Consider the following 72,089-nt stretch of genomic DNA (forward strand, 5'->3'; position numbering starts at 1 on the left):
AGGCACTATCAAGATGATTTGGTTCCCTTTACATAGTCAGCCCTTACCTGGCAGGTGTGGGTGAAGCCAGGGAAGGGGCAGGCATGGGCCATGCCTAAACTGAACCCCAGTTCTGGGAAGTATTTCCCTCTCCAGCAGCCCCACATCCTCCCTGATCTTATTTTGTAATATATATTCACCAACTAATCCATCCAATAGTGGGACCCACCTGCAGACATTTCAAACATGCAACTTTTACATGAAAGAAAAATTTCATTGCTTTTAATTGCCTCATCCAAGATCCCAGGTCTTTGGTGTTCACTTGTGTAAGCACTAGCCACATTTGGCTGTTAAATTTCAATTAATTAATTTTTTTTTTCTTTCAGAGAAGAAGCTGTAAATGTTTTGTAGCTGCCAGCAACTGTTTCCTGTGGAAACCTGGGGTGCCGGCTTGCACAGATCCTGTTGTTTGGGGCTGCATAGCTCCCTTGCTTTGTGTTATTGGGGACTTCCTCTTTGTGCCCTGCATGCACCCCTCTCCAGTTTGGGGCTCTCTAGGTGCAGTGGCCATGATCTCCCCTTGGGGGTCCCTGTGCCCCCAGGTCCTGGGGACTCCGTGATAGGGAATGCTGTTATATCTTTCAAATTTTTGCAGTTTCTCTCCGTCTTATTTTAGGAGTCATTTGTATGCAGGCCCATGAGCCCCTTATAGATAAATTTTCATTTTTTAGGATGTTGTGCTTTCATTTATACATTTGTTGAAAATTTGTGAAATTCATTCTACTTTTTTTGAGAAAGTATAAGAACTGCCCTTTCAAAATAAATAGGAGACACAAGCACAACAGATGATAAGTAAGTTTACTAGGCCTGATACGGAGACATCCATGCTAAGTCCATATCAGAAACCAAAGCCTAATTAAGTTCCTATCTCTTGTAAAGGGTCCTTCTCCCTGAACCTGAAATTGGGGAGCAACCAATCATAACTCACCAGCTCCCTTTTTTGTTCTGTAGCCTAGTTCCTCTAAGTCAAGGCTAAGCTAAGTAAGGCACTCTGTAAGACTGTATTTTCTTTTTTAAAAAAAGATTTATTTATTTATTTCTCTCCCTTCCCCCCCCCACCGCAGTTGTCTGTTCTCTGTGTCTATTTGCTGCATCTTTGTCCACTTCTGTCATTGTCAGTGGCAAGGGAATCTGTGTTTATTTTTGTTGCATCATCTTGTGTTAGTTCTCCATGTGTGTGGCACCATTCCTGGGCAGGCTGCACTTTCTTTCATGCTGGGTGGCTCTCCTCATGGGGTGCACTCCTTGCACGTGGGGCTCCCCTATACGGGGAACACTCCTGTGTGGCATGGCACTCCTTGCGTGGATAAGCACTGTGCATGAGCCAGCTCCACATGGGTCAAGGAGGCCTGGGGTTTGAACCATGGACCTCCCATGTGGTAGACAGATGCCCTAACCACTGGGCCAAGTCTACTTCCTGACTCTATTTTCTTTAAGACTACCTTGTTCTACCTATATGAGCCTTGCTCTTGGGTTGAATGCTGCCTAATTCATGAATCACTTAATAAAGGTGTGAAATCCAAAATGTTAATTACCTGGGTATTTTTTTGCACAGGTTCAGTGATGAGAACAGAATCTGAATGCCACTATGAAGGGCTCTGGAGATAAGACAGAAGAAGGTTCCTGCTGAAACCTTTCAGCATGCTCTCCTCTCCACCATCTATAAGGTTCATGAGTGAGTCCCTCTTGGATCTGAGCTCCACTTATTTCTGTCTGTGCTCTCCAGTCTCACTAGCTTTCAGTCCAAAGGTCAGTGGGTCAATCTTTTTAATGAGAAAATTCAAGTTTTGATCCTGAGTCTCTAGCCTTCTGGTTCAGTCCACAGTTTCATGTTTGCTATGGCTAGTTTCTTTGACCTGTGCACAAGTTAAGAAGCAAAATGATAAAGATGGATCCTCATTCTCTTAAAATGTTAATTCTCTATCCTATGGCACACTGGCATATTATACATATTCAAATATTATGGAGTTGGAAGCTGTACATATTGAACAAATTGGCAATATCTAACAAAGACAACCTAGAATTTTAATGTTAATTATGAGAAACATTCCAAGTAGACAAAATTACTCATCTCAGAGATGTGCTCCCAAATGTGATATCCCAGCCAGTCAAATGAGATGCCTATTTCAACTGATGCTCAGAGTATGTTAGCAATATTTTTAAAGTTTCATTAAATGATTCTTTGAAAAAGGCAAGTGAGAAATTAAAAGCTCATGAGATGTCTATGTTTTCTGTATTTCTGTTTTTTATGTTTGATTAGTAGTTTAAATTGAAAGTATAAACTCTGTGTGTCTGTATGTTTGATGCATGATATTTTCCTACATCTGAATATTATTTCCAAATTAACTTATGAAACTCCTGCAAAGAGCTCTATTCAAATTGACTTATAGATAAGTAAGCATTTACATATAAATTAACACTCCTAATGTTACAGGGAGCCCCATGCACAAGAGTGTACCCCCTAAGGAGAGCCACCCAGTGCAAAAGAAAGTGCAGTCTGCCCAGGAATGGCACCACACAAATGGAGAGCTGACACAGCAAGATGACTCAACAGAGAGACACAGATTCCCGGTGCCGCTGATAAGGATAGAAGCAGTCACAGAAGAACACACAGCGAATGGACACAGAGAGCAGACAACGGGGAAGGAGGGGAGAGAAATAAATAAATCTTAAAAAAAATAAGTACATTATAAGCATATAATTTCATTCTACATGGGTGTGTTCTTCCCAACTCCATGTAATTACTGATCAAATAAACTAGACCTATATCTATTAGAGCTTTTGTGATTTTATTAATATTTTTATTTTTTGTCTTTATTTTTTTAATATTACATTAAACAAAATGAGGTCCCCATATTCCCCCCATCCCCCTCATCCCACTCCTCCCCCCATAACAACAATCTCCTCCATCATCATGAGACATTCATTGCATTTGTCAAATACATCTCTGAGCACTGCTGCACCTCATGGTCAATGGTCCACATTAGAGCCCACACTCTCCTACAGTCCACCCAGTGGGCCATGGGAGGACATACAATGTCCAGTAACTGTCCCTGCAGCACCACCCAGGACAACTCCAAGTCCCAAAAGCACCCCTACATCTCATCTCTTCCTCCCACTCCCTACTCCAAGCAGCCACCATGGCCACTTTCTCCACACCAATGCCACATTTTCTTCAATTACTAATCACAATAGTTCATGAACAGAATATCAGTAAATCCACTCTAATCCATACTCTATTCCTCCATCCTGTGGACCTTGGAATGGTTGTGTCCACTCCACATCTATATCAAGAGGAGGCTTAGATTCCACATGGGTGGTTGACCTTCTTCACCTCCATGATTATATTGAAAGAAAAATTATGTTTTCAAGATTGTTACCTTGAAGAGAGTTTCCAAGATCTTTTTGATCATTTAAATACATTTGCAAGATATGTTTTGTTAAAGGAAAATAAAGTTTTGTCTTAAATTTTAAAGTAAAATAAACTGGTTGTTGTAGAAAGAAATGGGAATATGTAGGACAATCATGAGTTGATACAGAAAGTTGAAGGTTTGCAGAAAATGGATTTTATTTGTCATGGCACAGGGTGGCTAAGATTTGATAGGTTTATAAGATTTTTAAGAGTTTTCCCATCAGATAATATCTTCATACAGTGCTTCATACAAAATCACTTCATACCGTGGTTTTCTCTCTGTTCAGTTAAAGTTTTCTTGTATTATCTGTCTGTTCTTAATAAGAAGTTATAAAAGGTTTTCCTTAACTGAGTGTCTTGTTTAGAAGGCAAAGTTTCTGTATCACCTCTGCTGTATATTTACCTTATCATCCTCTCTTGTTGTAGAGAATAAACCTCACTTTTGAAATAATTATGTTTATTTTACAATCATGCTACCTCCTATCTTTAGTTTTACAACTTTTTATTTTGTTTTTTAAGTTTTTATTGAAGATTATCATTCATATGTGAATATCCATAAATAATAAGTGTATAGTATAAGTTGTGAACTTACAAAACAAACATGAATATCATCATACAGGGCTCCTATATATTACCCCAACAGCAGTACCTTGCATTGTTATGAAACAATTGTTACAAACCATGAAAAAGCATTGTAAAAATATTACTACTAAATATAGCCAATATCTTACATTTGGTGTATTTTTCCCCCAACTCACCCAGTTAATGACACCCTGAATTAGTATTATGTACTTATTATAGTTCATGAGAGAACATTTTCATATTCTGTTAGCCACAGTCCATCTTCTAGCACAGGATTCACTGTGTTATACAGTCTCCTGTTTTGTACAATCCACTAAAAGTGTATACTCAGTGGCTCTCACGTCCATTGCAAAATTGTGCTATCATCACCTCAGTCAATTTTAGAACATTTTCACTACTCAAGAAGGAAAAATCCCATATCCCCTTATACCCCTTATTATTGTCCCTTAGAATTGATATAATATCTTTGCCATTGCTGCAAATATTACAATATTATTGTTAACTCTACTCTGTTATATGCAGATGGTCTCTTCTTGCACATGGCACTTTTTATAATACTTTTTGCACAGGGAGCCCATTTGCCATCTTTGGCAGCCCTAGGTGGGCTGCTCTTGTGGTTACTGGCAACCTACCCTTAGTTCCTGAAAATAAGCATAGCTCAAACAAAAGGACAGGTGAAATTTTCCATGTGTAATCAATCATCCAGGGGGCACTCCATCCTTGTAGCAGTTCCCCCTCTGTTTATATCCTCTCCTTACTGTTGAGGAGGTTTAGCTTCTGGAGCTGCTTCCTGCTGACTGTGGATGTTGTGACAGGTTCCAGTGGAGGAGCAGAATCTTGCCCTAGCTATGTTAAGGTATACTTGACTGTCAGCATACTGACAACAGAATCGTTCATAGCTCTGGGCTATGATCATTTGCAGTTTAATAGCTTCTAAACTTTTACTCATGAAGTACACCAAGTAGTTAAGAAGGCAGGGACCACATTTTAAGAGCATGATACCAATTATTAGGGGACTTATTATGGGTAAGAACCATGATAATTTAGGCATAGAGTTTTTGATGGATTCTCATATCAATTATGCAGGAGGATTGGTAATGTTATGAAGCTAAATGGCTTGGGTGTTTAGCCCTAGCTGCACTGATGTATTTACCCATGTGCAGCAGGAGATATTGGCTACTGCACATACCCCTCTTTGTTCTGCCAGAAGATGATCTAAGGCCATCTCATTATGCATGACATTTGCTGTGTCTATAGAAACTCGAATTGTTTTGAGAATTGAATCAGTGATATTGACACATTCTTCTACTGTGGCTGTTAGGTTGCCTCATGATGGGCAAACCTTCCATAGGGAGTTGATAGTCTTATGGTTAACCCTAGCCCAGCTACTTCATATCTAGGGCATGTTTATTTCTGGTATGGCTAGTGGGCTGGTAAATAGAGATACCATGACTCAGATATCCTATAGTATATTGGCTCCTTATCCAAACATTGTTTACACATTCAGACTTGGGGATCAAGCAGTCCTCCTTCTAAGCCTTCAAAAGGCAGTTGAAAATGTATCTTTTTGGTGTACACAGGGCTTTCTAATTGGTTCTTTATAAAATTTGGATTTTTTTTAAAGACTCTGCCGCTGCCTATTGTTTTAATTAGGTCACAGCAGACATTAGATAGGGGACCCAGTTTGTAAGGTAACATGATTCACAAGGCAAGTAGGAGCAAGAATTTTTCTAAGCAGCCCACATCCTTGAGTTTTTATATTTTAGCTCCCACCTTGGATTTAAATAAGTATAGGATAGGTAAATAAAGGCTCCAACTTTTTTGTTCTCCTTTTAGATATTGGCTGTAGCAGTTTGATATTACTGATGAATTTCAATTCTAGGCATATCAGATGATACATAGGTTTACTTAATTAAGGAATTACAGAAACCTCTTGTGCCAGTAGGGCATTGAGTCCCCACCCACCAAAGAATGATATTTAATCAATTACCTAACTTCATATCCTGAGGAAAGAGAAAACTAAACCTAACATTAGTAGGAGGAAGGAAATAATAAAGATCAGAAAGGAGACAAGGGAGATAAAGCACAGAAAAACAACTGAGAGGATCAATGAAACCAAAATTTGGTTCCTTAAAAAGATTAATAAAACTGACAAACTTTTATCCAGACAAACAAAGAGAAATGAGAGAAGATGCAAATAACTATTTAAGGAATGAAAGTGGGAACATTAACACTCATTTGGAAGAAATTAAAAGGGTTATAAGAGAATACTATGAACATTCATATGTCAATAAACTAGATAATCGAGAAGACATGAACAAATTCCTAAAACATAAAAATAACCTGCTCTGACTCAAGAAGATATAAAAGATCTTAACAGACCTATAAAAGCAAAGAGATTGAATAATAATCAAAAATTTCTCATCAAGGAAAGATCAAAGTCCAGAAGGCTTCAGGGAGAAGTGTACCAAACATTCAAACAAGAATTAACACCAATTCTTCCCAAACTCTACCAAAAAACTAAAGTGGTAGGAATTCTTCCTAACTCATTATTCCATAAGGCTACTATTGTTCTGATACCCAAACCAGATAGACACATCAAAAGAAAACAAAGAACCACTTCCATATGAATACAGAAGCAAAAATGCCCAACAAAACACTGGCAAATCAAATCAAACTACATATATTATAAGGATTATACTCCATGACCAAAGGTGACTTATCCCCAGAATGCAGTGGTGGGCCAACCTAAGAAAATCACTCACTGTAGTAACACACATTAAAAACAATGGAGGGAACAATCTATGATCACTTCAATAGCACTGAGAAGCCTTCTGATGAAATCTACCATGATTTCATAATAAAATTGCTCAGAAAAATAGGAATGAAAGGTAACAACCACAACAAGTAAATACAAAAAACTCACAGCTAACATCAAAGTCAATGTGAGAAACAATGAAAGCCTGCAATGAAAGAATGAAACCTGAGGTCAGGAACAAGACAAGGATGCCCACTGTTACCACTTCTATTCAAAATTAAAATGGAAGTTCTAGCCAGGGTTATTAGGCAAAAAAAGAGAAAGGCATTTAAATCAGAAATCAAAAACTACCACTATTCACAGATGGTATGATCGTTCATATTGAAAATCCCAAAAAATCCTCAAGAAATCTACTAGAGGAAATAAATTCAGAAAAGTTGCAGGGTATAAGATAAACACTAAAAAAAAATCAGTTTTGTTTTTCCATACCAGGAAAAAACACTGTGATATGGGCATTAAACATCAATTGCAGTTGCTGCAACACCTACTCTGCAGTTCATTGGCGTCACCCAGGATAGCTAACAAGGAGGTGGGGAAGGACAACCACCATACCAAGGAACCGAGAGAGTCTACAACTGCAAGCAAGAGAGTCCCATCCATCAGCCATAAGGGATTGAAGCCTCCTCTCAATTAGAAGTGGAGTAGGTATCCCCATTCCAGAATCGTCAGGATTGGGGAATAAAATATGGATGAGAGTGGACTTACTAATATTCTACTATGAACTTACTGGTATTCCAGCAATGGAAGAAAGTATATCATTGATGTGGAGACAGTGGCTGCTGGAGGTGCTGAAGGCACAGAAAGGGAAAAAGAGGTGTAATATGGGGGCATTTTTGAAACATGGAATTGTCTTCACTGACACTGCAAAAACAGATACAGGCCATTATATATCCTAAAGAATTGAGTGAGAGTGAGTAGGAAGAATGTAAACTATAATCCATGCTTCGTGGCAATGATCCAAATGTGTTCATCAATTGCAATGAATGTACCACATTAATGAAAGAAGTTGTTAATGTGGGGAAGGGTGGGAGGTGTGTGGAATGGGGCATTTGGGAATCCCTTATAGTTTTTGTGTAATATTTTCTGTAACCTAAGTACATTTAAAAAAATTAAAAAAATCTTTAAAACATTCCATTCACTATAGCCTCTAAAAGAATAAAATTCCTGATAATGAATTTAAATAAAGAGATGAATGACCTATACACTGAAATCTGCAAAGCACTTAATTAAATTATGACCTAATTAATTTTAATTAATTAAAGATGATCTAAATAAATGGTGAGACATTGTGTCCTTGTTTCAGATTTAATATTGTTACAATATCAGTAGTATCTGAAGTGATCTGCAGATTAAATGCAATACCCAAAATGGGGAGAAGGCAATACATTAACATGCTGAGTTTGACTTTGAGACTGGCCACATTTGAGCAACACAGAGGCTCTCAGGAGGTAATTCTTAGGCACACTGCAGCTCTAGGCCTTGTTCTTATCTCAGGTGCACAGGCTCACAAGCATAATCATTAGTATCAAGGGCTCATTGTTGGGTCTTCCTTCTTTTTTGGTCTTTGCTATTGCACTTGGGGGATTGTTGCTGTTCCTTTAGGGACTGTGATAGAGCTCCCCTGGCTAGGAACTCAGCACTCCCTCAGTTGTTTTTAATTGTAACAACTATGAAAATATCCAAACATCTTTATGTACCCTGGATATATGGATATATGCCCTGTAGAACTCCCTGCCAACCATGTGTCCCCTGTCAATAACATCCCACACCAGCGTTCCTCCTCTGACATTATTGAACCTCTCTGTGATCCAAAACTTCTTCAAAAATGAAGCCCTATATTGCCAGGTTCCATTAGTAGTAAAATGAAATATAGTGATGAGTTTAAAGGTTAGATATAGAATACATATTAATTTAGAAAAATTAAGGTAAAAATAAATTGGGGTACCAAAAAATTTAAAAATGCAAAAGCATTATTTTTGATGTTTTGCCTTCCCTCACTGCAATAAGTGTTGCCTTGTATGCAAACTGGCAAGGCAACTTCTTCCACCAAGTGATTACTACCAAATACCAGCTGATGATGTAACTAGAAAATGACCTTGAATAAAAGGGTCAACTCGGACCAGCAGAATATCTGTCTACATATAATACCAGGAGTTAAAAATGCTTTTTGACCTTGAATAAAAGGAGGAAAGGAAAGGACAAATGAGTTTATGTGGCTATGAGTCTCCAAAAAGAGCCGGGAGGTCATCAGAGTGGTCGCCCTTACGCACACCTCAGCAGAGTCCCAGAGACAGATAAAGAAGATACAACCCCAGGTACTGGTTCTTCTGAGGGCTACAGGGACCAACAGTTTCTGTGGTCATGGCAGATGGAGTTCAGTGCCATGTCAGTTGGCCCTACTTTGGAGTTTGTGTTTCTGTGTGATAGAGCTGGACTCAGATCTGATTTTGTCCACAAGCCTCCCCTGTTACTTTTACTGGATCTATAGTTGGTGCTTGGGTTTAGTGTATACCCAGGGGACCTGAATCTGTGGACTGACCATGTGATAGCCAGGCCCTGAGCCTCAACAGGCTTGCAACTCCTACACTCTGGTTTATTGGACTTACACCACTCTGCTAAATGGAGATGAAGAAGGTGAACCACCACAGCAGGGAGCCAAGAGTGCAGACAACTGAAAGCAGGAGAATTGCATCCAGCATCCATGTGGAATCTAAGCCCTTTCTTGATATAGATGTGGAGTGGACACAACCATTCCAAGGTCCACAGGATGGAGGAATAGAGTATGGATTAGAGTGGACTTACTGATGTTCTATTCGTGAACGATTGTGATTAGTAACTGAAGAAAATGTGGCATTGGTGTGGAGAAAGTGGTCATGGTGGCTGCTGGGGGCAAGGAGTGGGAGGGAGAGATGTGATGTGGGGGCATTTTCAGGGGTTGGAGTTGTCCTGGGTGGTGCTGCAGGGACAATTACCAGTCATTGTATGTCCTCTCATGGCCCACTGGGTGGACTGTGGGAGAGTGTAGGCTATGGTGTGGGCCATTGACCATGAGGTGCAGTGGTGCTCAGAGATGTATTCACCAAGTGCAATAAATGTCTCATGATGATGGAGGAGGTTGTTATGGGGGGGAAAGTGGGGTGAGGGAGATGGGGGTTTATAGGGACCTTGTATTTTTTTAAGGTAACATTAAAAAATTTTAAAAAGACCAAAAAAATGAAAAAAATAATAAATGCAATACCTACCAAAATCTCTGCAACCTTTTTTTAGGAATGGAAAAAGGTGATCCTCAAATTCATATGGAATAGCAAGGCACCAACTAGCCAAAACAATCTTTCAGAAGTCTCTAACTATATAATAAGCACACACAACCAAGATATCATCCCAAATTATACAACATAACATAAAAAGAGCTGGAAAAAGCTCATCTATTCTCCAGGGGGAAAATCAGCCAATACAGTCCCAAATGAACCAGAGAAGGAATTATGCGTCAAAGCAGTCTCTGCTCAATAAGAAAGGTAAATACTCTTGGAATGAAAGAAAAGATAGTTCTCAACAAAGAAACATAAACAACAACAAAAATGTAAAAGGAAACTTTAGACCTATATATAAAATATCCAAAATTCAAGGACAACTAACAAGATGTGGCAAAGTAAGGAGCTCCTAGAGTCAGCTCCTGCTACAGGGCAGTTTGTAATCACATGGTGCTATCTAAAGCACCTGTTTGGGTGCTTCAGGAAGCCAGAAAAGTTTCATGCAACATCCTTGAAAGAACAGAAGGAAGGAGACTGCCCATCTGCAGAGAAGATTCAGAAGTAGAGCACCCCATGCCCTGGAAGCTGGTGCCCATCATCCAATGGAGGCACAAGCCACCTCGGGAACTATTCTGCAGCTGGAATAGGAAGCTCCATTTCCCAAAAATGGGGAAAGAAAAGGTAGTTGGGCACCAACTGCAGCTACTGATGAGTAAATTGAGAGGGCTACAGTATATAATCCTAAGAACAGCTGAAGTTTGAACCTGAACAAGTCAGAAAGAGGCTGGGAGTTGCCATCTTAACTCCATGCTGGGCACAAGGGGAAGCAGGACAGAATAAAAATCCCAGTGCTGGTAGGGACCAGCACCTTTCCATCCAGATCAGATTGCAACTCTAGCATAGGACCCAGCCTCACCTCCAGTAGGGAGGAATATGGGAGACCTGCATTAGCCTCTTTGGGAAATTACCAGCCAAGTTGAGTTGCCAGTGAATATCCTACTATAGCAGCACAAGCTGCCCCAAGAGCTATCCTCTGGCTAGAAATGGAAGCTCCTTTTTCCCAAAAACAGGGGAGGAAGAGAGTTGGCCACTGATTTCAGCTACTGATTAGTAAATTCAGTTTGCTTGAGTCTAACCCTAAGAACAGCTAAAGGATGAACCTGTCCAAGTCAAAAAGAGGCTGATGGCCACCATTTTAACTCCACCCCCAGCAGAAGGGGAAGCCAGGTTGACCGAAAATCATGGTGAACATAGGGACCTGTTTCTTTCACCCAGATCAGCCTGCAGTCCTATCCTAGGCTTCAGCCCCACCTCTGGCAGGGGGGAAACTAGTGGACCCTGTACCAGCCTATCCAGGTAACTGCAGGAACCTTTAGCTGACATGGACTGAATAACTGGAAGTCTACCAGGACAACTGTGGTCATCTTGGACCTGCAATACATAGATTGCTGCCCATGCCTGCAGTTCTGTCCCTGCCCCAGGCAGGGGTGAAAGGGGCATGAAGCTTCATCAGTTTCACTGGGCAGCCACAGTCACAGCCTGCATAACTTGAATTATTCCACACAGCTGTGATTCTGTCCCTAGCCCTGGCAAAGGAGAAAGTTGAGAGAAGATTCATAGGTCACTGGGTAATGAGGGCAGCTTAAGCCTCCACAGCTTAGAGCACCAACTACATCCTTGGCTCCTACTGCACAACCAGCAAAGGAGAAAGGGCAGAAAGCCATAAACTAAAGAGGAAAATCTACACCCAGAATAAATACTCTACTACACCAGATGCCAATACAACAAAAAATTATAATCCACACCAAGGAACAGGAAGATATGGCCCAGTTAAAGGAACAAGATAATGTTCCAAGTAACAGAAAGGATTTGAGACAACTAATCATAGAAGTTCAAACAAATCTCCTTAATAAATTCAATGAGATGGCTAAAGAGATTAAGGATATTAAGAAGACACTGGAGGAGCACAAAGAACTTGAAATCATACATAGCAAATTAGCAGATCTCAGAATGAAAGGTGCAATAAATGAAATTTAAAAACATTGAAATCATATAAAGCAGATTTAAGGAGGCAGCAAAAAGGATTGGTAAGCTGAAAGAAATGGCCTCTGAAAGTGAACATACAAAAGAACAAATGAGGAATGGAAAAAATTGAACAAGGAAACAGGGAAATAAATGACAGCAAAAGATGTACAAACATACATGTCATGGGTGACCCAGAGAAGAAGAAAAGGGAAAAGGGGCAGAAGGAATATTTGAAGAAACAATGGTAGAAAATTTCCCAACCCTATTGAAGGGCATAGATATCCATATCCAAGAAGCACAATGTACTCCCATCCAAAAAAAATCTGAATCAACCAACTCTGAGACACATACTAACCAGAATATCTGATGCCAAAGACAAAGAGAATTCTGAGACCAACAAGAGAAAAGCAAAGCATGACATAAGGGATACCCAATAAGATTAAGTGCTGATTTCTCTTCAGAAACCAGGGAGGCAATAAAACAGTGGCCTGGTATATTTAAGATATTAAATATAGAAGTAAAACTTCCAGCCAAGGATCTTATATCCAGCAAGACTGTCTTTCAAAACTGAGGGTGAGATTAGAATATTCACAGATAAACAGAAACTGAGAGAATTTCTAACCAAGAGGCAAGATTTTCAAAACATACTAAAGGTTATGCTAGACCCTGACAAGAAAAGACAGGACAGAGAGGCCTGGAAGAGAGTCTAGAAATGAAGATTATATCAATAAAATTAAAAGAGGAAAAAAAAGGTGAAAATAAAATACAGCAGATAAAACTCAAAAAGTCAAGAAAAAACTTAACCAATGATGTAAGGCACTTGTATTCATAAAACTGCAACTCAATGTTAAAAAAAAAAAAATCAAAAAAGTTCTAAATAACTGGAAGAATATTCCATGCTCATTAATTGGAAGACTAAATATCAGTAAGATGTCAATTCTACTCAAATTGATATACAGATTCAATGCAAGCCTGATGAAAATTCTACCAGAATTTTTTTTAATTGAAAACACAATTATCAAACTTATTTGGAAGGGTAAGGGATCCTGAATAGCCAGGAACATCTTAAAAAGGAAAAGTGAAATCTCAACTCCAGACTTTAAATCATATTTCCTAGATATAGTGGTTTAAAAAAAGCATGGTACTGCCATAAAGACAGACACATAGACCAATGGAATCAATTTGATGGTTCAGAAACAGACCCTCACGTGTATGGTCAAGCCATTTTTTACTAGCCTGTCAATCCCACACAGCTCAGGCAGAATATTCCATTCAACAAATGGTGCTGAAAGAACTTGATATCCATAGCCAAAAGAAGGAAAGAGGACCCCTATCTCACACCTTATCCAAAAATTAACTCAAAATGGACCAAAAACCTAAAAATAAAAGCAAGAACCATAAAACTTCTAGAAAAAATGGTAGGAAAGTATCTTCAAGATGTGGTGGTACATGGTAGATTCTTAAAGGAGATAAGAGGAGGACTGAGATGGACTACTGATGGTTAATGTACATAAGTTTTAATTAGCTTTGCTGTGAAAGTGTGGAAATGTATAGAGCGGATGGTAACACATACTGAGTAAAAGCTAGTTTATAAATGGGGATGTGGCTGAAAATGGTAATCTAGATATGAAATGCCAATTGACAGAATGCTAAAGAATAATCTAGGAACCCTGAATAGCACAGCAAACCAAGAAGTAGATGAGAATTGTGTTTGATGGTACAAATGCAAGAGTGTCCTTTGTTAGCTAAAGCAAATGTACATCACTACTGTAAGGTGGTGGGAATGTGGAGAAGTATGGGAAAAATACAAGTGGAGTGACCTATGGACTCTGATTAGCAGTAATAATATAATATTGTTGCATCTATGCCAAAGATGTACTGTGTTGATAACGGGGCAGTATGGAAAATGTATGCCAAATGTACACTATGGTCATGGTAACAATCAGATGATATTATCTTATCTGTAACAAATGTTCAGATAGAGGGGTGTTGTTTGGGGATTCTGTACATGTGCATGATTGTTTTATAAGTTTACAACTTCTGCCATAAAAATATAGTTAAAAATTAATAATAGGGTAAGTTGGGGGGAAAATACACCAAATGTAAGATAAGAACAACAAGATTTTGACAAAAATCTTTCATAATTTGTAAGAAACATCTCATGAAAATGCAAGGTGTTGGTGGAGGGTTGATGTATGGGACCCCTGAATGATGTTACACATGTTTGCTTTCTAACTTCACAATTTTTACCATACTTATTATTTATGAAAGATCATATATAAATGATATAAAGATAATAATAGGGTGGGTTGGGGGAAAATACTTTGGTTAGTAGTAATATTGTGACAATGCTCTTTAATCATTAGGTTAAAATGTTTAACAATTCAAGGTATTGGTGATAGGGTGAGGTATGAGAGTCCTGTATCATGTTATATATATATTTGTTTTGTAAATTCACAACTATTATTATACACTTAATGTTTATGTATGCTTATGTATGAGTGGTATACTCTAATAAATTTTTAAAAAATGTTTTAAAAAGCATGGGACCCACTGAGTCCATCACTCTCCTTTCTGGGGAACAGGATTGGAAGGAGACTATCTGGGGAGTCAGGCAAACTAAAATTAGATTCAATTATAAAACAAAGTTGAAAAATTAGGTATTTTTTTTATCACCAATTTACAGATGAGGAATAGGTACAAAGATCTCAAAGTACTTTTCCTGAAGTTACCCACCAAGTACATGTCAGGATCTAAGTACAGGGAAGTCTGACTTAAGGTAAACCACTGTGGAAATGACTTCACAAGAGTCACAATTCCATCCAAGTTGGGCCTCCCTCAAAGCCCATGGTGAGCCTCAACTACATTCAAGGGCTGCAAATATGATGGTCTGAAACCACCTACCCAACAAGGAGGGTCATCATAGAGATGGTGGAAAGAGCCACCATCTCCACCCTTTACACTTTATTAAATAAAGTGAGTGCATGGTGACTGTTTAGGACTGTTTAGGTGATCCAGTGAGCAAGAGATAAAGAATCAGCAAATACAACTTGAAGAAGAGGGGTCAATGGTAGGATAACAGAGCAGGTAAGAAAGATGCTGTGAGTGGATTAAGTTCAACCTGCTGCCCACATAGGATGTCCCAGGTTTGGTTCCTGGTGCCTCCTAAAAACAAACAAGCAAACAAATGAATAAACCAACTCAAGGGAGCCTATGTGGGCTCAGTGGTTCAGTGCCAGCTTCCCACATACAAGGTCCCAGGTTCAGGTTCAATGCCCAGTCCTGGTACCTAAAAAAAAAAATAAAAAAAAAAAGGTTACCTAAGTCAGAGAAGACAAGACTGGAGATGGGGATCAAAGGAGGAGGAGGAAGCAGGCAAATGGTGAGGGGCTATTTCCACATGAAGGATATAGCCAGTGACAAGTGGAGAAGGAAGAAAGAGCTTGATCACTCAATTACCTCCAAGGGAGTTGGGCATGACAAAAAAAAAACATTAAAAATGTGCAAAGTATTTAAATAGACATTTCTACAAAGAAGATACACAAATGGTAAATAAGCATATGAAAAGATGCTCAAGTCTATTAGCCTTTAGGGAAAGGCACATCAAAGCATGATGAGCTATCCTTCACACCCACTCAAAAGGCTATTATTTTTTAAATTGGAAAACAGCAAGTGCTGGTAAGGATGCATATAAATAGGAAACCTCATACACTGTTTGTTAAGAATATAAAATAATGTATTGGCTGTGGAAAACAGCTTGGCAGTAACTCAAAAAGTTAAACTAAAATTACCAGATGACCTGGCAATCCCATTTCTGCATATATATCCAAAAGAATTGAAAGCAAGGATTCAGACAGGTATTTGTATGTCAATGTTCAGAGCACACAATAAAGAAAGGATAGAAGCCAAATAACTACCAGCAAATGAATGGATAAACAAAATGTGGTGAATACATACAATGGAATATTATTCAGCTTTAAGAAAGAATGAAGTCCTGATGCATTCGTCAACATGGATGAACCATCAGGACATTACATTCAGTAAAATAAGTCAGACACAAAAAGACAAATATTGTATGATCTCACTGATATGAACTAAGGATAAGAAGCAAACTCACAGATTTAGAATCTAGAATATAAGTTACCAAGGGATACAATGGGTTAGAGAATGGAAAACTGATACTTAAATTGTGCAGAATCTCTATTTAGGTTGATTATAAATGTTTGGGAATGGATAGTGGTGATGGTAGGACCTTACTTTGAATTATATGTTCGTGAATATGGTTGAGAGAATTTGTTTAAGGTCATGTACATTACTAGAAGGAAAGCTAAAAGCCTAAAGATGGGATTGTTTAACTAAGTGAATCTGCTATGGATGATGGACTGAGGTTAACAAATATAAGATTGCTCTTTCATGAATTATAACAAATGGATGACACTATTACACATTGTTAATAATAGGAAGGTAGATGGAAAAAAACACCTAATGTAAACTAAGGATTATAGTTATCAGTAATATCTTATATTCTTTCATCAAGCCTCACAAAGCTGACACACTAATGCAAAGAGTCAACAATAGAGGGATACATGGGAACATTGTATTTTTTACATGAATTTTCTGTAAACATACAACTTCCCTCATTTTAAAAAATTGTATAATTTAAGAAAGCATTATGCTAAGTGAAAGAAACTAGATGCAAAGTACCATATATTCTATGATTTCATTAATATAAAATGGAAAGATAAATTTATAGAGATGAAATTTATTGTGGTTATGGAGGGCTGGGGAATGATAGAGGGGTTGAGAGGTGACTTCTAAGGAGTATAGGGCTTTCCTTCTAGGAGTAATGAAAATGTCCTGAACTTGATTGTGGTGAGGAATGCACACATCTGTAATTATACTAAAGTACACTTAGGATAGCTTATATGGTATGTAACTATATCTCAATAAAACTGCTTTTTAAACTTGGACACAGATTGTGTAGGTTCTTGTAGTCCAGTGTAATAGCCTTGCATTTTACTGTAAACTGGGAAAGTGTGGGGGTTTCAGTAAAGAAAAACAAGGGCCAAGACTTGCCTGAGGTTTTAACAGGATCATTCTGGCTGCTAGGTAAGAATGGACCACAATGGCAAGTAGGTCAAAAGGCAGACTAGTTAGGGAGCTATCACAGCAGTCCAGGCAAGTGATATGGTGGATTAGACAAAGCAGCAGCAGTTAGGGAAACCAGGTGGTTGGGTTCCACACTTATTTGAAGTAGCTGTTGCTGGATTACTGTGGGGTAAGAAAGTGACACAATCCCAACTCCAAAAGACAGAGGAATGAACAAACAGGAGGAATGCACCTATGGATAAGTAGACTATTATTATTCTAATAATGGAAGAACATAACATTAATATAAAGACAGTGGACACAAGAGGTTCTGAGGGGAGGGAGAGGGAAGAATAGGCATTACATGGGGCATTTTTCAAACACTGGAATAATTTTGCATGATACTGCAATAACAGATACATGTCATTATACATTTTCTCAAACTTACAAAAATGTGCTGTGCAAAGTGTGAAACAATGCAAACTATAGACCATGCTTGACAGCAATGCTTCAATATGTGCTCATCCCATGAAACAAATGGACCACACTAATGAAGGATAATGTATATGGGGAAAATTGTTAGGGGGAGGGAGTAGGGTATATGGGAACCCCCTATATTTTTGATGGAACATCTATGGCAACTAAAGCTCCTTTAAAAATAATGAAAATAAATTTTTTTAAAATTGTGACACTGAAGCAGAAGTATCAATGGGGTTGTGATGTTAGGCAAGAGAAAGACTGGGGTATCATCAAAACTAGTTGATATTTGAAAACATGGAAAGAGATTCTGAAGAGAGAGTGCATTGAATGAGATCCATAAAAAATAAAAATGACTCAGATGGGATCTCTCTTCATAAGACTTTCATGCTAATGTGCTGGAGGTGCAGTTAGTGTTGGGGTTTAAGATATATTTAGGGGATTTGAATCTCTGGACTGACAATGTGATAGCCAGGTCCTGAGCCTCAACAGACCCCAGCACCTACAATCTGATTTATTGGACTTACCACACTCAGCTAAGATGGAGTTGAAGAAGGACAACCACCACACCATGGAGCCTAGAGTGATTACAACTGAAAGTGGGAGGATTGCATCCAGCATCCATGTGGAATCTGAGCCTCCTCTTGACATAGAGGTGCAATGGACACAACCAATCCAATGTCCACATAGAAGAGGTGGCATTGGATTGGGAAAAGTGGACATGGTGGCTGATGGGTATGGGGAAAGGCAGGAAGAGATGAGAGGTGGAGGCGTCTTTGGGACATGGAGCTGCCCTGGATGGTGCTTCAGGGGCAATCACCGGACATTGTAAATCCTCACAGGGCCCACTGGATGGAATGGGGGAGAGTATGGGCCATGATGTGGACCATTGACCATGAGGTGCAGAGGTGCCCAAAGATGTACTTACCAAATCCAATGGCTGTGTCATGATGATGGGAATGAGTGGTGCTGGGGGGGGGGAGAGGTGGGGTGGGGGGGTGGGGTTGAATGGGACCTCATATATATATTTTTAATGTAATATTATTACAAAGTCAATTAAAAAAATAAGAAAAAAAATGATACACGGCTCTTCACCAAATTTTAAAACTACAGATCTGAAAAAAAGAAACTAAAAGGCAAACTACAGACAGAGAATAATATTTGCAAACTTAACTATGACAAAGAAAGAACACATACCTAGACTATCTGAAACTGATATCTGGAACAGCTATCTACAATATTGGGAGTGGATGTGGCTCAAGCAGTTGAGTGCCTGCTTCCCACAAGAGGTTCTGGGTTCAGATCAAAGTACTTGCTAAAATAAACAAAAACAAAAAACAAGCAAACAAAAAAATTTCAGGGGAGCCCATGTGGCTTGGTGGTAGAGGGCTGGCTTCCCACTAATGAGGTCCTGGGTTCAACCACTGGGCCAAATATCAAAAAAAAAAAAAAAAACCCCACAAAAACACAGATATCTAGAATAAATCAAAAGAATTTCCAAAATTCTCAAAATTTAACCATGAAAAAACAACCCTTCAGTGGCTGTGGCTCAATCACTTGGGCTCCTGTCTACCATATGGGAGGCCCTGGGTTCTCATCCCAGGGCCTCCTTGTGAAGGCAGGCTCACCCACAGACTGAGGATCGCTGCCTGGCCCACAGGTACTGTGGAGAGCCAACTCAGCCAGGTCATGCAACAAAGGAGGGAGACAAGCAAAAAAACCCACAGAAGAGTGTGCAGAGAATGAACACAGCAAGCAAGCTGCGAGGGTGGAGGGGAAATTTAAAAAAAAACAAAAAAACAATCCAATTAGAAAATGGGCACTATATATGTGCAAACATTTCACCGTAGTAGATGAATGGATGGGAAATAAGTACAGGAAGAGATGCTGGATATAATTAGTCATTAGGGAAATGCAAACTATACCATTATGATATGCAACTACACACTATTAAAACAACTAAAACATAAGGTGACAATACCAAATGCTGGTGAGAATGCAGAAAAACTGAATCACTCATACATTGCATAAGGGAACATAAAATGGTACAGTCACTCTGAAAACTAGTTAGCAGTTTCTTACAAAACTAAACATAAACTTATCATACAGCCCAGCAAGTGCACTCCTGCACATTAATCACATAGAAATCAAAACATATGCCCAAACTAAAGCCTTAGTTTGTTGTTTGAAATGACCTGATCAAACGGATAAATCTCTAGCTAGGCTAACCAAACATAAAATAGAGAAGATAAAAATTACCAATACCAGGAATGGAAGAGGTGTCATCACTACTGCTTCCACAGACATTAAAAGGATAATCAAACAAGACTATGAACATCCTTAGGTCCAATAATTTTATAAGTTAGATGTAATGACTCAAAAGTTCTTGAGAGATGCAAATTATCAAAACTCACACAAGAATAGATCATCAGAATAGCCCTATAGCCATAAAAATTTTGAATCAATAATTAATAACATTCCAAAAATTAAAGGACCTGGTTCAGACAGTTCAAAAGCAAATTCTACCAAACATTTAAGGAAAAATGAAACCAATTCCCCACAATCTCTTTCAGAAACAATGCAAAGGGAACCTTTCCTAACTCATGAGATAAGGCCAACATTACCCAATGGCAAAACCAGAAAAAGATATTAAAAGAAAAAAAAAAAGACAAAAAAAAAAGATATTAAAAGAATGGAAAAGCACATACCAATATTTCTCATGAATATAAAAACAAAATTTTGTCCCATTGCCTGGGATTGTCCAGCTGACTAGGGGTTTCCTAGAAGGAAAATTCACATAACAGGACATATTACAAATGCCTATAATGATCCCTTCCCAGAATCTTATTATTGTGTATTTTGTAGGAAAAACACTCATTTTAATAAAAATCAAATGTTGAAAAAGGTACACAATGAAAGGTAAGCCTCCCTCTCATCCAGCCCGTTCCCTCCATTCTACCTCTGCCCAGACACCCACTTACCAATTTCACACACCTCCTTGCTGGATAAGCCATCCAGACACAAGTATATATGCCTGTGTCTCATTGCACACCCTATGTTTTACAAGTTTTTTTAACTTAAATCATTCAGTCATTAAGCCAACCTTTCTTAAAGAAATGCTCAAAATAGACCTAATAGCTTGACCATGTAACATAAAGTCACATCAGGATACTCTTAGTGAGAGGGGGTGACATGACAAGGCAGGACAAAGGACATAAAACAGAACTGCCCTCAACAAGGGGGAGCACACAGTCATCCTGGAGTGCATCCATCTGTTTAACGGCTCTGTGGAAACCCAGTTCATGGACTTTCTTTAATTGACAAATCAGTGATCTGGAGTCCCCCAGCTCCACCCAGATGAATGTACCACCTCCCGCTCCAGCAGCAGGAGGTCCAGTATTAAAGGATGAGACTCAGCACAGGTCTGCACCCTCCCCAGTGCACAGGACTAACACCTCCTGCAAACATTCCCAGGGTACAGAGCTCAAGGCTGCCTAGCACCTGAGCAGCCACAGCCATCACCAAAGGCCGGGCTGAAGGAGCCTGGACACCACCTGCCAAGGCCTGCAGCCTGGAGCTGAGCATCATGGGAGGAAGGGCCGGGGCAGCTTTCAGCACTGCCCATGTGCAGGCCCCACCCAGACCTCAGGGCCCACCCAAAGCCTCCAGACTGGGGATGGCCCCACCCACTTCCTGCTTCAGGCACCCAGGGTTCAGCTAGTGGATCATCAGAACCATTCCTCAACTTCTGAGTGTTTTTCTTTAATCTTTAACATTCTCCATTTAATATTTCAGCCCTTTCAGCTTTTCACTTTATCTACTCAAGCATTATCTTGTCACCCTATTTCTTAAGAGATTATACTTCAATTTTGAGCTGTATTTCCATTTTTCTTATTTCTTCTCATTCACTTTTTAAGTTTTTTTAAATTTATGATATCTTATGTATTATTTCATTTTCTTAATGCCTGTTCTCTACTTTTCAGAAAGTATACTTCAGTACATAATATAGATCATGACAAAGAGCTTTCATTCATTTGTTGTGTATTACTCTGCACCTACGCCTTTTCTCCCTGTATTACTTTGATACTTGAAAATAACAATGTTTTTTCTCTTGGTTTTCATGATTAAAAAAATTTTATAGACAGAAGTGAAACTGAAAATAGCTTTCTAACAATACAGCTCTGTTTCTCTTTCTACAGGTTTTATGAAATATTTTAAAATATGGAAGCTTTCTTCCTGATATTTTCAGATTCTATACTTCCACCACTCTTCCAAGAAGGGTCTTCACTCAGTTCATTTCCTCTACTGCACCTTTTCTTGTCTATTTTCTTTCTCCACCTGACTACTGAATGTTCCTTTTACATGTACTCCTCTCTTGAGAAACATTACCATGTTGCCATAATCTAGTCATTCTCTATACATCTATAGATTTTCAAAATCAATGATCTATAAAAGTCTATATATATTCAAAAGCAATATGTATATGTTATTTCAATAAGTTATACTATATTTCATTTCTGAATTATCTTGTTTTTGTATATTTAATGTTTTGTATTCCTACAATCATTAGATTTTAGTTTCTTATACTTTATGACTACAGTTATTTTCTATTTAGTTTTAAATGAATCTATTTTCATACACATTTGGTGTTAGCAATCATGGTTCATATTCAGCAAATTCTGAAAATTATTTATTGCTTTAGATTCATAATCAAATAGGTTCAGCATCATTTATATCTGGACTACAATATTACCACCATATGGCTTGATACCTATCATCAGACACACACATGGTCCTCAAGGATTCTGGTAATACTTGTTCTTACTCCAATTAAAATACTATTTTATAAATAACCTGAGGAAAGAAAAATTTATTTAATAGGGTTTATTGAATTTTTAAAATTTAAGAACACATCAAAATATTTCAGGCATAGTCTATCATGATCTTCTTATTAAACCTTGAACATATGGACATTAGCTAGAATTAAGTTCTTCAAAACCACAAAAATGTAGGTATCCTACAACTAACTCACATTCCAGGATTTCAGAAAAGCACGCACAGGATGCCTATAATCTGGAGACTTTCTGCTGCTCACTACGTGTATGGTCATTTGTGGAAGTCATTCTACTCTGTTCACAGCTGCATTTAAAAAATCCATGGCTAACATTACACTCAATAGTGAAGTACTGAAGATCTTTCCCAAGAGTTCATGAACAAGATAAGTTAACAAACTTTCATCACTGCTTTTCAACATTGTACTAGCCAGAGCAATTGGGTAAGAAAAAGAAATAAAGTCATCCATACTGCAATGGAAGAAGGAAAGCTATCCCTATAGATGACATACTCCTTTAAATACATAATTCCAAAGAAGCCACAACAATACTAATGCAACAATAAGGGCATTAAGCAAACTTGCATAGTAGGAGATAAAGGCACAAAAGTCACTTTCATTTAAACAGCACAGCAAAAAAAAGTCCATTCAATTAGCTGCTAACAAATAAAATAGCTAAAATGAATTTAATGAAAGGATAAAACACATGAACACTAGCAAACAACTGAATGAAACTAAAGAAGACCTAAACATATGGCAAAACATCCATTGTTCAACAATGATAAGACTATATTGTTCTAATATCAACACTACCCACAGGGAACTACAGATTCAATATAATAGTTATAAAAATCCCAGCAGCCATTTTTGTTTACAGAAATGGAAAAACCAATTCTCCAATTTAAATGGCTTCAATAAGTATCTTTAATAGAGAAAACAATCACCTTTCTCCCTTGTGAGACTGTGATAGACTAATTTATATAATATGAGGAGGGCTTTCATTGAGATCGGTTGACTTGGGTAGGAATATGTGGGATTCTCTGAGGGATATTGGGGTTCACAGAAATTTGAGTCCTAATTCTCCCTGTTAATGGAGGGCAAAATTTTCCTGTAAATTTCATGGGGACTCAGAGGCCAGGATGTGGAATATCTCTGAGTACAGAGCTGTGTCTCCACTGGCATATTTTCATTCAGGCTGGGTGCAGTTTTTGGTTCTCAGAAGGAAGTAGAGGTCTCTGAAAACACAATAATTGACCAAGTCCCCTCCTCTTTATATGCTAAATCACAGGATCTGCAGTGAGTTAAGCATGAGCAAGGGTATGAAAATTCACTCAACATCACTAGTGACCAGTAAAATTAATAAGGAAACTAGAAGGTCTCACTGCTACATCTTCTGAAGTGCACATGATCTGGGAGAGGAAGGACTGAAATAGGAAGGTGCACACTCCAGGCTGCTGAGGGAATTGTTTAGCTCTTTAGTCAGGGAAACACCTGTTGTTGACCACCTCTAGAGAAGTTCTCACATCATTCTACTTTTCAACTCCAGAATTTCTATTTCCACTAAATTTATACTTTCTAGCCCTTTATTGATATTCTCTACTTGGGGAGACATAATTCTCATGTTTTCCTTTCACTCACTGAGCAGATTAAAAATTTGTAGATGCACTAATCTGGAAAATGGTGTCGATGGAAGTGGGTAACTGCTCATCTCTTTTGAAAAAAAAAATGGGAGAGAGGGGGCAAGGGCCTAACTTGAGTGAGCTGTTTTGGGAATCCAAGGAGCAAGAGGCAGCAGGCATCATTCAGGAGGGAGATGGACAAAGAGATAAAGAGCTCAAAGGAAAACCATGAGGTGTTCACCCCTATGGTTGGAAAAGGTGGTGGGCAAGCCCCACCCTCAAGGCAAATAGCCTCCATGGACCCCCTGGCCCTCAAAGGCCAGCTGAGGGGGAGGGAGCATTCCCTGGGAAGAAGCAGTTTGCTGCAGGGTGGGCAGTGGTTTCTCTTCTGTGGGTTTGGAAACCTCAGCCCCCTTTGAATCTCAGGGAGGATGTCAGCCAGCACTGAGGTGGCCCTGGGGAGAGTGGAGGGGGAATCTGCTCAGGCAGGCTGTCACACCCAGCCACCCTGGGAGAGAGAAACTTGATCAAAGAGGGGCAGGGATGGGCACCCAACTAGCCCAGCCCCTGAAAGCTGTTAGAAAGTCCAACTCTTAAGGGAAACAGGGCCAGGAAGAACCAGACAAGCTTCCAAAAGCCTGTTTAGCTTATAGAGCTGCTGCAGCACAAGAGGGAAGCCCCTGCCTTGCATGTAGGTGCCTGGTTGGAGCCCTGGTACCTCCTGAGTGAAGGGATCCAGAGAGAGTAGGCATACAGTGAGCACCTCATGATAGGGACATAAGGCTGAGATTCTATTGTTTTTTAAATGGTTTCTTGGATTTTTTTCTTTTTCCTTTATTTCACTTGGTAAAACTGGATGCATCACCTGTGGAAGGCAGGCTGTAGGTGACTGACTGATGAACACCAGCAGCCTATGAGGTCTCTGGGGGCCTAAGAGGGAAGGCTGCTCTTCCAGGGTGGCTTCTTTGTTACTCTTTTGTTTTTTATTTTTTTTTTTGTTTGTTTTTTTTTTTATTGACTTTGTAATAATATTACATCAAAAATATATATGTGAGGTCCCATTCAACCCCACCCCCCCACCCCACCTCTCCCCCCCCCCCCCCAGCAACACTCGTTCCCATCATCATGACACATCCATTGGATTTGGTAAGTACATCTTTGGGCACCTCTGCACCTCATAGTCAATGGTCCACATCATGGCCCATACTCTCCTCCATTCCATCCAGTGGGCCCTGTGAGGATTTACAATGTCCGGTGATTGCCTCTGAAGCACCATCCAGGGCAGCTCCATGTCCCAAAGACACCTCCACCTCTCATCTCTTCCTGCCTTTCCCCATACCCATCATCCACCATGTCCACTTTTCTCAATCCAATACCACCTCTTCTATGTGGACATTGGATTGGTTGTGTCCATTGCACCTCTATGTCAAGAGGAGGCTCAAATTCCACATGGATGCTGGATGCAATCCTCCCATTTTCAGTTGTAATCACTCTAGGCTCCATGGTGTGGTGATTGTCCTTCTTCAACTCCATCTTAGCTGAGTGTGGTAAGTCCAATAAATCAGATTGTAGGTGCTGGAGTCTGTTGAGGCTCAGGACCTGGCTATCACATTGTCAGTCCAGAGATTCAAATCCCCTAAATATATCTTAAATCCCAACATTAACTGCACCTCCAGCACATTAGCATGAAAGTCTTATGAAGGGAGATCCCATCTGAGTCCAGATTCATCACACATAAACACCATTTCCAATGAGGGGCCATCTGCCCTGGTAGTTAACCCCATCGGCCATGGCCATAACTCTCATGGGTCTCTTTAGCCTTCAAAGGAACCAATATCTGGGGGTTGTATCTGCTATATCTGTCTCTCTGACTCTGCTCAGTTGTGCATGAGGGCAATCCTTCTGCCAGCCTCCAGACTCTTTTTTAGAAACTCGTAGCCATATAAACTCATTTCTCCTTTCCATTTCCCCCTTACTTTAGGTCAAACAGCATTTTAAAGTCATGTTATTTTATGTAGACAGGGATATTCTGCTGATCCGCATTGAACCTTCCATTTAAGGTCATTTTCCAGTTGCATCATCAGTTGGTATTTGATAGTGGTCCCTCGTTGCCAGGGAGGCTCGTCCCCGGGTGTCATGTCCCACGCTGGAGGGAAGGCATTGCATTTACATGCTGAGTTTGGCTTCGAGACTGGCCACATTTGAGTAACATGAAGGCTGACAGAAGGAAATTCCCAGGCACAATGTTGCTCTAGGCCTTGTTCTTATTTTAGGTTTATCAGCTCACAAGCATAGTCATTAGCATCAGGGGCTCACTGTTGAACCCTCACTCCCTCCAGGTCCCCGCCGCTGTACCTGGGAGACTGTCGCTGCTCCCCTAGGGACCGCGGCAGAGCACCACTGGCCAGGAACCCAGTACCCCCCCTACTGTGGTTTTTAATTATTGCCACTATGAGTATATCCAATCATTACCATGCCCCCTGGACATATGTTCTGTACAGCTCCCTGTCAGCCATATATCACCTGTCATTGGTATCCCATACCAGTATCCCTCCATTGCCATTGTTGAAACACTCTGTGGTCCAGAACTCCCCGAAATTTGAAGCCCAATATAATGTCATGGTCCCTTACTAGGGAATGGTATTGTTACTCTTTTGTTTTCTTTGTTTTTTGTTCCTTTTTCTAAACTCATTTTTCAACCTATTTTATTTCTCTTCCTTTTGTTTTTCTGCCTTCTGACTTCTGTTGCTTTTCTTTCATTCTACCAGTTCTTCTTTGGTCTTCATTTTTTCATTTTCTCTCTTTCCTTCTACAGTCTTCTGATGTGCTTGGCATTTTAATTCATTCTATTTTTTTCTATTTTCATTCTTGTTTAATTTTTTCTATTCCAACTCTTTTTATTCTTATTCCTTTGTATTTTTTATGGTTTTTTACTTATATTCCTTAGTTTCCTAGCTCTTATGCAGTTCCTCTTTAAATTTTTTGCATTATTATTACTATTATTCTTACCTCTTTCCTTTCCTATGGGTCTAGCATTTTTTTGCCAAGGGAATAGAGACAACTGGGAGGATATTCTAGAGGACCAAACATAAAAAAACAACTTTAAAAAAAAAGATTTATTTTTTCTCTCCCCTCCCCAGCCCCCATTTGTCTGCTGTGTCCATTCGCTGTGTGTTCTTCTGTGACCTCTTCTATTCTTAGCAGCAGCACCAGGAATCTGTTTCTTTTTTATTGCATCATCTTGTTGTGTCAGCTCTCCGTGTGTGCAGGCTGCACTTTCTTTTGTGCTGGGTGGCTCTCCTTATGGGGCACACTCCCTCCACGTGGGGCTCCCCTACTTAGGGAAAACCCCTGCATTGCACAGCACTCCCTATGTGCATCAGCACTGTTCATGGACCAGATCCACATGGGGCAAGGAGGCCTGGGGTTTGAACAGTGGACCTCCCATCTGATAGGTGGATGCCCTATTCATTGGGCCAAGCCCACTTCCCCCAAAAAAACAGCCTTGAGGACTGCCAGGAAAAGGGATGAAGAAGGTAGGTAGAGACTTACAAGCCTACAAAAAAAAGCACCCAGAAGGCAGGTACCTATCTAAAGGAGGGGCTCTGGATATTTATAGAACAGGAAGGTGCTCTGAGTCATGTGGAAAGTACTGGAAAGATAAAGAAGAAAACCAGGAGTTGCTCACCCCTGTGGCTGGGAATTGCACATGTACCCCACAATCCTGGCAAGTAGCCACATGGCCCCTGGCTTGCTGCTGCCAAGGGACTGGGAAGGTGTGTTCCCTGGGAGGAAGAGGGGTCTGGCAGATGCTGCACAGTGGTTTCTTTGTGGTGAGTTTGGCCAGCTCAGGCCCCTTGGAATCTTGGAAGAAACCCAAATCTGCCTGGGAGAGGGGAGGTGGGATCCCCCCAGGCAGGCTGTCACACCCAGATGCCCTCCTGAGGAGAGAAAGCCATTAGACTAGAGAGGGGCTAGGCACAACTGCCTCATCAGCCAGACTCTAGCAGGTACAGAAGTCTACAAACACCTGGGAGTTCTGATATAGATCATGGCATGTACAGTCATTTGATCCTCAGCAAAGCCACCAAGCCCACTCAACTGGGAGAGAATGGCCTCTTCAAGAAATGGTACTTGGACACTGGATATGAATATCCAAAAGAATAGCCATCTCACACCTTATACAAAAACTAACTAAAGATGGATCAAAGATCTAATTATAAGAGCCAAGACCATAAAGACCTTGGAAGGTAAGTAGGGAAGCGTCTATAAGACCTTGTAATAGGAAATGTCTTCATGAACTTCAAACCCAAAGCATGAGAAGCAAAAGAAAAAAATAGATAAATGGGACCTCCTCAAAATTAAAACCATTTGCACCAGAAAGAAGTTTGCGATGAAAGGGAAAAGACAATGGTAGAAAGTATTTGGTAACCAAATATCTGATAGGAGCCTAATATCCAGCATATGTAAAGAAATCCTATATCTCAAAAATAAAAAGACATGGGAAAGGGACTTGGCCCAGTGGTTAGAGTGTCTGTCTACAATATGGGAGGTCCGCGGTTCAAACCCTGGGCCTCCCTGACCTGTGTGGAGCTGGCCCATGCGCAGTGCTGATGTGCACAAGGAGTGCCCCCCCACACACAGGGGTGTCCCCCACGTAGGGGGGCCCCATGCGCAAGGAGTGCACCCCATAAGGAGAGCCAACCAGCATGAAAGAAAGTGCAGCCTGCCCAGGAATGGCACCATCCACACTTCCCGTGCCACTGACGACAACAGAAGCGGACAAAGAAACAAGATGCAGCAAATAGACACAGAGAACAGATAATCGGGGGAGGGGGGAATTAAATAAATTTTTAAAAATAAATAAATAAATGAAAAGACAAACAACCCATTTTAAAGATGGACAAGTGATTTGAACAGACACTTCAAAGAAGCAATACAAAAGGCTAAAAAGCATATGAAAAGAGGTTCAACATCACTAGCTATTAGGGAAATGCAAATCAAAACTACAACGAGATACCATCTTACTTCTATCAGACTGGTGGACATTAAAGAAATCAGAGGACTAAGGTGTTGGAGAGGATGCAGAGTAATGGATGCCCTCATCTACTGCTGGTGGGAATGTAGAATGGCCCAGCCATTTCGGATGACAGTTTGGGATTTCCTCAAAAATCTAACTGTAGTTCTGTCATAAGACCTGTCAATTCCACTGCTGGGTATATATCCAGAAGAACTGAAAACAAAAGACAAGAACTGATTATGCACAACAATGTTCGTAGCAGCATTATTCACTATTGCCAAAACTGGAATCAACCCAAATGCCCACTAAGAGATGAATGGATAATCAAAATGTAGTCTATACATACAATGGAATATTATTCAACTGTAAGAAGGAATACAGTACAGCACATGGGATAACATGAATGAATCTGAAGGGCCTTATGTTGAATGAAGCAAGCCAGGCATTGAAGGACAAATATTACATCACCTCTTTGATAAGAATTAAGTTAAGTGAGCCAACTCAGGGAGCTAGAGTCTGGAAGATAGGTTTACAGGAAATAGAAAGGGAGAAGATTGTGACCCAATGCCCATAGGGGTGAAATCTATGATAAGGTGTGAGTAGTTGTGCAGTAAAGGGATATGACAGGGGTGTAGGGATACTATTGGGTTGGGTGGTACAAGCTTGACAGGGAGCTAGGGTAAGGAGGATGGGTTGGATGGTCCATGGAAATGGGGGAAGGGTTGGGGAAGGTAGCAGGTGAACACTGGGGATTGGCAGGTATGTGGTTGAGACTACAATGCTGAGAAAATTGTTTTGGCAATATGACAAGGAAGGGCTACTGGTTTAGGGTGCTGGACAGAGGTATATTTAGGACAGGGCATACCTGAGTAGTCTTCTAGAGAAGGTGTAAGTGATGCTTTTGTCATAGTGTGTGGGATCAGTGGGGGAGACCCACATAATGAGTGGAAAGGAGTTAAACTCCCATACAGGGGAGTCTTGATATGTTCTCAAACACAGGGGAGGGTGTCTCTGGAGAGTATGGGTGGTTCCCAATAGGGGAGTACAGACGACTGTGTCAGCATTGTTGCAAGAATTACAAATCTTGTCCTTCAAGGAGTGAAGCCTTGTGGGCACAGTGGGTCCTGAGGGGAGGGAGAGGGAGGAAAGGGATCAATGGAAGAGTAGGTATTTAGGGGCCAAAGGAAGTGTTCTGTATGATCTTGCAATGATGGATATAGGCCATGTTAAGTTTCATCAAAAATGCATAAAGGTATATGGTCTAAAATGTAAACCATAATAGAAACCACTGACCATAGTTTGCAGCTATGTTTTAATATTTGTACATCAGTTGCAACAAATGTACCATCCATATGAAAAAAAGGTTCTTAAAAAGGAAAGGTGAAAAAGGGGGGGGGATGTTGGGTATATGGGAGTCCCCTATATTCTGTATGACTTTACTGTGACCTAAAACTGCTTTGAAGAAAAAACGAAAAAGGTAAAATACTGGGGAAGTAATGGAAGAAAATGTAACTGTACATTTAGGACAACATATATTACAGTGATGAAAGGCAAAACTTAATTTTTTAACTATTTTTCATTTTTTAAATACCCCTTTTTAACCCTATTTTAGTTTTTGTTTTCTTAAAATGTTATGTATTTTATTTATGATGTTTAAACCTTTTGTTATTATTTTATTTTCCTATTAAGTGAATTTGAAAATATTCTTGGCTTCATTTTTGAAGAAGTTTTAGATAACAAAAGGGTTACACCTGGGAAACGGACTTTGGCCCAGTGGTTGGGGCGTCCGTCTACCACATGGGAGGCCCGCGGTTCAAGCCCCGGGCCTCCTTGACCCGTGTGGAGCTGGCCCATGCGCAGTGCTGATGCGTGCAAGGAGTGCCGTGCCACACAGGGGTGTCCCCCGCGTAGGGGAGCCCCACGCGCAAGGAGTGCCCCCGTAAGGAGAGCCGCCCAGCGCGAAGGAGGGAGCAGCCTGCTGAGGAATGGCGCCGCCCACACTTCCCGTGCCGCTGACGACAACAGAAGCGGACAAAGAAACAAGACGCAGCAAAAAGACACAGAAAACAGACAACCGGGGGAGGGGAGGGGAATTAAATAAATAAAAATAAATCTTAAAAAAAAAAAGGGTTACACCTATGGTAGGGGAGGACCACTGGTGTGGGGTGTCTGTGATGGGGGATATATGGAAGGAAGTTCATGTGGGGATATATACAAGGTATATAAATATGTTCAAATGTTCATGGGGCATTGCCACAGTGGGTAGAGATTCACACAATAACTGAAAGAATATTGAAGTCCTATCCTTGGGAGCTCTGCCACATTCTCTAACGCTACAGCAACAATCCCCCAAGGAGCAAGGACTAGTGAAAAAGGATGGCCTATTGATATACCCTTGAGATTGATGACTATGCTTATGTACTTTTTGCTCTTAAATTTGTAACTTAGCCTAGTGATGTAGGATACCTAAGAAGTTATTTCCTGAGAGCCTCCATGTTACTCAAATGTGCCCTCTCCCTAAGCCAAACTCAGCATAAAAATGCATTACTTTCTCCCCCAATGTGGGACATGACTCCCAGGAATGAGACTGGACACTGAACTAAAGGGAGGGAAAGGTAAAGATACATGAGTTTATATGGCTAAGAGACTTCAAAGTAAGCCAGGAGGCCATCAGAGATTTACACTTAAAATGTCTCTGCAGGATGTCATAGACTGCCGAAGCAGATGCTACCACAAATAGTGGGACACTTGAGGGATCCAAAGATACCCAGCTCATATGTTCAGGGCAGATAGCTCCAGAGATTGATGCCTGGCCACTGGGTCCTCCTTTGGAGTTTGTGCTCCCAAGTGTGACAGAGTTGGACTCAAATGTGCTTCTCTACACATGCCTCTTCTATCTCTTTTATTTGAACCTATAGTTGATGCTGGAATTGGTAGGTGTACATCCAAAAGACATGAATTTCTGGATGGTTCATGTGTCAGCTGGGCCCTGAGACTCAGTGGAGGTGTAACACCTACTCTCCAGTTCATTGGCCTCACCCAGGACAACTAACAAGGAGGTGAGGATGGACAACCACCATACCAAGAAACTGAGAAAGTCAACAACTGCAAGCAAGAAAGTCTCATCTATTAGCCAAATGAGTTCAAAGTCACCTCTCAGGTAGAGCAGGCATCACCATTCCAGAATCCTCAGGATTGGGGAATAAAATATAGATTAGTGTGAACTTACTGGTGTTCTACTATAGATGTCCTGTGGTTCTATCAATGGAAAAACTATTCATTGATGTGGAGACAATGGCCACTGGTGGTGCTGAAGTCAGGGAGAGGGAAAAAGAGGTATAATATGGGCGCATTTTCAGGACTTGGAATAGACCTGAATGACATTGCAATGACAGATACAGGCTGTAGCATTTTGATATTATGGATGAATTCCAAAAAGAAATATCGGATTATGTATGTAAACTGATCTTTTTTAGGGGGGCATATTAAATTATGTTGGATTCATAGGTTTACTTGATTAGGTAATTATGTTAGTCACTTGTGCCAGAAGGGCATTGAGTCCCTACCCTTTGATGAGCAGGGACACAAAGATAAAAGGCAAGGCAAAGGACAGAGTTAAGTGTTCTTAATGTTGTAGTTTTGATGTTGCAGTTTGATGCTGAAGCTGGAGCCCTGGGAAGCAGGGAACCCTGAACCCAGAGAGAAGCAATACCCTGGAAGGGAAGAAACACAGGAAGCCTGAACCCTTGCAGATGTCAGCAGCCATCTTGCTCCAACACGTGAAAATAGATTTTGGTGAGGGAAGTAATTTATGCTTTATGATCTGCTATCTATAAGCTCCTACCCCAAATAAATACCCTTTGTTAAAAAAAACAATTTCTGGTATTTTACATCAGTACCCCTTTCCCTGATTAATACACAGACCATTATATATTCTGCCATAACCTACAGAATTGAGTGTGAGAGAGTATAAACTACAGTGTAAACTATAACCCATGCTTAGTTGCAATGCATCAAAATCTATTCATCAATTGTAATGAATTGTGGCACACTAGTGCAAGAAGTTGGTAATGTTGGGAACAGTGGGAGGTGTAGGGAGTAGGGCATATGGGAATCTCTCATATTTTTTAATGTAACATTTTATGTAATCTAAGGATCTTTTAAAAATAAATTTAAAAAGGACACAAAGGCCTCTGAGCTGACTACAAAGGGGTATCCAGGGATCTACCATCCCCAGAAAGGGGAGAGAGAGGGGCACTGCCTAAGGCTGATGGCTTCTGACCCACAGTTCTGGTCTGCTGTGTCCCACCAGCCCTTCCACACTGTTGTCTACCTTGGGACACTAAACAGGACTGGAGAAATCCAACATTTTCAATCTCCCTCTCTTATAGCTGGCACTGATTGTGGAGGATGTACCTTCCCAGAAAACAGGGAAGAGAGGGACAAGATCTAAGGCTGACTCAGGTTTTGACCCACAAATTTGGTCTGTTGTGTCCCACAGCCCCTTCCAGGCCAGGGAGGCCTTGCCATTGTTTGCCTTAGGAGGCTGCAAGAGAGTAAAGAAACCTGACCCTCTCCATCTCCTCTATGAACGGGGACTGATTGTTGAAGATGGAGAAGGGAGTGGAATTATTTCTTACCCAGAAAATGGGAGGGGGCTGCCAGAGAAGGCTAGAGACTTTTTTATAAGAAAGTTCAAATTACAAGGCTCTTAGGCTCCAGGTAGGACCCTTTCAGATTGATCCAGGCTGTGTTACACCTTTGAGCAACTAACAGGGACAAGCCTAATGATCCAGGTTGAATCAAGAATCAAAGAGCAACAGTAACACACAGCCTCCTGCTACAAATCCCAACAAAAGACAAAGAAATTGAGCATCTGAGTAAACTACATACTAATCAGGTGCCTAGAATCAGCAAAAATTTATGAGCCAGAAGAAGAAAATGGAAGACAAAGCCCAGGAAAAGGAATATATCAAAGTCCCAGAAGAGATGCAGGATTTGAGAGAACTAATTAACAAGATGTGTACCAATTTCCAAAATTAAATTCATGAGTTGAAGGACAATATGGCTAAAGGGATGAATGACATCAAGAAGACGTTGAGCAAGCAAAAAACAGAATTTGAAATGTGGAACAGAAAAGCAACAGAGCTCATGGGAATGAAAGACACAATAGGTGACATCAAAAACACATTAAAGGTCTACAACAATTTCAGGCAGACTTGAAAGGACAGAAGAAAGTAGAAGTGATACCAAAGACAGAACAGCTGAAACTGAAGAGAGAAAAGAACAGAGGGAGGAAAAAAATGGGGAAAAAAAATTGAGCAGAGGCTCAGGGAGATGAATGACAACAGAAAACGGACAACAACATACATGTGATGGGAGTTCCAGAAAGAGAAGAGAAGGGAAAAGGATTAGAAATAGTATTTAAGGGAATAGTTAAAATTTCCCAATGCTCACAAAAGGAATGACCCTGCATGTCTAAGAAGCCCACCTTATCCTAATCAGAATAAATCCAAATAGACATACTCCAAAAGATATATTATTCAGAATGTCAAAAGTCAAAGATAAAGAGAAAATTCTGAGGGCAGTAAGGGAAGCAAATCATCACATACAAGGGATGCCCAGTAATAGTATGGATTTCTCATCAGAAACCATGGAGGTAAGAAGACAGTGGTATGATGCAATAAGGAGACTGAAAGAGAAAAACTACCAGCCAAGAATTCTGCACCCAGCAAAACTGTCCTCCAAATATGAAGGTGAGTATAAAATATCCACAAACAGAAACTAAGAGAGTTTGTAAAAGAGAATCCAAATTGCAGGAAATAATAAGGAAGCCATAGAGCCTGAAAGAAAAAGAAGAGAAATGCCTGGAGGAGAGTAGAGACAAAAGAAGAGCAGAAAGGATAACCAAGAGAAAAAAGACACCAAAATATGACATGACACATGAAAACCAAAGAATAAAATGTAGGAAGTAAACAATGCATTTACAGTCCTATCATTGATTGTTAATGGATTAAATGCACCAAACAAAAGATATAGATTGACAGGATGGATAATAAACACATAAGCCATCCATATGCTGCTTACAAGAGACCCACCTTTGACTCACAGATACAAACCAGCTATAAGTAAAAAGTTGGAAAAAGATACTCCATGCAAATAGTAACCAAAAAAGAGCAGGGACAGCTATACTATTATTGGACAAAGCAGACTTGAAGTGAAAAAAAGTTATGAGTCAGAGAAGGCCATTATATATTAATTAAAAGGACAACCCAAGATATATTTATGCACCTAACCACGGTGCCCCAAAATACATAAGACAAACTCTGTCAAAACTGAAGGGAGAAACAAGCATCTGTACAATAATCACTGGAGACTCTAATACACCACTCACATTATGAGACAGAACAACTGGACAGAAGATCAACAAGGAAACAGAGAACTTAAAGAACTATAAATGAGTTAGACCTAATGATACACCAAATGCTGCATCCAAATGCAGCAAGTTATACATTCTTCTCACGTGCTCATGGACCCTTCACCAGGATACACCACATGTAGGGCACACTGTAGGTCTCAATACATATGAAAGGACTGAAATTATACAAAGCACCTTCTTAGATCATAATGGAATGAAATTGGAAATCAAGAATAGACAGGAAAAAGGTAACTTTGCAACTGTGTGGAGTCTAAACAACACACTCTTAAATGATCAGTAGATCAAAGAAGAAATTGCAAGTGAAATCAGTAAATGTATAGACAAATGAAAATGAGAACACAAATTATGAAAACTTAAGGGATACAGCAAAGCCAGTCTGGAGAGGGAAATTTATAGCCCTAAACACCTATATTAAAAAAGAAGAAAGCGCTAAACTCAAAGACTTAACTGAACACCTAGAGAAATTGGAAAAAGAACAGCAAACCAATCCTCAAAGCAAACAAAAGGAAAGAAATAATAAAGATTAGAGCAGAAATAAATGAAATTGAGAACAACAACAACAACAAAAAATAGATAAAATCAAAACCAAAAGCTGGTCCTTTGAGAAGATCAGTAAAATTGACAAATCGCTAGCAAGATAACAAAGGAGAAAAATAGGCAAATAAATACAATCAGAAATGAAAGGAGGGAAGTAATGACTGACCCCACAGAAATAAAAAGAATCAAAAGACGATATTATGAGAAACTGTATGCCAACAATGACAACCTAGAAATGGGAAAATTCCTAGAAAGGCACAACCAACCTACACTGACACTACAAGAAATACAAGAATTAACAAACCAACCACATTTAAAGAGACTGAATCCATCATCAAACACCTCCCAACAAGGAAAAGCTCAGGGCCAGATGACTTCAGAGATAAATTCAACCAAACATTTCAAAAAGAATTAACAACAATCCTGTTTAAACTCTTCCAACATGATGAAGAGGAGGGAAAATTACCCCACTCTTTTTATGAAGCCAACATCTCCCTAACACCAAAGCCAGATAAAGACATTACACGGAAAGAAAAATACAGACCAATCTCTTCAATGAACACAGAGATGCAAAAATTCTCAACTAAATATTGACAAATTGAATCCAGCAGCATTATTGAAGACTTACACATCATGACCAAGGGGGATTTGTTCCTGGTTGCAAGGTTAGCTCAACATAAAAAAAACCATCAACATAATACACCACATTAAAAAAAAAATTGAAGGGAAAAAACACATGGTGATCACAATAGACACAGAAAAGGCATTTGACAGAATCCAGCATTCTTTCTTGGTAAAAAAAAAAAAAAAAAAAAAACACTTCAAAAGGTATGAATAGAAGGAAAATGCCACAATATGATAAAAGGCATATATGAAAAACCCACAGCCAACATTGTACTCAGTGGGGAAAGGTTGAAAGCTTTCCATCTAAGATCAGGAACAAGACAAGGATGCCTACTATCATCATTGCTATTCAACATTGTACTACAAGTTCTAGCCAGAGTAATTAGAGAAGAAAAAAAATTAAAGGCATCCAAATAGAAAAAGGGGACATAAAACTTGCACTATCAGCAGATGGCATGATCCTATGTTTAGAAAATTCTGAAATGTCTACAACAAAGCTACTTGACATAAGAAATGAGTTCAGCAGAGTGGCAGAATACAAGATCCACATGCAGAAATCAGTGTTCTTGTACAGTAGTACTGCATAATCAGAGGAGAAATCAGGGGAAAATTCCATTTACAATAGCAACAAAAAGATTCAATATGTAGGCATCAACTTAGTCAAAGAAGTACAGGACCTAGATGCAGAAAACTACAAAACAGTGGTAAAAGAAATTTAAAATGACCTAAACAAATGGAATGACACTCTGTGTTCATTTACTCTAAGACTAAATATCATGAAGATGTCAATCCAACCTAAACTGATTTATAGACTCAATGTAATACCAATAAAAATTCCAACAGCCTACTTGACAGAAATAGAAAAGGCAATTACCAAATTCATTTGGAAGGGAAAATGCACTCAAGTAACCAAAAGCATTCTAAAAAAGAAGAGCAACATGGGAGGAATTTCAATGCCAGGCCTTGAAACATATTACAAAGCTACAGTGGCCAAAACAGCATGGCACTGGCATAAAGAGAGACTCATGGATCAGTATTATAGAATTTAGAGTCCAGAAATAAACCCCCACCTCCATGGTCAACTAGTTTTTCAGACACCCACCAAGTCCATGTTAATGGGGAAAAAGTCCCTTCAATAAATGGTGCTGGGAGACCTGGATATCTACAACCAAAAGAATGGAATGGAACCCCTATCTTACATCCCATACAAGAATCAACTGAAAATGGATCAGAGACCTAGATATAAAAGCACCATAAAACTGCTTGAAGAAAATGTAGGGAAACATCTTAAAGACCTTGTGCTACATGGTGGTTTCTTGGACCTTACATCCAAAGCACACAAAACAAAAGAAAAAATGGATAAATGGGACCTCCTCAAAATTAAACACATGTACACCTCACAGGACTTTGTCAAAAGGGTGAAAAGGCAGCTGCCTCAGCAGAAGGAAATACTTGGAAATCACATGTCCAATAAGGGATTAAGATCCCTGATATGTAAAGAGATGTTACAACTCAAAAATAAAAAAAGACTCAATTAAATGCAAAAGACATGAATAGATATTTGTCCAAAGAAGAAATACAAATGGTGAGAAAACATGTGAAAAAATGTTCAATATGAGTAATGATTAGGGAAATGCAAATCATACTTAAGAGATATCTTTTCACACCTATCAGAATGGCCACAATTAAAAAGTCAGAGAACTACAAATGTTGGAGAGGATGTGGAGAGATAGGAACTCTTACTCACAATTGGTGGGAATGCAGAATGGTACAGCCCCTGTGGAGGACTGTTGGGCAGTTCCTAAAGAAGTTGAATATAGGGAAGCAGACTTGGCCCAGTGGTTAGGGCATCCATCTACCACATGGGAGTTCTGTGGTTCAAACCCCGGGCCTCCTCGACCCATGTGGAGCTGGCCCATGTGCAGTGCTGATGCACACAAGAAGTGCCCTGCCACACAGGGGTATCCCCCATATAGGGGAGCCCCATGTGCAAGGAGTGCACCCCAGAAGAAGAGCTGCCCAGTGCAAAAGAAAGTGCAGCCTGCCTAAGAATGGTGCTGAACACATGGAGACCTGACACAACAAGATGATGCAACAAAAAGAAACACAGATTCCCATGCTGCTGACAACAACAGACGTGGACAAAGAAGAATATGCAGCAAATAGGCACAGAGAGCAGACAACTGGGGCAGGGCGGGGATGAGGGGAGAGAAATAAATAAATAAAAATGCCAGTGACCCAGCACTATTACTATTGGGTCTACACCCAGAATTGAAAGCAGTGATACAAATACACATCTGCACACTCATGTTCATAGCAGTGCTAGTCACAATGTCAAAAGCTGGAAAGAACCCAGGTGTCCATCAACTGACAAATGGATAAACAAACAGTGGTATAGTCCCACAATGGAATATTATGCAGTATTTAAGAAGAAATGGGCAAGCGGATTTGGCCAGACAGATAGGGCATCTGCCTACCACATAGAAGGTCCAAGGTTCAAACCCAGGGCCTCCTGATCCATGTGATGAACTGACCCATACACAGTGCTGATTTTCCCAAGGAGTGCTGCAGCACGCAGGGGTGTCCCCTGCATAAGGGAGCCCCACGTGCAAGGACTGCACCCCATGAGGAGAGCCACCCAGCACAAAAGAAAGTGCAGCCTGCCCAGGAGTGGTGCCACACACATGGAGAGCTGACAGAACAAGATGATGCAACAAAATGAGGCACAGATTCTGGGTGTCGCTGACAAGAGTACCAGTGGAAACAAGAAGAACACACAGCAAATGGACACAGAGTGCAGACAACTGGGGGTGGGGTGCAGAAGGGAAGAATAATAAATAAAAAATAAATCTTAAAAAAAATAGAAAAGAAGTCCTAAAACATTTGACAACATCAGTGAACCTGGAGGACATTATGTTGAGTGAAGCAAACCAGGCACAAAAGGATAAATACAATAAATAGAGGATCGCTATGAACTAAATATATTGTATAACATATTGTATGATCCCGTTTACATAAAATGTAAATGTAAATCAATTTACAGAGGGGAAATAAAAGTATCTGTGCAAGAATAGCCAAAAAGGGGAGCTGTGAACAGTAGGAAGCACAGATGGAGAAGTGATGGATTTACTTTTTAAATTATTATTCAAATTAAGAAAATGCTCTAGTAATGATGGAGGTGATGAATGCACAACTATGTGATGCTGCCAAACACCACTGATTGTGCGGTGAACAGTATGCTTTGTTGATACATATAGATAAAAGTGATTTGTTAAAAAAAATGATAAACAGCACTTAAAAATGGGAAACTATGTAAATAACACTTTCACCAGAGAAGAAACATTCAATTCTTTTCATCACTAGGGAAATACAAATTAAAATCTGCTATGACATCATATAGACCTAGTAAAATGGCTAATATCAAGAAAGATAATACCAACTGTTAAAGAAGATGTGGAAAACCTGGAGCCCTCACACCTTTCTAGTTAGAATGCCAAAAGGTGCTACCACTTTGGGAAACATTTTGTCAGTTTCTTAAAAATATAAACTGGGAAACGGACTTGGCCCAGTGGTTAGGGCGTCTGTCTACCACATGGGAGGTCCGCAGTTCAAACCCCAGGCCTCCTTGACCCGTGTGGAGCTGGCCCATGTGCAGTGCTGATGCACACAAGAAGTGCCCTGCCACGCAGGGGTGTCTCCCGCATAGGGGAGCCCCACGCGCAAGGAGTGCGCCCCACAAGGAGAGCTGCCCAGGGTGAAAGAAAGTGCAGCCTGCCCAGGAATGGCGCCGCCCACACTTCCCCTCCCACTGACGACAACAGAAGCGGACAAAGAAACAAGATGCAGCAAATAGACACAGAGAACAGACAACCGGGGGACGGGGGATTAAATAAATAAATACATCTTTAAAAAAATATATATATATAAACTTACATCATTGTTGCTAATTCCACTCCGAGATATCTATCCAAGACAAACTGCTGTACCATGATTCCCACAGCAAGTTCATGGCCATCAAAACTGGGAAAAAAATACAAATGCCTATCAACTGGGGCTTGGATAAGAGAAGGTGGTACATCGTAAATAGCTCTGCAGCTCTAACGAGGTAATTTCATTCAACTAACTTTCACAGAATAAGCAAGTTCTCTGTGTCTGGAAAAATGCCAAAGACTGAAGCAGGCCCCGGGCCCCCGGCCGCCCACAGGCCCCGTGAAGGCAGCCCCCAACCCCACAGCGGGAGCTTTGGCGGCCGCGCGGGCCAGGCGCATCCTCAGCGCAGCGCGGGGACCGCCGCTTGCCCGCTTTTCCGCGCTGCCGGCGGCCCCCGCAGCCCCGCGCCCCGCGCTCTGGCCCGCCCCGCCGCCCCCGGGTGGGGTCCGCACACGTACCGAGCTCCGAGCCAGGAGCAGGCCGGCGTCTGAGAAGGGACCATGCGCTCCACCTGAGGGTTCCGGGCCAGCGCTTGCTGCGGCGCGCGGAGTGAGCACCAGGACACCGCCGGGACTGGAACCCCTGAGGGTCCGAAAGGTGCAGCCACTGCGCCGCGTGCTGGGCGGGGCCTCAGGGGGCGGGGCTGAGCGGTGGGGAAAGCGGCTGCGCGGCCAGCAGCGGGGCTGAGCGCCGGCCACGCCCTTGCCAGGAGCCCCACGCCGGCCGCGGCCCAAGGCGGGCCCGCGCACGTAGGGCTCCTGCGCGCTCCCGTCCCACTAGACTTCGGGGCCCCTACCTGTGTCCTCCAGGAGGAGGGTCTCCCCACCCCCAAGATCCGGCCAGCGCCTGGCAGCCACGTGGATCCCCCTGGCCAGGAATGGGGACCCTCCTGGGAGGAGCTGCCAGCCACCCCCCCACCCCCCACCCCCTACCCCATGTTGTGAGATAAATATTCTTCTACATCACAGAAGACTGAAGCTCAGGGTGCAGCGCAATAAAGGGCAGCAGGAGGTGCGCTGGGTGGGGGGGGGAGCGGGGAGTCTCATTGTAAACAGATGGTTACTGGCCCCTTTTTAACTAACAGGTCATGATTCTAGGACCCAAGATTATAAAAATAGTTAAAATGAACAGAATTATTGTAGTTTCCCAAGATACGCAGGATTTTAGAGTGGAAAATCTTCAAGGGAAATTAAGACCTATGAAATGCTATGGTTATAAGTGAATCAACACTTGGAATATTTTAGAGCAATACTTGGGACAAACTATCAGTAATTCATCTTTTAGGACTTTTGTACTCACTCCAAACAGATTACTCCTGTAATGTCAAAAAACTATCATATAAATGGAAACTTTAAAAAAATTTTTTATTTGTCTTTTTTTATGCTACCCTGAGCACAAATGTTACATTAAAAATATAAGGTTCCCACCCCCCTACCCCCCACTATACTATGCAAATAAAGACAGACAGAATGAGGATTAATGCCTGGCAGGGGTTGAGGGGAGTGGGGAAGGTGGAGTAACTCCTTTTGGGTCTATGAGTTTTCCTTCAGAATGGATAAAAATGTTCTGAAATTAGATAAATTTTATGCACAACATAGTAAATGTACTAAATGCCACAGAATGTACTGTTAAAATCGTTAATTTTATGTTATGTCACTTTCACCTAACAAAAAATATACAGATAATGTGAGGTGGAGGAAAAAGAAACTCTCATAATTATAATGCTCTTATAGTGCTTGAAAGGAACACTTTCTTTCTACTATATCTCTCACCTGCACAGTTCTGAGTTGTCACCTGCTGATGGAAGAGTTCCATGCCATCCAAAAGGACAAGGTGTGTCTACATTGCAAAGGAGCCACAAAAATCCTGACTGGTTCCTGTTCAAGAAATAGGTTTCTCTAGTTCTAAAAATGACTAAAAGCTAGGGTATTAAGTTAAACAAGTATTATCAACACAGACATACTCAAGATGAATTAGGAGGAAAAAGGAATTTTGCAATTGAGCAAGTCTCTTGCTAGATTTCATTACCAGTATCAATTAAAGCATTTTTTCTTTTCTGCTCTAGTACAGAACCTGGTCAGAGGGTTTTTCTCCTAGCTCACTTAAGCTTCCCCTCTTCTATTGCAGGGTTCTCTCTGACCACATGAACCTTCCCTGCCATTATTTATGTCCCATTTCTCCCCTCCTCCCTCCAGTTCCTCCTCCCCCTCCTCCCCCTCCTCCTCCTGCCTCTTCTCTCTCTTCTCTCAGGCTTTTCTAAACCACAAGAGGCCATGGCCTCATTTCCATTGTCATAGAACCCTCAAATCCCAAAGAACTGCAGAATCACTCATCAAAGTTGGCAAGTTTTTTCTTTTACTTGTGTAGAAGACATGATCTTTTTTGGTTACTGTTAGCATGGAGTATCTTTTTCAAAGATTTCAGTTTTTATCCCTGGATCTAAGGTGAGTCTCTTGTAGGCAGCACATGGATGGCTCATGTTTTTCCATCCATTCTGTCAGCCTGTATCTTTTGAAGATTTATTTTATTTATTCCTATCCCCTTCCCCCTCCATTGTCTGCTCTCTGTGTCCATGTGCTGTGTGTTCTTCTGTGTCTGCTTGCATTATCTGGCAGCACTGGGAAATTCTTTTTTTTTCTTTTTTCCATCATCTTGCTGTGTCAGCTCTCCATGTGCAGTGCCACTCCTGGGTGAGCTGCACTTTTTTTTCACATGGGGCAGCTCTCCTTGTGGGGCGCACTCCTTACACATAAGGCACCGCTATGCAGGGGCACCCCTGCGTGGCAGAGCACTCCTTGAGTGCAGCAACACTGCACATGGGCCAGCTTACCACACAGGTCAGGAGGCCCTGGGGATTGAACCCTGGGCCCTCCATGTGGTAGATGGATTCTCTAGCAGGCGAGCCATGTCTGCTTCCCAGCCTATATCTTTTGATTGGGGAGTTTAATCTATTCACATTCAATGTTATTACTGTAAATGCATTATTTACTTCTATCATTTTATTCTTTGGTTTTCATATGTCATGTCTTATTTCTGTCTGTATTTTCACTCTCTTGATTATCCTTTCTGCTATTCTTTCTTCTATAATCTCTTCCAAACTCTGTCTCCTGTCTTTTTCTGTCAGGTGGTAAGGTCTCCTTTAATATTTCCTACAAAATGGAATCATTTTTATGAATTCTCTTAATTTCTGTTTTCCTTGTATTTTAAATGCACCTTTCATATTTGAAGGCCAATTTTGGTGGATAAAGATTTCTCAGCTGGCAGTTTTTCTCTTTTAGTATCCTAATTACATCATGCCATTGTCTTCTCTTCTTCAAGTTCTGATGAGAAATCCACAAAAAAAATCTTTCTGGGCATCCATTGTATGTGATAGTTTGCTTCTCCATTGCTGCTGTCAGAATTTTCTCTTTATCTTTGACATTTGGCAATTGGAGTAGTCCTGTTAGACCTACTATGAATCTGAATAGACCTATTGGAGTAGGTCTATTCACATTTATTCTGATTGGAGTACACTGTGCTTCCTGGACATGCAAGGTCATTACTTTCATAAGGGTTGGGAAATTTCCAGCTCTTATTACCTCAGATACTCTTTCTGCCCCTTTCCCTTCTCTTCCCCTTCTGGAACTGACATGACATGCATGTGGTTGTGTTTTCTGTTATCACTCAACTCCCGGAGCCCTTGCTCAATTTTTCACACTCTTTTCTCTTTCTGTTCTTTTCTTTCTTCCATTTCTGCTGTTCTGTCTTCTGCATCACTTACTGTTTCTTCTGTCATTTCAAACTGCTGTTGTATGCCTCTAATGTTTTGTTGTTGTTGTTGTTTTGTTTGTTTCCTCTTAAAGGGGTACTGACAATTGAACCCAGGACCTTGTGCATTGTAAGCAGATGCCCAACCACTGAGCTACATCTGCTCTGCAGTGAAAGTTCATTTTTTCATTTGTTGTTTTTAGAAGGTGCCAGGGATCAAACCTGGGACCTTGTACATGAAAAGTAGATCCTCAACCACGTGAGCTACAACTGCTGCCCTCTAATTTGTTTTTTATCCCACTTTTGTGTCTTTCATTACCCTGAGTTCTGTTACTTTTCTATTCAGGCTTCCAAATTCTTCTTTGTGCTCACTGGTCTTTTTTATATCTTTTATCTTTTTATCCACATCATCTTTCAATTCATTAATTTGATTTTGGAAGTTTGTGTGCATCTCCTTGGTTAGTTGTCTGAAATCCTGTGTCTCTTCTGGGGACTTTGATAGATTCCTTTTCTTGGGTCATTTCTTCTCTTTTCTCAGAATGACTTGTAACTTTTTCCTGATGTCTAGGCATCTGATTTGAATGGTGAGTTTACTCAGACGCTCACTTTCCTTTCATAGGGATTTAGCGGCAGGAGGCTGTGTGTTACTGGTGTCCTTGATTCTTGGTTCAACTTGTTCTGGGTCTTAGGATAGTCCCTGTTAGTTGCTCAGATCTAGGCCCTGAGCAGAGTAATGTGTTGCAGACCTGCTTCCTAGACCCTTGGGGAGGGAGACTGTAAAGACCAGAAAATGCCTCTCTTGCTTATTTGTGTTCCTTATATGCTTTTCCTTGGTCCAGCCATGGCACTCTTTGTCAGCCTTCTCAATTCAAAGCCTGGTCAGAGTGTGTTTACATCCACCAGACCAGATCACAGTGATAGAGGATCCTGCCTGGAGGCTAAGAGCCCCCTAATTCAAACAGTCAGTCCTGGTCAATAGAGAGGGCAATTAGTCCCCTGCTGGCTCCCAGGAAAACAATAGCAGGGCCCCACCCAGGCTGCAGGAGCTCAAGGGCACAGCAGACCAAAGCTGTGGGTCAAAAGCAGCCAGCCTTAGGCTTTGTTGCTCTCTCCTCACTTCTGGGAGTTGGGTCCCCCTTTGAAGCCAGTGGCCCTGAGGCCTGAGAATTCACTATATGGTGGGGGTGGATACTGGCAACTGCAGCATGTACTCATAGTTTTGCCACCATGGTTCTTTTCTTTTCCATTGCCCCTCTATCTGCTGGGTGGTGTCCAGGCTTCCCCTGGGGTCCTGACCCCTAGAAGTTTCTTTCCAGGCCATTTCTGCCTGTCCTCTAGCTATTTTTCTGGAAGAGAAGAGTCCTCTGTCTTGCTAATCTGCCATCTTCCCAGAAGAATCATTGTAAAGTAATAGAAGCCATTTGAGTTCACAAGATTTCAATAAAGATAATAATAATGAATATGTATTCAGACTATTTGTACCCCATCTTTCCATAATGGTTTTTTAGTATATGCACAAACACATATTTATAGAAATAATTATAAAATTCTCTTGAAACTAAAGCACTAAAGAAGTTAAAGCCATAAAGAAGGCAAAAGTAAACATTCTCACAAAGAGAGTTAATACAAATTGCATCAAATTTGACTGAATTAGTGTTCAGGGCAAAGTGAGAATTGTGGACATTTGAAATACTGATTTCCAAAGTGATTTTTCACTTAATGATTTTTTTTTATTGCTTTCTGGGTCCCATTGGAAAGGTGAGTTGTCAGAGGGTATCTTTGGTGTTGGGGATTGCATAATGTCCCCCACAAAAGGTATGTTCAGGTTCCAACCCCTGGTCTGTGGGTGGGAACACTTTTGTAAATAGGACCTTTGAATATATGGGCCTTAAATCCAGTGTCGCTGAAGTCCTTATAAGCAAAGCAAATGGATGTGGAAAGGAAACTCTGGAAGCAGCCTGAAGCTGGAAGTCAACAGAACCCAGAAGAGAAAGGAGAAGATGCAGCCATATGCATCAGCACATGACAGAAAAGCCAAGGAGCACCAACATGGCTGGTGAGTTCTAAGTACTGACTCTGGGAGGAAGCAAGCCTTCTGGCCTCTGAAACCTTGAGTCTGTAAATCCCTGTTGGTAAGCCAACCCATTATATGGAATCCATTACAGCAGTGAGGAAATTAATGCAGGAGTCATGGAGGAAACTGAGAGTACACAGTTCTGACCCTCAGCCCCTTCCATCAGGGCAGCCATGCTTTTACCATTTTTGTTAAATATTTCTCAGGCTAAAAAGCAATTACATATTTGTTTTTCACAGAGAAGGAAACATACCATTCTTAAGAAAAAGTTTTCCTGATGCAAGAATGCTGAAAGTGATAGCTTTTACAGGGATAATTAAATAACATATAACTGTTATTAGAGACAATTAATAAAAAAGAACAATAATAAAAAAGATAAATTTTTTTTTAGCAAATAAGAACCCTTTCTTGGTAAATAAAAAACAAAACTATAATTTAAAGACATTGTGGCAGGAGGTTAAACTGTGGTCCAGGTATATAATATTTTAGTGGTCAGTGGAAAATGAAGAAGCCAATATATATGACTTACATCAAGGATTCTGAACCTTTCAATTATTGAATTCATTACAGTCTCCCAACAGAAAGGTTCGATCTTTATTGTACATGAAAATCTTGTAGGAAACATATTTAAAATACTATTTTCTATACCTTATACTCAGATATTTTTATCTGTGATTTGGTGTGGAGAACCAGAAATCTGCATTTTATTTAAAATATACTAGTTTTCTTGACTAGATACATGAACATAATGAAAAATATCTATCTAGAATAATCTCATGATCACTACTGTCCCATCAGCCTAGTTTACTCTGCCACTCTTTCAAATTATTATTATTATGAATTTCTTAACTCTATCCAGAAAGTTTGTCCTAAGGTAAGAATTCATTTTAAACACAACCCTTTTTTCCTACTATTATATGTATTGGATGTTTTGAATTGTACCACATTGATTGCATTCCTTTTCCTATATGGATATATTGTCATTTCCTTTTCCTGTGTTTTCCATGGGGTTAAAATGCAACATCCTTAATATATAAAATCATGTTTCATTTGGCACCAACTTAACTTTCATGACATGTACATATACTTTACCTATACCTCTACAAACAGAGAGGGAGACTTCATAACAATAAAAGGATCAACCTAAAGGAAAGATATGACATCTGTAAATATATGCTCATTTAACACCTAAGATTCCATTTAATACCTAAAGTAAAAAAAAAAATTTGACTCCTATCTGAGGGATATCCCTGTCAAGGGGGGGGGGAGGGGGAAGCTTGTTGTCGATTGATCTGCCAAACTCAGATCCTTACACTATGCTCCAAAATTCAGAGCACTTATCCTGACTGTTTTAATCATATGTTTACAAAGTTTGGGTCACCAAGAGCATGTTCTCCCCCTGAATGTAAAGCATATACTAGTTTATATCCAATGATTGTTTTGGAGTGTATGAACAAATGAATGACTGAATGAATGGATGGCTCACCAGGCAGAGGTGAAGAAATAGGAGAGTAGAGCATATTGTCAGAACTTTAAGTTTTCCCAAATGCTTTTGGTAACATTTCCCAAACTGAATGCCTTCAGATGTTAGTAGCTATTCAGTGAAAAACAGGAGTTCAGTACTTAAACTTTATCTTCTCTGTTCCTTATTTGGATATCCTCAATGCCCATTACTGTGTTTATTTTTTTAAATATACTTTTAAATTAAAAAAAAAATACTTAGACTACATAAATGTTACAAAAAATATAGAGGGAATTCTGATATGTCCCACTCCAAACCCTTTCCACATTTTTCCACATTAACAACATCCTCCATTAGTGTGGTATATTTATTACAATTGATGAGCACATTTTGGAACATTGCTGCTAAAGTATATTACAGTTTACATTATAGTTTACACTCTCTGCCCATCACTGTGTTTAAGTTCATTTCCCCATGTTCACCAACTTATTAGACCAGAATTTTATTAATATCTGAAAGAAGTGTTCCTTGGAACACTGTTTAGAATATGCTGACCTTTAGTGTAAGATAATTCTGTTGGGGGATTCACAGATGAATTGTAGAGGTGGATAATGTCTAGTTTGGAGATTTCTGTTCTAAAATGCTGGATTTGAATTTTATTATGCAAACTATATAAATAATTGAATGGTTTTAGATAAGAAATATTTTGAATTTTATACCTGTCCTAGCTGCAGTGTAGAAGATAAATTTGAAGGAGGCTGGACCAGAAGCAGAGAAAATATTTGGAGGCTTGTGACAATAATCCAGGCTATCAGTGATGAAATAATGGACTAAGTCTACAGTGAGAAATGGGGAGGTGGTGTGGAATTGAGAAGATATATTTAGGAAATAGTATTGACACATCTTCAGACTAATATTATTTCAGAATGATAGAGTGGGAAATATAAAGGAAATCATCTGGTTTCTGGCTTAGAGAATTGGGCAGAAGGTGGTGACATTCATACTGAAAAAGAAAATGGTTTAGACCTGTGGAGTAACAGCCTTAGTTTGAGAGATTTATGAAAGACAAGTGAGAAATTCACATGTGGGACTCAGGAGAGAGAGCTGGGCTAGATATGAAAAGTTAAGAGTCCTTGGCCTCCTCCTTGAAACAATAGGTTTGGATGTGGTCATTGAATAGACTATGGTGAATGAGAAGGAAAGTGAGAAGATTGAACCTTGTGGACCATCAATATGTAAATGGGGAGTGGGGCAAGATGGTGGCTGAGTGAGTGCACCTGACAATCTCTCCTGCAAAGAAGCAGCTGGGCAGCATTGGAAATTCTTTGGGACCAGGCTGTTTCAGGATTTTGCAGGGCAGGAGATGTCTGGACATTGATTTGGTGGGAAGGTAACAGAGAAAATTCATATATAAGATAAAATTGAGGCTCTATTACATGGAGGTGGGGGCTGCGTGCAGGATGCTCCCTCTTGGGGTGGGTGGAGCTGTGGCACTGGTGCTGCAGTGGCAGTTCCTGGAGGCTCTGTGGTATTGGGAAATTCATAAGCCCTAAGTGGGCTATTGGGAACTAACAGGGCAGGAGGCCTTCGAAGACCGATTTGGGGAGACAGACAGGAGTTTTATTGTGAGGCAGGGATTTTTGATTGTGGACACAAATAATAGCACTTCTGGCTAGAGCCCTGCCCCCAAGGCCAGTCTGCAGTGGCCTTAAATTGCTCACAATAAAGAGACGTCACCAGGAGGCTGTTTCAGGGACTGGCAGGGTGGGAGACATCTGGAAGCTGATTAGGGGAATATTTTGTGAAGTGTGGGAATTTCAGTTTTGGACTCTGATATCAGTGTTTCTGGCTGGAGCCCCGCCCCCTGGGCCTGGCTACTGATCTGCAGCATCATTAAATTGGCTGTAGTGTAGAGGCGCCCCCAGGTGGCCATTTCAAGGGCTTACAGAGTGGGAGGTGTCCTGAAGTTGAATTGGTGATACAGCCACAGAAGAGACCCAAGTGAGAGGGTGAATTGCGGGGTTCTGACACATAGGTTAGAGTTTGTGGATGTGACCTCCCCCATAGGGCTGGCTGGTCCTATCCCAGCTGCAGGGATCCCTGAAGGCTGTTTTGCACTGTGATGCTCCCAGGCTCCCTGTTAACCAGATTTGAGGTTGCCAGGTCTGAGTCCCCTAAACCCTGGTGTCCCAGACCCCAGAGACTCACACCTCTTGAGTCTGCAATATCACAGACTTTCCATCCCTGAATCCATCACGCCCTGAGGTCCATCAGAGGTCCTTGAAAGTCCTAGCCCTCAATGTTTGCATTTTTTCTTTTTTGTTTTTTGTTTTGTTTTGTTTTATTTTTATTTTTTTTATTTTTATTGTCCTGATTGCTAACGTTGCATTTTCTCCTAGTATTTTCTCCCATCGTATCCCCCAAAGTCTTTTTTTTTTTTTTAGTTATTTAGGGGGGTTTTTTGTTGTTGCTGTTGTGGTTGTTCTATATCTTTTTTTCTTTCCTTACTTGTTCCCCTCCCTTTACCCACCCCCTTTTTCTTTCTTTCTTCTCTTTTTTTTCTCTCTTGTCCCTCATTTTCTTCTTATTTCATTTTATCTTAAGTGTAAAATAGGTGCTGCAGGAAACACCTCACATTTGCTGGGTTTCCCATCCTCTGTTGCCTCATTTCTGTGTGAATTTATTTTGGTTAACTACACTATCCCCTTTCCCCCACATCTTGATATCCTCCATCATCTACTGTGTCTCCTATATTCCACCTCCCTTTCTTTCATCCCCAAATTGTCTATCTCTTAATTTCTAGTACCTTTGTTTTGTTTTCTGTCTTTTATCCACTCTTGAAACTATTGCCTTTCTTTTCTCTTTCCATCTCTCATGAAAACACTAGCTTTTTGATTCATACCATACTCCTCCCATATTCAGTCGACTACCTCATTATAGGTACTCTACCTACTGCTATAACTCTACAAAACTTACATGAATCTAATATCCATCCTCCCAGATCTCATATTGTTGCTCTGTTAACATTTATTACCAATACTACTTTACACATTTTCCTTTCTTACACAATTGCCTTTCCCTGGCCCTAATAGTTTCCTTCAAAGTGAACTCAGCCAGCAATAAGAAATTAGAATAAGAAGAACAAAGTGACAAAGAGAAGATATAACATTTATGCAAAAACAAGAGCTAATTAATCCCCAAGACTAGACAAAGAAGCTAAGGAAGTGATTAAACCCATGAAGATAAAATGATGACCAGACAGCAATAAAAATCTACAAACCAAACCAGTAATCAGGAAAACATGGCTGAATCCAATGAACAAACTAAAAACCAGGAAGGGGAGCAGAACTTCACACAAGTAATTAAAGATCTCAGAACATATATCACAGACAAATTTAATGAAGAGGTTAACAATATGAAGACAACACTTGAGGGGAAATTGCAGACATATGCAAAAAGATAACAGATATGATGTGAATGAACACCACAGTTCAAGAAATCAAAAATACACTTGCAGCAAATAACAGCAGATTAGAAGAGGCAGAGCAGAGAATTAGTGATGTGGAAGACAGTACATCAGAAATCAAACAGATAGTAGAATTGATCGATAAAAAGATAGAAAAAATCCAGCTAGGATTTAGGGACCTGAGTGACAATGCAAAATGCACAAACATACATATTATAGGCATCCCAGAAGGAGAAGAGAATGGAAAGGGGTCAGAAGGAGTGTTGCAGGAAATAATGGCTGAAAACTTCCCAAATCTACTGGAAGAGATGGATGTACATACCCAAGAAGCACAGCGCACCCCAAACATCATAAACCCCAACAGGCCCACCCCAAGACATATACTTGTCAAATTATCCAACGCCCAAAACAAAGAGAAAATTCTAAAAGCAGCAAGAGAAAAGAAAACCATCACATACAAGGGAAGCTCCATAAGATTAAGTGCTGATTTCTTATCTGAAACCATGGAGGCAAGAAGGCAGTGGTATGATATAGTCAAGGTACTAAAATGTTGTGGGCGATTAAGGCAGCATGCATAGAATCTACCTTTCAGCAATGCTGGTAACATGGCCGCCAGAGCTGATACAACAATAGCTTAGGTCACCCTCCCCCCTTCTTTACAGAACCAGTTCCCGCCAAAAGTTCTTACCTCAAATCTGCCTCCCACCCTAGCAACAGCAGCGGCCAATCCCAGACTGCCACCTATCCTTATCCACCACCCCTCCTCCCAAGAGTATATATGCTCAGTCCCCTCAATAAAGTTTTGCAGCTTGATCAGAATACTGTCTTGCTGTCATTCCTTGTGTCTCTCTTGTCCCATACCATTCTTTCCCTCCTAGGATCTGGAGCTCCCGTTGATCGTCCTGCTGGCCAGGACAAACTGGCACCCAACGTGGGGCCCAAAACCTCTGAGGGATAGAATGCCACACTAAAGAAGAGAGCACTCTCACTCACCGCACCCGGGATCGCCATGAGGGAACTCGCTCGTGAGACAGATCCGTCACCCGAGATCACCATGAGGGACTCGCTCGTGAGACAGATCCATTGAGAAATCACCCAGTGTTGGCGTAAAGAAGAAAGAAAGAAAAAAAAAGAAAAAAGAAAAAAGGTAGGCTCCCCCCTCCCCCACCATGGGACAAGGAACTTCCCAACATAGTTTATATATGAAACAATTGAAAGAGGCACTCAAGGCATAAAGAACTAGAGTTAAGAAAAAGGATCTCACACACTTTTTTGAATTTTTGTTAAAAACCTGCCCTTGGTTCCCTCTAGAAGGTACCATAGATAATAAGTGTTGGAAAAGGGTCGGAGACTGCCTACAAGACTATTACAAAACTTTTGGGCCAGGAAAAGTCCCAGTTACTGCCTTTTCTTACTGGAGTCTTATTTCTGAAACCCTAAAAGTCCATTTTTCCAATCCAGACATTCAAGAACTTTGAAAAAAGGGAGAGGAAGCTTTGAAGGAGCACTCTTGTCCTGCTTCAGCATGCAGCTCAGTAATAATTAATATGCCTGAAAGCCCCCTTAACAAAAACCCCAATGAAAGTAGACCAAATACCCCAACCAGTCAAGCTAGTCTATCACCTGATCAAGCCGAAATCGAACCAGAGGCTAAAACCCACCCTCTTTTTGAAAACCCAGAGACAAAACCAAAAGCTAAAATTCCTTCCATGTTCAAGACCAATTCCCTTCCCCCATTTTGGCCACCCCCCTATAATCCTAATTTTCCCAATCCATATCCTCCTTTTTATCCAGCCACGTCTCTGCCTCAATTCCACGCTTTAGAAAGGATAACAAAAAATCTCCGGCTACACACCGATAACTTTAAAGAAACCTTTAATCAAGAGTGGCAGCTGGCCGCCGATTTACTCGCCGAACTTCAGTTGGCAACTCAAACAATTGCTGCCTTAGCACTCCCAGAAAATGTCCACTCACCCCGCCCCCATTGTGCTCACCATACCTATGCTTTCCCAGTCATGCGCAGTCAGAGCAAAGACCTTGCCGCCAGCTCCCAAGATGGCGCCGCCAGCTCCCAAGATGGCACCACCAGGTCTCAAAATGGCACTTTGAGTAGCAAAAGTGAGGAAGACCCCCCCCAGCTCTGACGAGGGAGAACAAGAGGAAGTTAGTACTACATGGAGAGAGCAAGAGGAAGTTAGTACTACAACAACAGCTAAAAATAAGAAACTTAGTTTAAAATATTTAGAAAAATTTAAAAAGGCAGTGAATGCTTATGGCGCCACCGCCCCCTTTACATTTGCATTATTAGAAAGCATCAGTGAGAAAGAACTTACTCCCAACGATTGGTTTCAATTAGCTAGAGCTGCCTTGTCCGGCGGCGATTTCCTGTTGTGGAAATCTGATTATGAAGAACACTGCAAAAAAGTATGCCACCCGTAATGCCCATAAAGCCACCTCTAAAAAATGGGCATTAAACAAATTTCTAGGTCAAAGCCCCTACCATCAAAATAACAAACAAGCCCAGTTCCCCCCCGGCCTTATAGCACAAATACAAACAGCCGCACTTAGAGCATGAAAAAACTTCCACAAAAGGGTTCTGCCACTGCCTCTCTCGCTAAATTAAGGCAAGGACCCGATGAACCATATACCGATTTCCTCAACAGCCTACAAAATATGGCTGAGCATTTATTTGGGGCCAGCAAGAGTGATAGTGATTTCATTAAACATCTGGCTTTTGAAAATGCCAACGCTGCCTGCCAAGCTGCAATTCACCCTTTTCGCAATATCGATCTTAATAACTACATAAAACTTTGTTCTGGCATCGGGCCCACTCAAACTCTGGGAATAGCCATTGGCGCTGCCCTCCAAAATTTTGCAGCACAAACTAAGCCTCCTACATGCTATAACTGTAAACAACCTGGCCATTTTTCAAAAAATTGCCCTGTACCAAGAGTCAATTCCCCCTCATTCATCTCTAAGAAACCCTCATTGCCACCCTCTATTTGCCCCCATTGTAAAAAAGGGTTTCATTAGGCATCCGAGTGTCACTCCCGCATAGATATTAATGGCCAACCCCTTAGGCCTAAGCCCCAGGGAAACTTGCAATGGGGCCAGCCCCAGGCCCTGACCAGAACAAACCCAGGGCAGTGCGGTTTGTTTGACCTTCCCCAGTCGCAGTCCCTGCGCTCCCAACTATAAACCATGCTGCCGCATCTCAGACCTATGGAGAGCCACAGCAGGGAGCATAGGAATGGGCCTCTGTACCACCTCCGAGTCAATATTAACCCCAGAAACCAGCCCTCTCCTCATACCTACAGGGATCTAGGGGCCTCTGCCCCCAAATACCTTTGGTCTCATTTTAGGAAGAGCTAGTGTCACCCTGCGTGTAATCCAAATTATCCCAGGTTACTAGATAATTACTTTAAGGGTGACATACAAATAATTGCAACCACCTCAAACAATATTATTCATATTCTTTCTGGTACTTGAATAGCACAACTTATAATACTCCCCATTCAACATGTCAACTCAAACTTCAAAAAGTTCCAGCGCCCCACAGAAGGCCCTGGATCTTCCGATGTTTTTTGGGCACAACCAATATCCTATAATCGGCCCACCTTAAAACTAAAACTTAATGGCAAGCTATTTGAGGGAATCTTAGACACAGGAGCCGATTCCACAGTTATATCCTCAAACCACTGGCCAAAATCCTGGCCCCTCACAGCCGCTGCCACCCACTTAAAAGGAATAGGTGAAGCCACAAATCCTCTACAAAGTTCACAAACCCTAAAATGGGAAGATGAGGAAGGAAACACTGGTACAGTTATACCATATATTATCCCCTTCTCCCCGTTAATCTCTGGGGCAGAGATATTCTAACTCAAATGAAAATTTTTATGTGCAGCCCCAGCGATGTAGTTACTGCTCAGGTGCTCAAAATGAACTTTCTCCCTGGCAAAGGCCTGGGCAAAACTAATCAAGGGATAAAGCAGCCCATCTCTATAACACCTAATACAACTAAAACAGTACTCGGGCTCTCTCAAAATTTAACCTGATGGCCATTGACATCCCTGTACCCCATGCTGAAAAAAATCTCCTGGAAATCCATGGAGCCAGTATGGGTTGATCAATGGCCCCTAACTCAGGAAAAAAACCCTAGCGGCTATAGAGTTAGCACAGGAACAACTTAACGCTGGGCATATTGAACCCACTCAGTCCCCTTGGAACACTCCCATTTTTGTCATAACAAAGAGAACAGGTAAATGGAGACTATTACAAGACTTATGAGCTGTAAACCAAGCAATAGTGCCCATGGGGGCACTGCAACCCGGTCTCCCTTCACCAGTTGCTATTCCTATTGACTTTCACAAAATAATTATAGACTTAAATGATTTTTTTTTCCATACCGCTTCACCCGAAAGATAGGCAACATTTCGCCTTTAGTGTTCCTCAAATTTACTTCCAAGGCCCTATGCCCCAATTTCAATGGAAAGTCTTACCACAAGGCATGGCCAATAGTCCAACTTTATGTCAAAAATTTGTTGCCGACGCTATTAACCCCATCCGGCAACTATGGCCACAAATCTATATCCTTCATTATATGGATGATATCCTGTTAGCAGGTCAAAACTTGTCCAACCTACACCTTTGTTTTCAAGACCTTCTAAAAAACTTAACTGCAAGAGGTCTTCAAATAGCCCCTGATAAGGTGCAAACTTCAAACCCCTTTTCCTATTTGGGTTTCGAGCTTTAGCACCAACAAGTTTTAACACCCTGCGTTCAGCTGCGAACCTCCCATCTATTAACTCTAAATGATTTCCAAAAACTTCTAGGAGACATTCAATGGCTCCGCCCCTACCTAAAACTACCCACTGAAACACTTCTGCCACTCTATAATATCTTAAAAGGTGATGCAAACCCCTCCTCTCCCCGAAGCGTAACTCCAGAGGCAATGCAAGTGTTTATCTTAATAAATCAAGCTATCCAAAGTCAAACCTGTTATCAAATAAATTACCACCAACCCTTAATCTTTATAATTCTAGCTACAGTTCATACACCTACAGGAGTTTTCTGGCAATCAAACATAAAACAGCAAAATGGACAAGGTCACCCATTGCTCTGAGTTCACCTCTCTGCTACTCCATTAAAGGTGCTCTCATCATACATTTCTCTTATAGCTGCCCTCATAATAAAAGGCCGGCAAACTAGTCACCAATTGTTTGGAAAAGACCCCGATTCCCGTATCGTTCCGTACACTCAGGATCAAATCCATTGGCTCTCCCAAACCAACAACGAATGGGCTATCGCATACTTTTTGTTTCCAGGTAATATTGATAACCACTACCCTGGTGATCCACTAATTCAGTTCACCAAAATCCATCAATTCACCTTCCCTAAAGTCACTAAAACAAAACCCATAGACTTGGCCACCTTAGTCTTTACTGATGGATCAGCTAATGGGACTGCAGCTTACGTCATCCAGGGTCAAGCCTTTTCCATGCGTTCTCCCTATACTTCAGCCCAACTTGTTGAACTCTACGCAGTCCTGCAAGTTTTTTCCCACCTTCAAAACCAACCTTTAAATTTATACACTGATAGTGCATATATAGCCCAGTTTATACCGCTATTAGAAACCACTCCATTTATCAAGCCCTCCTCCACTGCAGTCCCCTTATTCTCACAGCTGCAAAAACTAATTCTCAAACGACAGCACCCCTTCTTCGTAGGGCATGTCCGTGCCCACCAAGGTCTACCAGGCCCTCTTGCAGATGGCAATGCATTAGCAGATGCTGCCACTCAGCTAATATGTCCCAATCTTTGCAACTCTTTTACCTTAGCTTCCCAAGCCCATGCACAACATCACCTAAATGCAAACACTCTCCAACTAAAATTCAATATTACTAGAGAACAAGCAAGGGAAATTGTTAAAATCTACAAAAATTGTGTAACCCAATTGCCAGTCCCTCACCTAGGAGTCAACCCAAGAGGACTTATCCCAAACGAAATCTGGCAAATGTATATCACCCATTTTGCCAGTTTTGGGCAACTCAAATATATTCATGTTTGCGTTGACACATACAGCGGATTTATTTTAGCTAGCCTACAATCAGGAGAAGCTTCAAAACACGTTATCTCTCATTTACTACATTGTTTCACTATTCTAGGCCAGGCTCAGCTCATTAAAACAGACAATGGACCTGGATACACTGGAAAAAATTTTCAAACCTTCTGTCAAAAATTACAAATCGTACATAATACAGGAATACCATACAACCCCCAGGGCCAAGGAATAGTAGAACGAGCACATCGCACCCTAAAAAATGCCTTGTGCCGTCTAGCTGATAGCACTCTCGATCTCACAAAACAACGCCCCCGAGATCTTTTACATCATGCTCTCTTTGTCCTCAACTTCCTAACTCTGGATCAAGAAGGGCACTCTGCAGGCGATAGGCACTGGCATCCCAAAACACAAACGCGACAAGCCACCGTTATGTGGTGCAACCCCTCAACATCGAAATGGAATGGGCCTGACCCCGTTATCATCTGGGGGCGAGGCTCTGCTTGCATATACGACCGAGAAAAAGAAGGCCCTCACTGGCTTCCAGAAGATTAATAAGACATGTTAATCCTCCACTATCGGAAAAAAACCCTCTCCCCTTTAACAACAACCTTTCCAGGGAACAAATCCCTCCCTGAGAAAATAAATTTTTTTTTTCTCTTCCAGCATGTCGCCAACAAAAAAACGCCAACCTTGCTGTAACCTGCGCGGAGAAACCTCATTGGATTTCAAGTTCTGCGCAGAGAATCCACATACAGCCTGCAACTTAAAGAAGCTCAGCGTACAGGTTTGCTCCATCACTAAAGCCACATGAATTATTGCCACAATAACTATTGGCTCCTGCCAATTGGCTTTCTGGCATTGCTGTTCACAGCCAGATTAGCAACCATTGCCCCAAAAGATTGGAACCTGCTAGAAAAAACCCTTCTTGCCGTAACGTATTTGTGCATTGTAGCGTGCTTCACCCTGCTAGCTTGCCTTCCTTAAACACCTACAGCCCTCGGTAACATGGCCTTATTAAGCTCACTGCCGTTTAAGGCTGTCGCCCTACATTTTTTCCTGCAAAGTGTGCTCAATAACCTAAGTACCACTTCCCTTGAAACTAAACCCCACCAGCCTTGGAATTGGTCCCTAATACTATGGGAAGATTCAAAAATTGTAAATTCCACCATTACCGTGGGGGCACCTTCCTTTATCTTTAATGTCACTACCCTGTTTCTCCCTGGCACTTTCCCCAATGCCAATAGCGGCTCCAGTAGTTCCCGTAGAGGAGGCCGTGCTGGTGTACGCCAAAATCTTAACCTCAGCCAGGTCTACATGTGCCCAGCCTCAAATCCTGGAAAAACCTATTGCAACGCCCCCAATCAATACTATTGTGCATACTGGGGGTGTGAAACATTAGCCACTGATTGGAAACCTAGTACCACCAATCAATATCTTACCCTAACATGAACTCCCCCTCACTGCAAACCTTCTTCCACTCATGGGCTCGGCCACACTACCCCAGGGACCTGCATAGGATTAAATATCACTGTACAGCTCCCCAATAACCTCGCTTGGACAATCAGTCGAACCTGGGGTATCAGGCTCTATGTATCAGGGACTAACCCAGGGAGTCTTATCATGATAAAAAAGGAAGCAGTACGGCAACCATCAATCACCATTGGGCCAAATGTAGTGCTCGCTCCCCCTCCTCACCAAGCTTCACCCCCATCCCCTCAAATCGCAACTACCCCTCCTCACAAACCCACCAATCAAATCATTTCAACCCATTCTTCCTTTGCTACCAGCCTAACACTGTTGCCTTCAAAAACTTCCATGGAGCCTAAACCAACTTATAACCCATTCTGGTCAGTGCTCCAAGCTGCCTTTCTCTCCCTAAACTCCTCCCAGCCCAACTTTACCCATAGTTGTTGGTTATGTTTTTCTGCCAACCCTCCTTTTTATGACGCTGTCACCCTTAATACCTCATTTAATACTTCAAACGAGGATAATCCTCCCCAATGCTCTTGGAATACAACAAAAATCGGCCTCACCATGCAATCTGTTATTTACTCTGGACATTGCATTGGTACTATCCCCTTCTCCTTTAATAAGGTCTGTGCACAGTCATCCTCTCCACCAACAGGTAAATTCTACATTCCCCCAACAGGGGTAAAATGGCTATGCTCTTCCACAGGGCTTACTCCTTGTGTATATCAGCAAAAGCCCTCAATGAGACTAAAGAAGTGTGCCTCTTAGTAGCTGTGCTGCCCCGCATCGTCTTCTGTAGAGGAGAAGACCTTTATCAATACTGGGATGCACAACCTCCAACCATATCAAGGAACAAAAGGCAACTTGTTACGGCCGTCACTATTGCCTCTCTTTTAGGTATTGCTGGCCTAGGTACTGGAACCACCGCTGTCATTCTCCAAAATCAAGGTTTGTCCCACCTGAGAGCTGCTATAGATGAAGATTTAGCACGCATTGAAAACTCCATCACCCATCTCGAAAAATCCCTTAAATCCTTATCAGAAGTTGTTCTCCAAAACAGGAGAGGCCTAGATCTACTCTTCCTTAAGCAAGGAGGACTTTGTGCTGCACTAGGCGAGGAACGTTGCTTTTATGCTGACCATTCTGGCTTAGTCAAAGATTCCATGTCCAAACTTAGAGAAGGAATTGCAAACCGCAAATGTGAGTGAGAAGCCCAAGGAGGTGCCTCCTGGGGATTCAACGGAATCCTTCCTTACATTCTCCCCATATTAGGTCCCTTAATAACCATACTCCTTGTAATATCCTTTGCACCTTGGGCCATAAAAAGAATTATACAACTAGTAAAAGACGAAATTGATTCCACTCTTAGCAGGCCTATTCAAGTGCACTATCACTGGCTTCACCTCACTGATCAAGGTATATCTCTAAACTAACTAACTGCTGCTCACCCTCATGGGTGAAGAGCCCCCTCCTACAGGAACAGCATATAACTCAAAACTATGCTTTGATTGGTACCGCTGGGTGCGAGGCAAAGCACTGCAAAGGAGGGTCAAAACAATTAAAGGTCATTTTCAAGCTCCTTGAGAAGCATGCCTCATTAGCATAGGGGTTCGCTCTGCACAAATAAGGGTTCACTCTGCGTGACTCCTACCCCAACTTTCCCCCCCCAGAAAAACAGAGCCACAAGCAACATGGGGAATGAGGCCTCTACTTCCCCCAGCAGGTTAATGCCAAAAGAGTGCTCGATGAGCATTCTTCCTCCATCCTTTTGAAAAACAAAGGGAGGAGATGTTGTGGGCGATTAAGGCAGCATGCATAGAATCTACCTTTCAGCAATGCCGGTAACATGGCCGCCAGAGCTGATACAACAATAGCTTAGGTCACCCTCCCCCCTTCTTTACAGAACCAGTTCCGGCCAAAAGTTCTTACCTCAAATCTGCCTCCCGCCCTAGCAACAGCAGCGGCCAATCCCAGACCACCACCTATCCTTACCCAACCCCCTCCTCCCTAGAGTATATATGCTCAGTCCCCCCAATAAAGTTTTGCAGCTTGATCAGAATACTGTCTTGCTGTCGTTCCTTGTGTCTCTCTTGTCCCATACCATTCTTTCCCTCCTAGGATCTGGAGCTCCCATTGATTGTCCCACTGGCTGGGACACTAAAAGAAAAAGATTTCCAAACAAGAATACTCTATCCAGCTAAACTAGCATTCAAAAATGAGGGAGAGTTCAAAATATTCACAGATAAACAAAAAGTGAAAGAGTATGCCAACAAGAAACCTCCACTTCAAGAAATTCCAAAGGGAGTTCTGCAGGAAGAAAGGAAAAAACAGGACAGGGAGAGTTGGAGGAGAGTGTAAGAGCAACAAAAAAGACAACAAGAGAAGAAAAAACACAAATAAAATATGACAAACACAAGTCCAATCAAAATATGGCTAACATAAATAATTTCTTGAAAGTAATAACACTGAATGTCAACGGATTAAACTCACCTATCAAAAGATTCACACTGGGACACTGGATAAGGAAATATGAACCATTTATATGCAATCTACAAGAGACACATCTTAGACACAGAGACTCATGGAGGCTGAAAGTGAATGGTTGGAAAACAATCTTACAAACAAAAAATAACCAAAAAAGGGCAGGAGGAGCTATCTACTATCAGACAAAATAGACTTTAAATGTGAAACAGTTGTGAGAGACAAAGAAGGATATTATATATTAGTGAAAGGGACAATCTGTCAAGAAGAACGAACAATCATAAATATTTTTGCTCCTAACATGGGTGCCTCTAAATATGTGAGGCAAATGCTGGAAAAGCTAAGTGAAAGAACAGATGCATCTACAATTATACTGGGAGATTTTAATACACCATTATCAACTCTGGACAGAACATCTCAAAAGAGAATCACTAAAGAAACTAAATATTTAAACAGTATATTAGAGGAGCTGGATCTAATAGACATATACAGATCATTACACCCAAACACAGCAGGATATACATTTTTCTCAAGTGCACATGGATCATTCTCCAACATAGACCATATGCTAGGCCACAGAGAAAGGCTTAATGAATTCAGAAAGATCAAAATCATACAAAATAATATCTCTGACCACAGTGGAGTGAAGCTGGAAATCTGCAAGGGCCAGAGGCCCAGATTTCACACCAAGATATGGAAATTAAACAGCACAATCTTAGAAAACCAGTGGGTCAAAGAGGAAATCTCAAAAGAAATCAATGACTACCTTGAAACAAATGATAATAACACAACATACCAAAATTTATGGGATGCTGCAAAAGCAGTACTGAGAGGGAAATTTATAGCCATAAATACATGCATTGAAAAACAAGAAAGAGCAAAAAGTGAAGAACTAACTGCACATTTGGAGGAATTAGAAAAAAAACAACAAAGTAATCCCACAGGAAGAAGAAGGAAGGAAATAAAGATAAGAGTAGAACTAAATGAAATAGAAAATAAGAAAGCACTTGAAAAGATAAACAAGACCAAGAGCTGCTTTTTTTAGAAGATAAATAAAATTGACAAACCTTTAGTGAGACTAGCAAAGAAAAAAATGAGAAGAGGCAAATACACAAAATAAGAAATGAGAAAGGAGATATCACCATTGACCCCACAGAAATAAAGACTATCATAAGAAGATACTTTGAAAAACTACATTCCAAAAAAATGACAGTTCAGAAGAAATGGACAAATTCCTAGAAACACATAAGGAGGCTATATTGATGAAAGAAGAAATCGATGATCTCAACAAACCAATCAGAAGTAAAGAGATAGAATCAGTCATCAAAAATCTCCCAACAAAGAAGAGCCCAGGCCCAGACGACTTAACAGGTGAATTCTACAAAACATTCCAGAAAGAACTAACACCAAACCTGCCTAAACACTTCCAAAAAATTGAATCAGAAAGAACATTGCCTAACTCCTTCTTTGACGACAACATTACCCTAGTACCAAAGCGAAACAAAGACACCACAAGAAAGGAAAATTACAGACCAATTTCTCTAATGAACCTAGACGCAAAAATACTTAACAAAATACTTCCTAATCGTACTCAACAACACGTTAAATGAAATATACACCACGAACGAGAGGGGATTCATTCAAGGTATGCAAGAATGGTTCAAGATAAGAAAATCAATCAATGTAATACATCAAATAAACAGATTGAAGGGAAAAAAAGACTCTGGGCCTCTCCTCCCTGGGAGACAGGCTTCTGCAGGCGTGGCCCAGAGCCCAGGGCTAAGACTGCACACCACCGGTGGGAAAGACCGGGATTAACGTGACAAAAGGAGGGGGTGAGGGCGATGGGAGACAGCATGTCTGTGACCATTGCCTTGGGAGAGACCTGCAGGGCGTGGCCCTAGGTAGGCCCCCGCTGGAAGAGGTCTGGGGGAATTTGGTGGGTCAGGACACCCCCTCTTCAGAGGGGCCTGGCAGCCTGGCCCAACCCAGACACTTGGCCAGGGCCAGGTGAGCTATCGCATGGAGAGGGGGCTCTCCCAGCAGCCCAGATCTGCCCCAGGGCTCCCCTCCCCCACAGCCCCTTCTGCAATGGGCCCTACCCCTCCCCCTGCCTTAAAACTCAACCCTCTGGCCTCCAGCAAGCGTGAGGAAGGAACTATTCCTATCCAACAGTGGCCCCTAGCGGTGGAAGTTTTGGCTCAGGCTTTGGGCAACGGAGCCGCTCACTTATTCCTGGAGCTTCTTCAGGCTCTTGGCTTTTCACCAGACAGACAACTGTCCAAGACACCAGAGCAGAGCTACTCTCCTAGCCCAGTCCCCACCCAGCAGGCTCCACCCGCGTCGGCGGCCCCTTCTGTCGCGTCCCCGTGGCCTCCTGGTGGCATTCGGTGTAAATATTTTGGAACACCGCTTCCCCCAGCGCTGGAGGTTTTCCTGGCAGTGGACACGCTGCCTGAAGGGCATCGGGTGGGTTTTGGCAGGATGCCTATTGGCCGCATCTGTCCCGGCACTGCCACTGGGGACAACTCCCGAGTGCAGAAAACGCCCCCCGCCCCCATCCATCACAACTGTCTTCCCACTCCCGGCCTTGGGAAGCTCCCGCCAGTGGCCACCTTGTCCAGAGCAAGCGGGTGGGGTGGGGTTGGGGCGAGCCTGCCGGGGGCGGGGTGAGGGGCGCCTGTGCGCAAGGGCGGCTGTGGGCGTGGCCGGCCCAGCTGGCTGGGGCGCCTGCACTTTGGTCCCTGCACGGCGGGCGTCGGAGAGCAGTCTAGGGCGGCGGAGGAGGCCTAGCGCTTGCCCACCCCCCACCCCCACCCCGGGCGCTGGCCGCGGGCCCTGACAGGAGGGGGTGGGGCAGAGGCAGCGGATGGAGCAAGAGGGGGCTTCGATCCCACACGGCTGTTGGATGCGGCTCTCCCGCCGGCAGGTGTCGGCACTTTTGCTTCCCTCCGCGGTGAGGACCGTGCTCTCCTCCCTCTCAGCTGACCTGGGCCGGTCCGAGGAGCCTGAGCGCAGGTGGTGCACCTGCGCTGGGGCTCAGGTCCCAGCTGGCATGGGGCCTGTCCAGAGACATGCAGAAGCCTGTCTCCTGAGCATGCACGCACCCAGTGCCAGGCTCAGCCGCAGCCAAAGTGACAGAAGAAGAGGCCTGTGTAGGGAGGCCCCTGTGCAACCGAATCCCCCCTCCCCCCCGTGCAAGAGCACGGATTCCCAAGTAGAGCCCACTGGCAGGGCACTGAGGCCCGGAGCCACCTGCCGTCAGCAGCGTAGTCCTGGGTGTCCCCGCAGCCCTCAGGAGCACCAGGGCCTGGGGCTTGATCGACCAGGCAGCTGCGCCTCGGCGAGAAGGGCTATCTGCTTCGGTTTGGAAATCTGGACAGTATCCCTGTGGCATTGCCCGCTATGCTAGCTTGGAACGGCAATCAGTAGGAAAATCACCTGGTTGCGTGGCGTGCTCTGGCAGAGGGAAATGTGCTTAAGATGACGGGTTCTCTCTTTTTCCCCCCAAAAACGGATGGTTACGACTCGAGTCAAGGCCCAAACAAGCCGTACGTCCGCTTTGGACGGTCACGATGGCCGCCTAGACTATACCCGGTCCATGGGACACCTGGACCTGTAAGCCCACTTGACCGCAGTGCCTGCCTCAAGTGAGCAGAAATGATTTCCACGCAAGTGTCTCACCACCCAATAGGTAAGCAGTTTCGTCTTGCGTCCCCCGGCCGCAGAGCCGAGAGAAATGCCGGTTCGTTCGTACGGTCCCAAAAAGGTGGGCGAGAGGAGAAAGGGCAGGCTGATTGCTCAGAGTCGTCGGGGTGCTCTGGGGCCCCTCTCGTCCCACCAAAGAAGCACAGAGAAAGAGAGGTCATTGACAAGGGAGAGGGAAGACTCTGGGCCTGTCCTCTCCGGGAGACAGGCCTCTGCAGGCCTGGCCGGGAGCCCAGGCCGAAGCCCGCAGGTCACCGGTGGGAAAGGCCGGGGTTCCCCTGACATAAGGTGGAGGTGACGGAGATGGGAGACAGCGTGTCTGTGACCATGGCCGTGGGAGAGACCTGCAGGGCAATGCCGGCCGGCCCTAGGTAGGCCCCCGCCTGAGGAGGCCTCGGGGACTTTGGTGGGCAAGGAAACCCCTCTTCAGACGGGTCTGGCAGCCTGGCCCGACCCAGACACTTGGCCTGGGTCAGGTGAGCCATGGCATGGAGAGGGGGCTCTCCCAGCAGCCCCAGATCTGGCCCAGGGGTCCCTTCCCCCACAGCCCCTTCGGCAAGGGGCCCTCCCCCTCCCCCTGCCTTAAAACTCAGCCCTCTGCCCCCCAGCAAGTGTGAGGAAGGAATGATTCCTACCCAACAGTGGCCCCTAGCGGTGGAAGTTTTGGCTCTGACTTTGGGCAACGGAGCCGCTCTCTTGTTCCTGGAGCTTCTTCTGTCTCTTGGCTTTTGACCAGACAGACAGGAGGGAACAACTGTCCAGGACAGCACAGCAGAGCTTCTCTCCCAGCCCAGTCCCCACCCAGCAGGCTCCACCCACGTCGGCCACCCCTTCCGTCGCGTCCCTGTGGCCTCCTGGTGGCATTCGGTGTATACGTTTTGGAACCCCGCTTCCCCCAGCGCTGGAGGTTTTCCTGGCAGTGGACGCGCTGCCCGAAGTGCATCGGGTGGGTTTCGGAAGGATGCCTATTGGCCGCATCTGTCCCGGCACTGCCACTGGGGACAACTCCCGGGTGCAGAAAATGCCTCCCCGCCCCCGCCCCCCAATCCAATCCAACTGTCTTCCCTCTCCGGGGCTCGGGCACCTCGCGCCAGTGGCCACCGTCTCCAGGGCAACCAGGAGGGGCGGGGTCGGGGCGAGCCTGCCGGGGGCGGGGTGAGTGGTGCCTGCGAGCCAGGGCGGCGGTGGGCGTGGCCGGCCCAGCGGGCCGGGGCGCCTGCGCTTTGGTCCCGGCTTTGCGGGCGTCAGAGAGCGGTCTACGGCGGCGCGGGTGGCCTGGCGCTTGCCCCTCCCCCTCCCCCACCCCTACCCCGGGCGCTGTCTGGGCGCCCCGAAAGGAGGGGCTGAGGAGGGAGGCAGCGGATGGAGTGAGAGGGGGCTTCGATCCCACACGGCTGTTGGATGCGGCTCTCCCGCCGGCAGGTGTCGGCACTTTTGCTTCCCTCCGCGGTGAGGACCGTGCTCTCCTCCCTCTCAGCTGACCTGGGCCGGTCCGAGGAGCCTGAGCGCAGGTGGTGCACCTGCGCTGGGGCTCAGGTCCCAGCTGGCATGGGGCCTGTCCAGAGACATGCAGAAGCCTGTCTCCTGAGCATGCACGCACCCAGTGCCAGGCTCAGCCGCAGCCAAAGTGACAGAAGAAGAGGCCTGTGTAGGGAGGCCCCCGTGCAACTGAATCCCCCCTCCCCCCCCCCGTGCAAGAGCACGGATTCCCAAGTAGAGCCCACTGGCAGGGCACTGAGGCCCGGAGCCACCTGCCGTCAGCAGCGTAGTCCTGGGTGTCCCCGCAGCCCTCAGGAGCACCAGGGCCTGGGGCTTGATCGACCAGGCAGCTGCGCCTCGGCGAGAAGGGCTATCTGCTTCGGTTTGGAAATCTGGACAGTATCCCTGTGGCATTGCCCGCTATGCTAGCTTGGAACGGCAATCAGTAGGAAAATCACCTGGTTGCGTGGCGTGCTCTGGCAGAGGGAAATGTGGTTAAGATGACGGGTTCTCTCTTTTTCCCCCCAAAAACGGATGGTTACGACTCGAGTCAAGGCCCAAACAAGCCGTACGTCCGCTTTGGACGGTCACGATGGCCGCTTAGACTATACCCGGTCCATGGGACACCTGGACCTGTAAGCCCACTTGACCGCAGTGCCTGCCTCAAGTGAGCAGAAATGATTTCCACGCAAGTGTCTCACCACCCAATAGGTAAGCAGTTTCGTCTTGCGTCCCCCGGCCGCAGAGCCGAGAGAAATGCCGGTTCGTTCATACGGTCCCAAAAAGGTGGGCGAGAGGAGAAAGGGCAGGCTGATTGCTCAGAGTCGTCGGGGTGCTCTGGGGCCCCTCTCGTCCCACCAAAGAAGCACAGAGAAAGAGAGGTCATTGACAAGGGAGAGGGAAGACTCTGGGCCTGTCCTCTCTGGGAGACAGGCCTCTGCAGGCCTGGCCGGGAGCCCAGGCCGAAGCCCGCAGGTCACCGGTGGGAAAGGCCGGGGTTCCCCTGACATAAGGTGGAGGTGACGGAGATGGGAGACAGCGTGTCTGTGACCATGGCCGTGGGAGAGACCTGCAGGGCAACGCCGGCCGGCCCTAGGTAGGCCCCCGCCTGAGGAGGCCTCGGGGACTTTGGTGGGCAAGGAAACCCCTCTTCAGATGGGTCTGGCAGCCTGGCCCGACCCAGACACTTGGCCTGGGTCAGGTGAGCCATGGCATGGAGAGGGGGCTCTCCCAGCAGCCCCAGATCTGGCACAGGGGTCCCTTCCCCCACAGCCCCTTCGGCAAGGGGCCCTCCCCCTCCCCCTGCCTTAGAACTCAGCCCTCTGCCCCCCAGCAAGTGTGAGGAAAGAACGATTCCTACCCAACAGTGGCCCCTAGCGGTGGAAGTTTTGGCTCTGACTTTGGGCAACGGAGCCGCTCTCTTGTTCCTGGAGCTTCTTCTGTCTCTTGGCTTTTCACCAGAGAGACAGGAGGGAACAACTGTCCAGGACAGCACAGCAGAGCTTCTCTCCCAGCCCAGTCCCCTCCCAGCAGGCTCCACCCACATCGGCCACCCCTTCCGTCGCGTCCCCGTTCCCTCCTGGTGGCATTCGGTGTATACGTTTTGGAACCCCGCTTCCCCCAGCGCTGGAGATTTTCCTGGCAGTGGACGCGCTGCCCGAAGCGCATCGGGTGGGTTTTGGAAGGATGCCTATTGGCCGCATCTGTCCCGGCACGGCCACTGGGGACAACTCCCGAGTGCAGAAAACGCCTCCCCGCCCCCGCCCCCCAATCCAATCCAACTGTCTTCCCTCTCCCGGGCTCGGGCACCTCGCGCCAGTGGCCACCGTCTCCAGGGCAACCAGGAGGGGCGGGGTCGGGGCGAGCCTGCCGGGGGCGGGGTGAGTGGCGCCTGCGTGCCAGGGCGGCGGTGGGCGTGGCCGGCCCAGCGGGCTGGGGCGCCTGCGCTTTGGTCCCGGCTTTGCGGGCGTCAGAGAGCGGTCTACGGCGGCGCGGGAGGACTGGCGCTTGCCCCTCCCCCTCCCCCACCCCTCCCCCGTGCGGTCACCCCTCAGGCTGAAGTGTGGTTTGCTGGCCTGGCGTAGCAGCCGCGGCAGGCCAAGCCGCTGCCCCCATAATAGGGTGGCTGGTCGGACTCACCGCCACCCCTGAAGGAAGCTCGGCATGGGCGCAGAGTGCCCTCGGGTCTCCCCTTCTCGGCAGCCATGCTTCCGCGGCCGCCCCTCCTCCCGGATAGCGCCACACAATGCCTTGTAGGGCGGCACCCTTCTTCTTCTTTCTCCCTGCGCAGGCGCAGGGCGGAAAATTCCAGTCTGCCCTTTTCCCCTCCCCCGACAGCAGCAACAGCCAGGCGTGGGCGGAGAAATCCAGCCCGCCCTTTTCCCCTCCCCCGACAGCAGCAACAGCCAGGCGTGGGCGGAGAAATCCAGCCCGCCCTTTTCCCCTCCCCCGACAGCAGCAACAGCCAGGTGTGGGCGGAAAAATCCAGCCCACCCTTTTCCCTTCCCCCGACAGCAGCAATAGCCAGGCGTGGGCGGGAAACTCAAGTCTGCCCTCCACCCCAGCAACAGCAGCCACCAATCCCTAAACCCTGCCCCTTCCCCCAGCAACAGCGACAGCCAATCCCTAACCACCACCCCTCCCCCGTCCAGTACCGCCCACTGACCTTTCGCCGGCAACCAATCAGAACAGGGCGTGGCTTCGACCAATCAGCCTTCCCCAGCCCCTATAAAACTGTTGCCTCTCCCTCAGTAAAGTGGGCTTGCGTGTTGACCTTGTCTCCGCGGTAGTTCTTCTGCCGTGCGCCCTCCAGTCCTGAGAGCCCCCGACAAGGGCCTGGCCTCCCTTGTCCCCAGTTCGTCGCCTGCTTCTCCGGGCGACCCCTTCATCGCCTGCTTCTCTGGGTGACCCCTTTGTCGCCGGCTTCGCCGGGCGACCCCTTTGTCGCCGGCTTCGCCGGGCGACCCCGTCAGCCGAACCGTGCAACCCCTTGTGAGACCGATCCCTCGTCTGCTGCCGGACCGACCCCTCGTCCCAAGTGGGACTGACCCCTCGTCCCAAGCGGGACCGACCCCTCGTCCAGAGCTGGACCGACCCCTCGTCCGCAGCCAGACCCCACCTCTACCGACTGAGCAAGCCGCCGCAGCTGGCGCCCAACGTGGGGCAAAGCAACCCCACCACAGCACAACGTGGGGCAAGGCAACCCCACCACAGCCTCACTCCATAACCTGGCGGCCCCCCCCTCCTCTCTTCTCACCGTGGGACTTCTCTCGTGCAACATTGCTGCTACCTGAGCCTTGGCTACCTCATATGATCCACGGCGGTCTGGGAGAATCGCTGGATGGCTTTCTCCTTCCATGTCGGGGGCTTATACCGACCCGCTATGATTAAGAGGAGCCTTGGATTTCTCGGGAGTGCGCGCTTGCACGTCTGAAGTAATCCTACCACAGCCCTACGCCCTCCTCTCTTCTCACCTTGGGACTTCTCTCGTGCAACATTGCTGCTACCTGAGCCTTGGCTACCTCATACGATCCACGGCGGTCTGGGAGAATCGCTGGATGGCTTTCTCCTTCCATGTCGGGGGCTTATACCGACCCGCTATGATTAAGAGGAGCCTTGGATTTCTCGGGAGCGCGCGCTTGCACGTCTGAAGTAATCCTACCATAGCCCTACACTCTCCTCTCTTCTCACCCCTATCTTTTCACTCTGCATTGCTGCTCCTGAACCTTGGTGACCTCATATGATCCACGGCGGTCTGGGAGAATCGCTGGATGGCTTTCTCCTTCCATGTCGGGGGCTTATACCGACCCGCTATGATTAAGAGGTGCCAATAAAACTCTCAGGAGCACGTGCCTGAGCACCTCCACCCCTGCCTTCACCTCTGCCTCCTCCCCTCCGTGCTTGCTCCCCTTTGCCTTGCTCCACTGCTCGTCGTTCCGCCCTCCCCTCGTCGGGGCCTTCTCTTGGCCCGCGACCACCGTCGGAGCCCCACCGGCTCTGACCCCTCGTCTCACCGCGCACCTCGGCTCCCATCGCCGCGCTCTCAAGGTAAGGGCCCCTTTTCTTATCGGCTCCAAAAGGCCATTAGCAATGGGTAACATCCTATCTGCTAAGCAAGCCCCACAAGTTCGGGCCCTCACCGGTCTCCTAGACACTCACCGGTGTAAGATCTCTTTCAAACAGCTTCAAGTATATTGGGACCTTCTTCTCCCCTTTAATCCGTGGCTTACCACGTGTCAGCTTTGGGACCCGGACACCTATACTCACCTTATAGATAGGGTCACTTTTGCTGTGGAGCAGGAAGGTAAAAGATTCCCTCCTGGCTTATTACAGGCAACATGAAGTCCAGAAGAAATCTTGAAGGGTATAATCTATGATATGCTATATAAAAAAGGATTTAAAAGCAGCTATACCAAGAAAGTAAGAATTATGAGTCAACTGTAAATAAATTATATATTTCTGTTAATGTGTTGTAATTATTCTGTGTTTGTCTGTCTGTTTGCTCAATGTCAACATATATTGTGATACCTCCGGATGGTAAATATAAATTACTGGAAATCTTTAAAAGAGCTCTATTCAAATGGCCAAAAATTAAATAAGCGCTTATATTAATACTTAAGTTTATTATATTAATACATAAGTTTAAATGTTAATAAGATATCTACAATTAAAAAATTGTAAGTCTTAATTAACAAAATTAACTGTACGTCTTCATAAAAAGTTGTTCTTGCCTAGATTAAAATGAATAACTTATTTTTCTTCACAGGATAATATAAAGAATGTAAAACTTATATGAATATTAAAAAGGTTAAAAGTTTGTAAAAATGCTAACAGAAATGTAATAAGTTTTGCAAAAAGATGTATTTTGTCCTAAAGTAAGATGGCTAATTTTTCATAAACTCTTGAAATTTAATTTGCATGCGGCAAGTGTAAAAGGTATTGTGATAACTTTACGTAAGGGAATGTGTTCTGTAAAGATAAAATTTATCTTCAATAGTTTACATTAAGGTATTAAATGGCTAATTCCAAAAGGTCATTCTTAAATGTATATATATAAAACTAAATTGATGATAATAATAATAAAAGGTAATTTTGTAACAGGAAAGATTAACAGCAACCAAGCTCCCCTGCCAACTTGCTTTTAGGAAACGGTTTCTAATATTGCATGCTACTAAGTATTTAAAGAAAAGTTATTCTTAAGGAAACAGAGGATGATTTTGTCTTTGCAGCCATTGTCTACTTAGCAACACCCCTCGCTATCGGCCTAGCCACTGTTGCGCCGGACGATTGAAACCTTAAACAAAGACTCCTCCTCACTGTCATCTTCCTATCTATCGTTACTATATTTACTGCCCTCATTCTCCTTCGTTTATAAAGCAGTCTCCTACAAACCACAAAGCTTCTGTCTTAAACATACCATTCTCAACCCTATCCTCTAAATGATCTTCTC

General features: G+C 43.2%; 1 long non-coding RNA gene across 1 annotated transcript; it reads right to left on the reverse strand.

Annotated features, from left to right (window-relative positions):
• Nucleotides 1-1,789: 1,789 nt before the first annotated feature.
• On the reverse strand, nucleotides 1,790-41,268 carry LOC131276723 (uncharacterized). Its single transcript, XR_009184122.2, has 3 exons — nucleotides 41,151-41,268; nucleotides 40,696-40,782; nucleotides 1,790-1,895 (listed from the first exon to the last, which is right to left on the reverse strand). It is a non-coding gene; the product is annotated as an uncharacterized lncRNA (long non-coding RNA).
• Between the last annotated feature and the right edge of the window lie 30,821 nt (nucleotides 41,269-72,089).

This window comes from Dasypus novemcinctus, chromosome 30 (genome assembly GCF_030445035.2).
Source record: "Dasypus novemcinctus isolate mDasNov1 chromosome 30, mDasNov1.1.hap2, whole genome shotgun sequence".
NCBI classification, from domain to species: domain Eukaryota; kingdom Metazoa; phylum Chordata; class Mammalia; order Cingulata; family Dasypodidae; genus Dasypus; species Dasypus novemcinctus.